Below are 72,089 nucleotides of genomic sequence, written 5' to 3'. Positions count from 1 at the left end.
TTGCTGTCTGAGAGCCCAGAAAAAGACCCATATAAATATAATTAACTGATTTTTGTCAAAGAAACTAAGACAACACAATGGAGCAAATGCTGTATTTTTTTGAGGGTTTTTGCATCTATATTCATTAGAAATACTGGTAGTCCCCCCCCCTTTTTTGTGGTGTCTTTATTTGGTTTTGGCATCAGGGTAATCTTGGGCTCATAAATGAATTTGGAAGCTTCCTCCTCTTTTAGTTTTTGGAATAGTTTGAGAAGAATAGTTATTTACTCTCCTTTATTTATTTTTTTTCATACATGAGCTATTTATTGGGTAGAAAATCCAAAAGAGTTGACAAAAGCTCTTGTGAAAATCATATTTAGCAAATTTGCAAGACAAAATTTTAATATACAAAATGCAACCCTGCCCTATGCCATCAGTGAACAGTGTAATATGAAATGGAAAACACAATATCATTTACATTAGCCCAATGGAAAAAAAAAGGAAGAGAAAATTGTTAGGTACAAATGTAATAAGATATGTACCAGATCTTCTACATAAAATGCTAAAAAATTCAAATGAATACAGTTATAACCAAATAAATGATTAGATGTTCCATATTCGTAGATAGAAAAACTTAATGTTGTGAAGATGTTGGTTCTACTTATTTCAACTTAAAGATTTAATGAAATGCCAATCAAAATGCCACCAAGTTATTTTGTGGATGCCAACAAAGTGATTATAAAACTTACGTGGGAGAAAAAAGACCTAGATAGCCAACACTATATTGAAAAGGAAGAAAGTTGAAAGATGGATGATCTCCAAATGCAAGACTTTTTTTACAAAGCTGCAGAAATCATGACTGATAGTCTGGTGTGACAGTAGATGCTGTCTAAGAGCCCAGAAAAAGACCCATATAAATGTAGTTAACTGATTTTTGTCAAAGAAACAAAGACAACACAATGAAGCAAATACTGTATTTTCTTTCTTTCTTTCTTTTTTTTTTTTTTTTGGTGGGGATTTTTAAAAATTTTTTATTGTGATATGTTAATCACCATAAAATACATCATTAGTTTTTGATGTAGTGTTCCATGATTCATTGTTTACATACAGCACCCAGTACTCCATGCAATACGTGCCCTCCTTAATACCCACCACCAGGTTCACCCATTTCCCCACTCCCTCCCCTCTAAAACTCTCAGTTTGTTTCTTGGAGTCTATAGTCTCTCATGGTTCATCTCCCCCTCTGATTTTCCCCCTTCACTTTTCCTTTCCTTCTCCTTCTCCTAATGTCCTCCATGTTATTCCTTATGTTCCACAAGTAAGTGAAACCATATGAAAATTGACTTTCTCTGCTTGACTGACTTCACTCAGAATAATCTCCTTCAGTTTCGTCCATGTTGATGCAAAAGCTGGGTATACATCCTTTCTGATGGCTGAGTAATATTCCATTGTGTATATGGACCACATCATCTTTATCCATTTGTCTGTTGAAGGGCATCCTCAGCTCTTTCCACAGTTTGACTATTGTGGACACTGCCACTATGAACACTGGGGTACAGATGGCCCTTCTTCTCACTGCATCTGTGTCTTTGGGGTAAATACCCAGTGCAATTGCTGGATCATAGGGTAGCTCTAGTTTTAACTTTTTGAGGAATCTCCACACTGTTTTCCAAAGTGGCTGCACCAACTTACGTTCCCACCAGTAATGTAAGAGGGTTCCCCTTTTCCACATCCTCTCCAACATTTGTTGTTTCTTGTTAATTTTGGCCATTCTAACTGGTATAAGGCGGTATCTCAATGTGGGTTTGTTTTTTTTTTTAAGATTTTATTTATTTGACAGACAGATCACAAGTAGGCAGAGAGGCAGGCAGAAAGAGAGGGAGAAGCAGTCTCCCTGCTGAGCAGAGAGCCCAATGCAGGGCTCGATCCCAGGACCTTGGGATCATGACCTGAGCCGAAGGCAGAGGCTTAACCCACTGAGCCACTCAGGTGCTCCTCAGTGTGGTTTTGATTTAGATTTCCCTGTTGGCTAATGATGATGAACATTTTTTCATGTGTCTGTTAGCCATTTATATGTCTTCATTGGAGAAGTGTCTGTTCACGTCTTCTCATTTTTTGACTTGATTATCTGTTTGGGGGGTGTTGAGTTTGAGAAGTTCTTTATAGATCCTGGATATCAGCCCTTTGTAGTGCCATTTGCGAATATCTTCTCCCATTCTGTGGGTTGCCTCTTTGTTTTGTTGACTGTTTCCTTTGCTGTGCAAAAGCTTTTTATCTTGATGAAGTCCCAATAGTTCATTTTTGCTTTTGTTTCCCTTGTCTTTGGAGACACATCTTGAAAGAAGTTGCTGTGGCTGATGTCAAAGAGGTTACTGCCTATTCTCTAGGTTTTGACGGATTCCTGTCTCATGAGGTCTTTCATCCATTTAGAGTTTATCTTTGTGTGTGGTGTAAAAGAATGGTTGAGTTTCATTTTTCTATACATAGCTGTCCAATTTTCCCAGCACCATTCCCAGCACCATTTATTGGAGAGACTGTCTTTTTTACATTGGATACTTTCTCTCGCTTTATCGAAGATTATTTGACCATAGAATTGAGGGTCCGTCCGTATCTGGGCTCTCTACTCTGTTCTGTTGGTCTGTGTGTCTGTTTTTGTGCCAGTACCATCCTGTCTTGGTGATCACAGCTTTGTAATATAGCTGGAAATCAGGCAACGTGATGCCCCTAGTTTTGTTTCTCTTTTTCAACATTTCCTTGGCGATTGAGGGTCTTTTCTGGTTCCATACACATGTTAGGATTGTTTGTTCCAGCACCTTGAAAAATGCTGGTGGCATTTTGATCAGGATGGTGTTGAAAGTATAGATTGCCCTGGGCAGCATAGACATTTTATGAATGTTTATTCTTCCAATCCATGAGCATGGAATGCTTTTCCATCTTTATGTGTCTTCTTCAGTTTCTTTCATGAGTGTTCTCTAGTTCCTCGAGTATAGATCCTTTACCTCTTTGGTTAGGTTTATTCCAAGGTATCATGGTTTTTGGTGCTATTGTAAGTGGAATCGGTTCTCTGATTTCCCTTTCTACAGTTTCATTGTTAATGTATAAGGAAGCAAATGATTTCTGTGCATTGTTTTTGTATCCTGCCACATTACTGAATTGCTGTATAAGTTCTAGTAATTTGAGGGTGGAGTCTTGGGTTTTCCACAGAATGTATCATGTCATCTGTGAAGAGAAAGAGTTTGACTTCTTCTTTGCCAATCTGAATACCTTTTATTTCTTTTTGTTGTCTGATTGCTGTTGTATGACTTCCAGTGCTATGTTGAACAATAGTGGTGAGAGTGAGCATCCTTGTTGTGTTCTTGATCTCAATGGGAGAAAGCTGTGGGTTTTTCATAGATGGATTTTATGAAGTTGAGGAATGTTCCCTCTATCCCTATACTCTGAAGAGTTTTAATCAGAAAAACATGCTGTGTTTTGTCAAACGCTTTTTCTGCATCAATTGAGAGGACCGTATGGTTCTTCTCTGTTCTCTTATTGATTTGTTCTATTACATTTATTTGTGAAAGTTGAACCACACTTGCATCCCAGGGATAAATCCCATCTGGTCATGGTGGATAATCATTTTAATGTACTGTTGGATCCTATTAGCTAGGATCTTGTTGAGAATCTTGGCATCCATATTCATCAGGGATATTGGTCTGAAATTCTCCTTTTTGATGGGGTCTTTGCCTGGTTTGGGGATCAGGGTAATGCTGGCTTCATAGAAAGAGTCTGGAAGTTTTCCTTCTGTTTCCATTTTTTGAAACAGCTTCAGGAGAAGAGGTATTATTTCTTCTTTGAATGTTTGATAGAATTCCCCCAGGGAATCCATCAGGTCTTGGACTCTTGTTTTTTGGGAGGCTTTTTGGTTTTGTTTTAAAATCACTGCTTCTATCTCATTACTAGTTAATGGTCTATTCAGGTTGCCAATTTCTTCCTGTTTCAGTCTTGGAAGTTTATAGGTTTCCAGGAATGCATCCATTTCTTCCAGTTTGCTTAACTTACTGGCATACAGTTGTTGATAATAATTTCTAATTGTTGTTTCTGTTCCCTTGGGGTTAGTCATGATCTCTCCCCTTTCATAATTTCATTAATTTGGGTCCTTTCTCTTTTCTTTTGGATTAGTCTGGCCAGTGGTTTATCGATCTTACTAATTCTTTCAAAGAATTAGCTTCTAGTTTTGTTGATGCATTTTCCTGTACTCTGGTTTCTAACTCACTGATCTCTCCTCTCCTCTTAATTATTTCCCTTCTCGTGCATGGGGTTGACTTAATTTTTTGTTGATTCTCCAGTTCTTTAAGGTGTAAAGAGAGTTTGTGTATTCAGGATTTTTTTTTTTTTTTTTTTTTTTTTTTTAGTGAGGCTTGGATGGCTATGTATTTCCCCCATAGGACCACCTTTGCCATATTCCATAGGTTTTGGACTGATGTGTCTTCATCTCATTGGTTTCCATGAATTGTTCAAGTTCTTTGATTTCCTGGCTGACCCAAACATTCTTTAGCAGGATGGTCTTTAGCTTCCAAGTGTTTGAATTTCTTCCAAACTTTTTCTTGTGATTGAGTTTCAGTTTCAAAGCATTGTGGTCTGAAAATTTTCAGGGAATAATCTGAATCTTTTGGTATTGGTTGAGACCTGATTTGTGACCCCATATGTGGTCTATTCTGGAGAAAGTTCTATGTGCGCTCGAGAAGAATGACTATTCTATTATTTTAGGGTGGAATGTTCTGTATATATTTATGAGGTCCATCTGGTCCAGTGTGTCATTCAAAGCTCTTGAGGTTTTTTTTGTTGTTGATTTTCTGCTTAGATGATCTGTCTGTTGCTGAGAGTGGCGTGTTAAGATCTCCTACAATTAACGTATTCTTATCAATATGTTTCTTTATTTTGATTAACAGTTGGCTTATGTAGTTGGCTGCTTCCATGTTTGGGGCATAAATATTCACAACTGTTGGATCTTCTTGGTGGATAGACCCTTTAAGAATTATGGAGTGTCTTTCTGTATCTCTGACTACAGTCTTTAGCTTAAAATCTAATTTGTCTGATATGAGAATTGCTATCCCAGCTTTCTTTTGAGGCCCATTGGCATGAAAGATGGTTCTCCATTCCTTCACTTTCAGTCTGGATGTATCTTTAGGTTCAAAATGCATCTCTTGTAGACAGCATATGGATCGGTCCTGTTTTTTAATCCAGTCTCCAGTCCTATGCTGGTTTATGGGAGCATTTAGGCGGTTCATGTTGAGAGTGATTATTGAAAGATATGTTTTTATTGTCATCATGTTGCTTGTGATGTCCTTTTTTCTATAGATTGTCTCTGCAAATTTCTGTTCTTTATCACTCTTGGGGTTTTTCTTCTTTTATAGAACCCCCTTTAATATTTTTTGTAGTGTTGGTTTGGTGGTCTCATGATCTTTTAGTCTTTGCCGGTCTTGAAAGTTCTATATCTCTCCTTGCCAGATAATGTATTCTGAATGTCAGCCTTGCCAGATAAAGTATTCTTGGCGGAATGTTCTTCTCATTTAGTCCCCTGTGTCTTGCCGGCCCTTTCTGGCTTGCCAGGTTTCTGTGGACCGGTCTGACATTATTCTGATGTTCCTCCCACTGTCCATAAGAAATCTCTTCCCCCTAGCTGCCCTTAAGACATTTTCTCTGAATTTACGATTCGTGAATTTCACAGTCACATGTCTGGAGGTCTTTCTACCCTTGTTGATCTTGGGGGTGTCCTCTCTGCCTCGGAGACACGAACACTTGTTCCATTCCCCAGATTAGGGAAATTCCTATCTAGGATTTGCTCAACTATATCTTCTAGTTCTGTCTCTCTTCATGCCTTCAGGGATCCCAATAATTCTGACATTGGAATGTTTCATGGCATCATTTCTCTGATTCTGTTCTCATGGCTTCTAAGCTGTTTGTTCCAGGCCTCCTCCTGATCCTTCTTTTCTATCAGTTTGTCTTCTAGATCATTAATTTGATCTTCTGCCTCATTTACCCTAGCTGTTAGAGTATTTAATTAGATTGGATCTATTGATAACATTTTTAAGTTCTGCCATTTCAGCTTTCACTGTTGCCACTAGTGGTTTTCTCCAACCTAGCCATTGTCTGGATAATTATTACCCTGAATTCTATTTCGGACATCTCGCTTATGTCCATATCCAAAAGCTCTGTGGCAGAGGTCACAGTCTCTGAGTTTTTCCTATGTTGGTGTCCTCCTCTTAGTCATTTTGTTAAGGGATGGTTGAGGGAATATACAGAGTCCAAAGTATTGACCCCAGTCCAAGCAAAATTTACCTGTTTTATAGGGACTTTAGGGTTTCTGGCCTCTTGTTCTTTCAGCCTGTCTTCTGGAGGGAGGGGCCTGCCATGCTCTTAGGCAACCCTGTTTGGGCAGAATTGCCTTGCCCCCTGTGGTGGGGAATGAGCTCAGTGAAAACCAGTTTGGGGGTGGGGGGGCTTTTGTTCTCTGGCAGCTTTCCCTGGCGGGTTTCTGTGTCCGTTCCAAGAGTCAGAGTAGAAGTGACTGTCCAGACTTCTGTCTTAGAGAGATCGCAAACTGTTCTCCAGAAAGCCCTCCATGTCACACTGACTCCATTTTTGTCTGTGCTGCTAAAAACAGTAGTAGCCTGGGTTGTGTGCCCCACCGCAGCACTCCCATCCCTGCTTCTAGGTCCAGGCATGTCTCTGCCCTTTGTGCTTCTAAAACCACCAGCCACTCCCAGGTCATATGCACACTCTGGCAGCTCCAGGTTTCAGCCTGGGGGGCGCTGCCCTAAAGTCCTTTCCCAGTGGCTACCGGTCTGAGTCTGTGCCCAGGCCCCAGTGCAGGAGCTTTTAAGCTCCTGTGTTACTTCAGCTTCCCAGTGCCAGCGCTTATGGCAGCTCCCTCCCCCTTCCGTTTATCTTCCAATATCTTTCCACAGAATTGTGGCTCCCTGTTTCATACCTCAGAACCGGCTGCTAGAAATACTCTGTTGGTATAGATCCTGATATATCTTCTTACATCTCAAGCTGATTTCATGGGTGTTCAGAGTTGTCTGGCAGATATCCAGGTCAGTCGGTTGAAATAGGGCCCCCTACTCCTCCACCATGTTGTTGTTGTTGTTTTTTGAAAATCATATCCTCCTTTAAATGTTTGGTAGAATTCACCTGTGAAACTTTCTGGTCCTGGATTTTTGTTGATTGGGAGGCTTTTATTAGTGATTAAATTTCACTGCTGGTAATCAGTCTGTTCAAATTTTCTATTTCTTCCTGCTTCAGTTTCAGTAAACTATATGTTTTTTTTTTAATATTTTATTTTATTAGAGATTACAAGTAGAGAGGCAGAGAGAGGAAGGAAAGCAGGCTCCCCGCTGAGCAGGGAGCCCGATGAGGGGCTCGATCCCAAGACCCTGGGATCATGACCTGAGCCGAAGGCAGAGACTTTAACCCACTGAGCCACCCAGGCACCCAAGCTATATGTTTCAAGGAATTTGTCCAGTTCTTCTGGGTTGTCCAATTTGTTGGCAAATGATTTTTCATAATATTCTCTTTTAATCCTTTATATTTCTGTATTGTCAGTTGTGCTTTCTCTCCTCTCTCATTTCTGATTTTGTTTGAGTCTGCTCTTTTTTTTTTTTTTTTGACCAGTCTACTTTTTATCAGTTTTATTTTTTTCTCCCCAAAGGAACCAGATGCCGGTTTCATTGATCTGTCCTATCGAGTTTTTATTTGGCTTGGTTCTGTAGCTTCTGTTTTATTTATTTCTGCTGTAATATTTATTATTTCTTTCCTTCTACTGGCTTTGGGTTTTGTTTGTTCTTTTTCTATCTTCTTTAGGTGTAAGGTTAGGTTATTCATTTGAGATTTTTCTTGATTCTTGGGGTTGGCCTATATTGCTGTATAATTCCTTCTCAGCACCACCTTTGCTGTATCCCAAAGTTTTGGACCATTGTATTTTTCCCATTTGTTTTTTTACTTCCTCTTTGATTTCCTGGTGGACCCATTCATTATTTAGCAGCATGTTATTTAACTAACATGTATTTGTACTCTTTCCAGATTTTCTTCTTGTGGCTGATTTCTAGTTTCATAGCATTGTGGTCCTAAAAGATGCATGGTATGATTTTGATCTTCTTGAATTTGTTGCGAGTTGTTTTGTGGCCTACCATGTGATCTCTTTTAGAGACTGTTCTATGTGCACCTGAAAAGAATTTGCATTGTTTTAGGATGAAATGTTCTGAATATATCTGTTAGATCCATCTGGCCAAATGTGTCATTCAAAGCCACCGATTCCTTGTTGATTTCTGTTTGGTTGATCTATCTATTGATGTAGGTGGGCTGTTAAGGTCCTGTACTATTATTACTATTATTTCCTTTATGTTTATCATTAGGTGTTTTATGTATTTGGGTGCTCCTGTGTTGGGTCACAGATATTTACAATTGTTATATCTTTGTGTTGGATTGTTCCCTTTATGATTATATAGTGTCCTTTTTTGTGTCTTGATATATAGTCTGTTTTACAGTCTATTTTGTCCAATTTATATGTTGCTACTCTGGCTCTCTTATCACTTCCATTTGCATGATAAGTGCCTTTCCATCCCTTAACTTTCACTCTGCATGTGTCTTTGGGTCTGAAATGAGGCTCTTGTGGACAACATATAGATGGGTTTTGCTTTTTTATCCATAATGCCACCATGTGTCTTTTGATTGTTACATTCGGTCCATTTACATTTAAGGTGTTTAGTACTAGGTATGTATTTATTACCGTTTTGTTACTTCTTTTCCAGTTGTTTTTGTATTTCTTGTCTGTTCCTTTTTTCTTTTTGTCTCTTACAGTTTGCTGGCTTTCTTTAGAGATAACTTAGATTACTCTTTGTTTTTTTGCTTATCTGTTATTGGCTCTTCATTAGTGATTACCATTAGGTTTATATATAATATCTTATGTATATAGCAGTTTTATTATGTTTATGGTCACTTAAGTTTGAACCAATTCTTTTTTCCTCTCCCTGCCATGTTTTAGATATATGGTGACATACTTTACATCTTTTTATTTTGTGAATTCCTTGACTAATGTTTTTTAAAGAATTTATTTTTATTTATTTGAGAGAGAGTGTATCAGTGTGGGGACGAGCAGAGGGAGAGGAACAGGCAGATTCTGCATTGAGTGCATAATCATAATCATAATCTCATAATCAAGTCATAATCTCATGACCCTGAGATTATGAGCTTAGTCCAAATCAAGAGTTGGTCACTCAACTGAGTCACCCAGGCCCCTCTCCCTTGACTGATATTTATAAATATACCTAATTTTACTGCTTTTGTGCTTCCTATTTTTCTCACTCATGCTTATGGTCTTTTGTTTCCATTCATAAAGTCCCCTTTAATGTTTCTTGTGAGCCGGTTTAGTGGTCATGCATTTCTTTAACTTTTGTTTGTCTGGTAAACTCTTTATTGCTCCTTTTATTCTGAATGATAGTCTTGCCAGATAATTTTAGCACTTTGAACATATCATGCCACTCTCTCTGGCCTGCAGAGTTTCTGCTAAAAAATCAGCTGATAGCCCTATGGGGTTTCCTTATGTGTAACTGTTTTCTTTTCTCTTGATGCTTTTAAAATTCTCTCTTATTCACTTCTTTTTGCTGTTTCGGTTACTATGTGTTTTAGTGTGGATCTCCTTATGTTTATTTTGTGGGAGACTCTCTGTACCTCCTGGGTCTGGATTCCTTTCGTCCCCCAGATTCAGGAAGTTCTCAGCCATTGTTTCTTGAAATAAATTTTATGCTCCCTTTTCTCTCTTTTCTTCTGGGATCCCTATAATGCAAATGTTACTACTCTTGATGGTGTTCCTGAGTTTTCTAAGTCTGTTTTCACTTTTCATTACTATTTTTTCTCCTTCCTTTTGAGCTTGCTTTCCATTCCTGTCCTCCATGTCATTGATTTATTCTTCTGCTTGTTCTAGACTACTATTTATTCTCTCTGGTGCATTTTTAATTTCAGTTATTAAGTTCTTCATCTCTAATTAGTTCTTTTTTATGTTTTCTCTTTATCAAGGGTCTCACTGAAGTCCTCCACTCCTTTCTCAAGTTCAGTGAGTATCTTTATGTCCATTACTTTAAATTCTTTCTGAGGCGTATTATCACTGCTTTGTTAGCTCTTTTGCTGTGATTTTGTTCTGTTCTTTCATGTGGGATATATTCCTCTGATTCTTCATTTTGTCTAATTCTGTGTCTGTTTCTGTGTGTTGGGAAAGTCAGCTATGTTTTCTGCTCTTGAAAGTCATGGCCTTATCTCTTTTTTAAAGATTTTATTTATTTGACACAGAGGGGAGAGAGAGAGAGAGAGAGCGCACAAGCAGGGGGAGCAACAGAGGGAGAGGGAGAAGCAAGCTGTCCACTGAGCAGGGGGCCTAATGCAGGGCTCGATCCCAGGACACTGGGATCATGACCTGAGCTGAAGTCAGACACTTAACCGACTGAGCCACTGAGGTGCCCCAGCAATTGATTTTTTGTATATTAATCTTGTATCTGCAGACTTGATTTACTCACTTGTTAGTGCCAGAAATTTATTGATTCTTTGGTATTTTCTAAATAATTAGGTCATTTGCAAAGCTATTATTGCTTCTTCCTACCCAGTGTGTGTACCTTTTATTTCTTCTTTTGTCTTCTTATATTAACTAGTACTTCCAGTGTGAAATTCACAGGAGAGGTGAGAAGGGGACACCCTTGCTTTGTTCCTGTTCTTCAGGGACAGCATCTGCCTTCTCAGCACTAAGCAGTGTATATGAGTGGTGGCTTTTCCACTCTTTTTTTAAGCCCAGCCTCAGTTACCTCCTGAGGCTATCAGCACAGCCTGTTCTTAACCTGAGCCTGAAAAAATTACTGTCACTTCTTTACTGGTCTCTAATATCCAACCAGTGTTCATATTTCCTGGATTGCTCAAAACTGCTAAAACACATTGCCTTTGGTTGCTGGGTCTTGAAAGTCCTTTCTATAAGAGCTCTCTCTCTCTTTTTATGCTGTTAACTTGTTGAAAGTTTCACATTTTGAAAAGATTACACACATGTCAATTCACCCCTCAGTACTTCACCATTTTTTTTTTAAAGATTTTATTTATTTATTTGAGAGAGAGAGAAAGCACAAGAAGGGGGAAGACAGAGGGAGAAGCAGACTCCCTGCTCAACCCCAAGACTCCAGGATCATGACCTGAGCCAAAGGCAGTCGCTTAACCAACTGAGCCACCCAGGTGCCCACTTCACCATTTCTTAATAATGACTTGTTTTCCCCATATGCTGAATATCATGATCACAGCTAACAGTGTTCATAATACTTCTCTAATGCCCAGTTCATTTTAAATTGTCTTTGTAATCCCCAAAATGCTTTCTGGTTCATTTGTGTGAAGCGTATAATCACATCTGAAGAATGGTTATCTAGTCTTTGCATTAAGGAAAGTCTCCCCTCTTAATAATTTCTTTGTGACATTGGCTTGTTGATGTCCTGGGCCATTTGCTGACTGCCCCTTCTTAAATCTCAAGTTGCATTTAAAATCTTGGGAACTCAACCTTGGACATATAAATGGGTGGGGGGCAGCCAAAATGATGGACCCCCTTCCCCCGGTCTACATTCTCTGGAGACCCGTAGCACTCCTTCTGTTTGGATTTCCTGGGACTTGTCCTTTGGCTTCAGGGCAGATGTGGATGGTGAGTTTCTGTTTTCCCTATGATAGGTGATTTTGGCTCTCAGTGTGAGTGCTCTCCTATGGGTACTCTGAGGACCTTTCCTTCTTAATAGAATCCCCACAGTGAGAAAAGTCTTATCTACCTGCAGGGGGCTGAAGGCTTCAATTCTCCACTGGGGATTGGGACAGCCTGTTGTTGATCTGGCTCTAGGACCTCCCCCCCCGCCCCCTTTTTTTGGATACTGGTTAAGAATGAGCCGCTCTGATGACCCCTGCAACCTGCCTTCCTTATCTCTACTCACCCCTGCTGAACTGGGAAGCTAATGGAAGGGTGCTTCTCCCAAGCGCCCCTTCACCTCTGTTCTCTTTCCTCAGCTCTGCCTTGGAACTTGACTCTTCTCTAGGAAGAGCACTAAGCTGACCAGGAATATGGCCCCAGGGCTTCTGACAACCAGGGATCAGGTGAGTCCTAAAAGTTGTTCCCAGCTCTTGCAGGATGGACTCATTGTCTTTGCTTGTTCTGGAGCTGCCCTGGTGGTGTTAGGTCGTATTTGGCCCTAATTTTGGAGGCGTGGCGCATCTCACCCAGAGCCTTTTCTCAGACTCCTCTGTTCCATTCATGACTTAGGCATTCACCAAGTAGTGAACCGTAATCAACACAGTTAAAATACAAATACAGGATATTCATGCTTATGTGGCCAGTGAGTCCCAAGGCCTAAAAACGTGAAGGAAGGCTTCCAGGACAAAGCTCTTTGCAGAGCTGCCTGAGCTCCCCCTGACGGACTTGGCAAATTGAAGAACTTCCAGTGGGAGTGTGACAGGAAGTCTAGTGCATCTCAGAAACCAGGTGACTGGCAGGCTGTCCCTGACCATTTGGAAAGATGGAGCAGCCAGTGGCCTTTGGTCACATCAGTTTTCTCTGTGTAGTGGTGAGGGTGTCTGCTTGTTACTTGGGGATACATTTAGTTTGGCTAGTCCTATGATTGATTGATATATATATTATATATCAATATATATAAAAATTATATATATATAAATTATATATATATAATTTTCTTTTTTTAAAAGATTTTGCTTATTTTACTTGAGAGAGAATGTGAGCAAGAGAAAGCATAGAAGAAAGGGAGAAGCAGACTCCCTGCTGAGCAGAGAGCCCAACACGGGGCTTGCAGACAGATGTTTAACCAAATGAGCCACCCAGGAGACCCTGTACTTTATATTTAAATGAATTTTCCACACTTAAAAATTGGAAGATTGTATCTGAAGGTCTGGATTGCCAGCTTCCCTGAGAATAGGTCATTCATCACTCTCCAGAATCCACACTCTTGGCAAATGACATGTAGTTGAACCCAAACAGTGTCACTATAGTGTAGTCATACTCCCTTCCATCCCCTGGCCCCAAGGCCGAGGAGTCTAATTCACTCACTCATTACTGTTCTGGACCCTGAATTCTTTGCCTTCACCTGCTCTGAGCCTGGATGGACAGTTCAGCCAGAATCTGGAAAGCTAGGCTGAGGGTTGTGGGCTTGAACTTAGAGTAAGCTGGATTTTGAACGATTTTGAGATGGATTTTGCCATGTTGAAATCAAGGATTGGGAAATAAATAGTATAGTTGATCCTTGAACAACGTGGATTTGAGCTGTGTAGGTTCATTTATATGTGGACTTTTTTTCAGTAAATACAGTGCAGTATTATAAATGTATTTTTTCTTTCTCATAAGTTTCTTAATTTTTTTCTCTAGCTTATTTTATGAATATAGTATATAATACACATAACACAAAATGTATGTTCACTGACTGTTTATGTTATTAGTGAGGCTTTCAGTTAATTGTAGGTTATTAGTTCAGTTTTGGGGGGAGTCAGAAGTTATACACAGATTTTTTTTTTTTTTTTAAGATTTTATTTATTTATTTGACAGAGAGATCACAAGTAGGCAGGCAGAGAGAGAGAAGGAAGCAGGCTTCCCGCTGAGCAGAGAGCCCGATGCGGGGCTCGATCCCAGGACCCTGGGATCATGACCTGAGCCGAAGGCAGAGGATTAACCCACTGAGCCCCCCAGGCGCCCCTATACACAGATTTTTGAATGTATGGTGGTTTGGCACCCCTCACCCCTGTGTTGATCAAAGATCAACTGTAACTGAGTAAATACTGTGTCCTAAAGGTTTTCTCTAAGATTAGGCAGTATGTGAAATTGGCACAATTGGATAAAATTAACATTTATTAACCACCTAAATAGATACCAGATGAGATTCTTTTGTCTTGGTTATATCAATTACACAAAGTACTGTCAGTTGTATTCAGTTTTTCATTGCCTGTCGTATCAGGTGTAGAATTTTTTGCAAAAGATCTGAACTTAAATACTCGGCTCATACAGTGAATAGTTGCCTGTTACTGTACAAGTTAAAAATAAATGATTGGTTATCAGAACCACTGAGAGCTGCTTGCCCCTCAGTTGTCAAATATTTTATACCTTTGAGGGAGAATGTTTATGTAGCACATGCAATTCAGAATGTTACTTAAGGTAAGAGAGAAAACTTCTGTATGTTTCACTTTACCATTTATGATGTTAATAGAGAAGCATTCTTGGCCAAAATGGAAGGTAGCACTTGCTCACTTTTTTCATCCCTACTCTGCCACTCCCTGTGGGATCCTTAGCACACCTTGAATCTCATCCTGTCTGTGACCAGTATCTCTCAATATACCTTTTTTTTCTTTTATTTATTTCCTTGTGAGAAATTGATGTGAGGGCTTAAGTGTCTGAAATGCTAAGTTTTTTAAGATGAAATTTTCATACCTGGAAGAGTGTCAGGCATGCAAACCTACTTGTTTCAGAAAGGGACCACAGTCCAAACTTTTTTTTTTTTTTTTTTTTTTTTTAAGAGGAGGGGCAGAGGGCAAGAGAGAATCTTAAGTGGTTCCATGCCCAGCATGAAGCCTGATGTGGAGCTCAATCCCACAACCCTGACTTGATCTGAGCTGAAATCAAGAGTTGGATGCTTAACCAGCTGAGCCACCCAGTCACCCAAAACAATCTTAACTTTTTTTGGAAAAAAAAAAAAAAAAAGCATAAAGGGGTTTGTTTTTCTGTTTATTTGAGGCATAGAAATTACATATTTTAGGATTCTTTAAATTGCATTTCCATGTACTTTGGTATGTATCTGATCTGATTACATAAAATCTTTGACCTATATTCTAAATGAATATATTGGCCATATATACACACGTGGTATTTGGCCTTGTCTAAGGAGTTTGGCCTGATAGAAGAAATTGCTTTAGGGTTGTGACATAGATCAGGGCTGGACCTACAGGTTGTTAACTAGTAAGAAATTAGCACTCTTTCATTGAATCTTAAGAAATTGTTTTGAATGTCTGCTGTGTGAGGGAGCCTTTAGTCAACAAACAATGATATCCACAGCACAGCCTCCATTCTTATAAAACTAACTTATTTAGGTGTTTGTCTGTCACTGGAATTAAACATTTAAAAGTTCCTTTACTGAGGTGTAATTCACATCCAATAAAATTCATTATTTCAAAATCTACAGTTTGTAGATTTTAGTATATTCACAAAAGTTGTGCAGCCCTCACCACTAATCCCATAATGTTTTCGTAACCCCCAAAGAAAGTTCACACCCATTAGGAGTCACTCCCTTTTCTTCCCTTTCCTAACCACTGGCTAGTGCTCATCTATTTTCTTTCTCCATAAATTTGTTTTTTCTGGGTATTTCATATAAATGAAACCATATAATATGTGGTTTTTGTATTTGTTTTCTTTCACTTAGCATAATATTTTCAAGGTCCATTCATGTTGTAGCCCATATCAATAATATTTCATTTCTCTTCATGGTTAAATAACATTCTGTTGTTTTTTCATTCATCATTCATCAGTTGATGTACATTTCATTTATTCTTGTCATTGGAAATTAGGATCTTTGGTCTATGCACATATTTGAGATTTTAATGATAAAACTGATCTAGTGACTACCCCAGTGTCAGATCTTTAAAGGTGAAGAAACCCAAGATCCATCAAACTCCTAGAGGAGAACATAGGCAGTAACCTCTTCAACATCAGTCACGGCAATTTCTTTCAAGACACGTCTCTAAAGGCAAGGAAAACAAAAGCAAAAATGAACTTTTGGGACTTCATCAAGATAAAAAGCTTCTGCACAGCAAAGGAAATAGTCAACAAAACTAAGAGGCAACCCACAGAATGAGAGAATATATTTGCAAATGACATTTCAGATTAAGGGTTGATAGCCAAGATCTATAAAGAACTTCTTAAACTCAACAACCAAAAAAATAAAGAATCCAGTCAAGAAATGGGCAGAAGACATACAAATGGCTAACAGACATGAAAAAATGTTCAGCATCACTACCCATCAGGGAAACACAGATCAAAACCACATTGAGATACCACCTTACACCACTTCAGATGGCTAAAATCAACAAAACAGGAAATAACAAATGTTGGTGAGGATGTAGTGAAACGGGAACCCTCTTACATTGTTAGTGGGAATGCCAGCTGGTGTAGCTACTCTGGAAAACAGTATGGAGTTTCCTCAAGAAGTTAATAATAGAGCTACCCTATGACCCAGCAATTGCACTACTGGATATTTATCCCAAAGATACAGATGTAGTGAAAAGAAGGGGCATATGCACCCCAATGTTCATAGCAATAGTCCACAATAGCCAAACTGTGGAAGGAGCTGAGATGTCCTTCAACAGATGAATGGGAAAAGATGTGGTTCATATATATAATGGAATATTACTCAGCCACCAGAAAGGATGAATACCTGCTGTTTGCACTGACGTGGGTGGAACTGGAGGGAATTATGCTTAAGTGAAATAAGTCAACCAGAGAAAGACAATTATAATATGGTGTCACTCATGTGTGGATCATATGGAATAGCATGGAGAACCACAGAGGAAGGGAGGGAAAACTGGGAAGAAATCAGAGAGGGAGACAAGTCATGAGCTACTCTTGACTCTGGGAGACAAACTGAGGGTTGTGGAAAGGGAGGTGGGTGGGGGGATGGGGTATCTGGGTGATGGGTATTAAGGAGGCAAGTTAAGTTATGATAAGCACTGGGTGTTATACACAACTAATAAATAGTTGGACACTACATCAAAAACTAATTATGGGGGTGCCTGGTTGGCTCAGTGGGTTAAGCCTCTGCCTTTGGCTCAGGTCATGATCTCAGGGTCCTGGGATCAAGCCCCACATCGTGCTCTCTGCTCAGCAGGGAGCCTGCTTCCCCTCTCACTCTCTGCCTATTTATGATCTCTCTCTGTCAAATAAAATCTTGAAAAAAAAACAAACCCAAAACTAATTATGTACTATATATTGGCTAACTGAAAATAATAATAATAATAATAAGGAGAAGAAGAAGAAGAAGAAACATTCACATTCAAATATATGACTCTTTACAGGTTAAAAACATTCACAGGTTTTCACTATCCCATCCCACTGTTTCTCAGTGATTGCGAAATTTAACTTTTCTCAATGTTTGAGAACCGTTTTTTTTTTTTAAGGTTTATTTATTTGGAGGGGGGAGAGAGCACCCAAGTAGGGGGAGGGACAGTGGGAGAGGGAGACTCTTAAGCAGACTCTCCACTGAGTGCAGAATCTGATGTGAGGCTCGATCCCACAATCCTCAGATCATGATCTGAGCTGAAATCAAGAGTGGGGATGCCCAACTGACTGAGCCACCCTGGTGCCCCTTGGTAACCTATGGTGGAAAATTTTGTTCATGAAATCAATTGTAGTCTGACAGTTCTTCTCACCAGAAAATATGCCAAATGAGAAGATATGAGTATTTTAAATTGTATGAGCTACAACTGTGTAGTAGAATGTGTTCTTTTGTCTGCTTTCAAAACAATCCACAGGATACTACAACACCTCTGCTTTCTATTCTACCACTAGCTACCTTTCCCTCCTGCCAGGTGCTTCTCCTTACCTACATCATAGACTTTTTCCTTCTCTTCCTCTGTTCATGGCATCTCCTACATGCACCTCCCTACATGCTTCATTTAGATTCTTAGCCCTCTACTCTTTTCTTGACTGTTCAGAATCTTAGCCATCTTTCAAATTTTAATTTTTTTGAGATATAATTCACAGACCATAATTCAGCCTGTGGATGAAATGATTAGATAAGAACTTTAAAGTCTCTTTTAACTATGCTCAATGTGGAAAAGGAAAATGTAGCAAATCAGACAAAATCAACTTCAAGACAAAGGGAAAGAAAACCATTCTGAATGATAAAAGAGTCACTTTAGCAGGAAGACATACCAGTATGTATGCATGTGTCGAATAACAAAGCTTTAAAATACTTGACAGAATTAAAGGGAAAAAGGCAACTGTACTATTACAGGGAATTTAATCCCCACTGAGCAGCTGATAAGTAGGTAAAAAGTCAGTAGAGACATATATAATCTAAAGAAAACTAGCAACTATATCATCTTGATCAATAGTTACAGAACACTACACTGTGCAACTGCAGAATACACATTTTTTTTCAAATAGGTTTGGTGTGCTCAGCAAGATAGACCTAGTGAATTTGAAGGGATTTATAGAATACAGCTTATATTCTGTAACTCCAATTGAATTAGAAACCAATAATAAGATACCTAAGTAAATCTCAAGTATTTAGAAACTAGCCAACACATTTCTTCACATTTTTCACTGCTCCTTACATCAAAGAAGAAATTGCACTGTGACATCAAAAGGGTGGAGGAAGGGAAATAACGTGGCTCTGCACCTGCCGCAAAGCAACTGATGAGCTGCTGAAATCTGCCAGAATTACGTTTTGTCAAACTTGGGAACCTAGTCAAAAGTGGAAAATTTGGTGAAGAAAGAAGCTCCTACTTTGTGGCAGAAGAGTGCAGCAGCATTTTAAACTGCCTATTAACTATATCAAATATACACAAAGAGCTAAAGGAAGCCATAAACATGGAACTAAAGGAATTGGGCCAACAGTGTTTGAAGAGACAGAGAATATCAATGAAGAAATTATAAAAAGGAGCCATACAGAACTTCTGGAGCTGCAAAGTACAACTGAAGTGAAAAACTTGTTATGGGAGTTTAACAGCATATTTAGGCAGGCAAAATAGAGTCAGTGAATTTGAAAATACCTAAACTGAGATTATCCACTCTGAGGAGCAGGAAAAAAAAGAACATTGAAAAATGCACAGAACTTAAGAGACCTGTGAGACACCAACAGATGTACTTACATATACATAGTGGGAATTGCAGAGGGAAAGGAGAGGGATAGAAAACTTTAAGAAATATCCAGAAACTCCCCAAACTTGATTTAAAAAACAGCCATAAAGATATACATCTAAGAAGCTTAGTAAACTCCAAGTAGGATAAACTCAGATCCATACCCAGACATGTAGTCAAAATTATCAAAATCCATACACCAAGATAGGATTTTGAAAGCAGCAAGAAGATATCTGTTACCTACTAGGAAGGGTTTTTCAGTAAGATTGAGAGCTGATTTCTCATTAGAAACCATGGAGACCACCAGTCAGTAGGATAACATATTGAAGGTCTTGGAAGAAAGACTGTCAACTAAGATTTCTATATCCAGCAAATTATCCTTCAAGAATGAAGGAGAGGGGTGCCTGGGTGGCTCAGTGGGTTAAAGCCTCTGCCTTCAGCTCAAGTTATGCTCTCAGGGTCCTGGGATCAAGCCCCACATCAGACTCTCTACTTAGCAGGGAGCCTACTCCCCCCTCCCCCCAATGCTGCCTGCCTCTTTGCCTACTTGTGATCTTTGTCTGTCAAAAAAAAAAAAAATGCAGGAGAAATAAGAGGTTTCCAGATTTCAAAACAAAACAAAAAAACAAAAACCAGAGAGAGCTCATTAACAGTAGGCCTGCTCTACAAAAAATGCTTCAGGCAAAATGGAAGGACACAAGACAGTAACTAAACCATTAGAAAGAAAATTGAACACTGGAGCGCTCAGCCTGGAGTCGGCTTGAGGTTCTCTCTCTCCCTTTCCCATCCCTCCACTTACATGCATGCTCTAAAATAAATCTTAAAAAAAAAAAAAAAACTTAATGAGGTTTTGTACCAGTCAGATTAGGTTTTACCAGAAATAACAAGTGTCATGCACTGTTGGTGGGAATGAAAAGAGCCATTGTGGAAAACAGTCTGGAGACACCTCAAAAACATGAAAAGAGAACTACCATATATATGATCTATCAATATGGTAGTAGATGTCTCATCAACAGGAACCACATAAGTTAGAGGGAAGTGGTGTGATGTTCTTTAGGTGCTGGAAGAAAGGAATTGTCAACCCCAAGTCCTATACCAAATGAAATATCTTTCAGAAATGAAGGGAAAATCAGGACATTTTTCAGATGGAGGAAAACAATTTGTCTCCAGGAGCATGGATAGAGGCAATTTTAGAAACAAAAAGGAAACATTAAGAGGGAAACTTGGAGCATCTGTGTACAGTAAACAGATAACATAACAGGCTTCAGACTGTTATTCTTGGGAAATCCAAATCCTGCTTGCAAGATTATCCTTTGGCTGGCATTGGGATCTTGCATTTCTGGGGGGTTAGCACCATTCTCAGAATTGGTAAGAATGGTTGACTATGCCTAAAACTATGCAAACTGTTAGGTTTATGCTGAAAGAGCCTGTGACCAGTCCCTACTAAAAAAGTTGGGCAGTGAGCCTCTAATGAGCTTCCTTGTTAGACAGTGTTTAACACATGTTGTCACAGGTCCTTGGTGGTGGAGTTAAGTGGGTCAGGTATTACTCCACTGGGAAAGTATTCTTGGATGCTTGTTCCTGGTTTCCTTTAGACGTTGTCTTTTGTACCATTTCTCTCTGGTAATTTTGCTTTGTATCCCTTTGTTTGTAGCTATGTGTACAACCATATGATGAGTCTTGCAAATCCTAGTGAACATCAAACCTGGGGGTGGTCTTGGGGACCCCTGACACCAACAGGAAGAAAGGAAACACAGGAAAAATATGGGTAAATATAGGAGGCACTCCTCTTGCACATGAATTTTCTAAACTAATTTTGATGGTTGATGCAAAAATTATTATATAGTCTGATGTGATTCTAAAGATGGAGAGGAAATACTTAAGATTACCAGAAGGGCAAGAGGATTTAATGGGAGGTAAAAGTTTCTATACTTCCTTAAACTGGAAAATGAAGATACCAGTAGACTGATTAGTTATATGTATATAATGTAGCTCCGAGAATAGCTACTAGAAATGTTATATAAAAAACACAGAGCACTAGAGAAATCAAAATAGAATTCTTTAAAAAAAAAAAAAAAGTCCAAGTAACCCAAAAGAAGTCAGTAAAAAGAAAACAAAGCAAAAAGAATAAAATGATCTAAATACACCAGCCAGAAGAGGGACTGGCAGAGTAGAATAAGAAATAGCAGCAATGACAACAACAAACCCTATGTTTTGTCTAAATGAAACTTCAAACATTATAACATAAGCAAGTTAAAAGGATAAAAAAAAATCATGCAAACATTAACCAAAGGAAAGCTGGAGTGGCTATATATTAAATCAAGAAAGGTAGACTTCAGAGCAAGGAAAGTTACCAAATACAGGGTGATAAATGGTCAATTCCAGGAAGACCATGATCCTTAATATGATTGCATCATATAACAGTTTCACCATATTTGAAGAAAAAACTGAAAGAAGAAATAGACAAATCAACGATTGGGAGACTTTAACACCCTTCTCTCAATGATGGAAATAGTGGACCCCAAATCAGTTAAAAGTTTTTGTCAATACCATCAACCAAGAGAATGTAATCTTTACAGAACACGTCACCCAACAATAGTAGAATACATATTCTTTTCAGATGCCCACAAAAACATACCAAGATAGACATATCCTGAGCCATAAAATAACACATAAAACACAAGAATTTGTTTATCTTAACAAAAGTAGAGAACTGATAACAGACAATGTGTGTTTTCTGACAACAGAATCAAACTTGAAATCAGTAAGAGAAAGTTGACAGAAAAGCCTCTAAGCACTTACAAAATAAACTACACACTTCTAAGTTAACCATGCATCAAAAATGAAATTTCAAGAGAAATAAAAATATACATGGAAGAGAATGGAGAAGAAAATACAATATATCAAAGTATCTGGAATACAGCTGAAGCAGTCCTGAGAGGAAGACCTGTAGCACTGAATATGTATGTTAGAAAAGAGTAAGAGTCTCAAGTCAATAAGCCTCTACCTCAGGAACCTAGAAAAATAAGAGCAAAGTAAACTCAGAGGAAAACAAATAGAAGGAAATAATAGTGTTAAAAGCAGAAATCAGCTGCTCTTCTGAAAACAGTAACATTGAAACCTCTAGCAAGACTAAGAGGAAAAAAAAAAAGAGTAGACACAAATCACCATATCAAGAATGAAACAAAGGGGCGCCTGGGTGGCTCAGTCAGTTAAGCATCTGCCTTTGGCTCAGGTCATGATCTCCGAGTCCCAGGATCTAGTCACACATCGGGCTCCTGGCTCAGCAGGGAGTCTCCTCTGGCCCTCCCAAATCTCATGCTCTCTCTCTCTCTCAAATAAATAAAATCTTAAAGAAAAGAAAGAAACAAAGTTTATTCTACATACTCTGAAGCCACCAAAAGAATATCCACCCATATACTTTGCAACTTAGCAGAAATGAACTGCTTCCATGAAAAACAAACTACCAAAACCCACCCAATATGGAGTAATTTGAACAGCTCTGTAACTATTAAGGAAGTCTAATTTGCAATCTAAAAATTCCTACAGAAGAACTCTAAGGGCCCAGATGTTTTTACTGTGGAATTCTGCCAGATCTTTAAAGAACATTTAACACAAGTGCTACATGACTTCTTCCAGAAAATAGAAGAGGAAACACTTAATAATTCACTCTATGGAGCACATATTACATTGATACCAAAATAATTACATGTTATTACCAAGCACAGTTTACTTTAGGAATGTAAGACTAGTTCCATATTTGAAACTTAGTGTAATCCACCATATTAATAAACTAAAAAGAAAAACCACATGATTGTATCAGTTGATGCAGTAAAAGCATTTATTTGACAGAATTCAACAATAACCATAGTGGGAAAAAAAAAAAATTCTTGAATGCAGGGGAACTCCTCTACTTCAGTAGGGACATCTACCAAAAAATCTATATCTAACTTTTTTTCTTTCCTCAGTGAGGCTTTTCTTGGCCATTTACCTTTTTTTTTTTTTTAAATTGCTGAGGTATACATAATATAAAATTTACTGTTTTAACCAATTTTAAATGTACAGTTCAGTGGTATTAAGTATATTCACACTGTTGTAAAACCATCCCTTATCTCCAGGTCCAGCACTGCTTCATCTTCCCAAACTGAGATTCTGTCCATTAAAAACTGACTCATTCCCCATTCCTCCCAGCTGTTGGTAACCTCTTTTTTACTTTGTCGCTAAGGTTTTCCCATTCTGTGTACCTGCTGTAAGTGAAATCAAACACTTTTTGTCCTGTGACTGGCATATTTCATTTAGCATAATGTTTTCAAAGCTAATCCTTGATGTTGAATGTATCAGAATTTCCTTGCTTTTTAAGGCTGAGTATATGCCATTGTATGCATATGCCACATTTTGTTTATCTGTTGATGGACATTTGAGCTATTGTGAATAATGCCATTAGAGACTTTGGTGTACAAGTTTAGAGTGGTAGATAGCTAAGAGTGGAATTGCTGGATTGTAGGGTCCATTGTACATTTACTGTATGAGGAGCTGCTGGACTTTTCCACAGAAACCACACCATTTTACATTTCCTACAAGAAATGCACAAAGGTTCCATTGTCTCCCCATACCCTGCCAGAACTTACTCTTTCCCTTTTCTTTGGTAATAGCTATCCCAGTGAGTATGGCATGGTATCTCATTGTGGAATAGTATTCTTAATGCTGTGAGACATAACACTTTCCTCCTTATGTCAAGAATAAGGCAAAGCTGTCTGCTTTCACCACTCTTAATTATGCTATTAGTACTGTAATAAAGCAAGAAGAGGAAAGAAAACGCATACAGATTTATATAAGGGAAGAAATAAATCTGGCCCTATATGCAGATGCCATGCTTGTCTATGTAGAAAATCTCAAGGAATCTAGGAGGAAAAAAAAAAAAACATAGAACTAAGTGAGTTCAGTCATGCTGCAGGATTTAAGGTAAACAGAAAATTATACTTCTGTTTCCTAGCAATGAACATAGTGTCACTGAAATTAAAAATGTAATAGCATTAGAAGTTTGTAGGTATCAATCTAACAAAGCATGCATGGCTTTGTATGCTGAAAACCACAAAATGCTGATGAAAGAAAAGAAAGAACATCTCAGTAAATGGAGAGACATACCATATTCATGGATTTGAAGAGTCAATATAGTAAAGATATTAGGTCTCCTCAAATTAATATAAAGGCTCATGCAAATCTTGTCAAAATTCCAACAAGGTTTTTTGTTTTGTAGATACAGATCAAGGTTCTAAAATTTATATGAAAATGATATGTCTTAGAATAGCTAAAATAACCTTTAAAATGAAGAATAGGGTGGGAGGAATGAGGCTAGCTGATTTCAAGACTTAAACTATAGCCAATCAAAGCTGTGTTTTTGACAGCATCATAGACATAAGATCAAGAGAAGAAAGGAGAGGACCCCTAATTAGACCTATGAGCAATGTGAGAAGAAGGTTAACAGTCTTGAACACATGGCACTAAGAGTTTGGGTTAAAAGCGGGATCTCTGAAACTCACCAGGGTGCCCCACACCAGCATTCTTCCTGATTTGGCCCTGATTAGTGGCTTAGGTTGACTAGTGCATGTGGCTGGCTTCTGGGTGAGCAGGAATGTGTTTGTGTTACAGGCATTAATGGCCTTCAGGGATGTGGCTGTGGCCTTCACCCAGAAGGAGTGGAAGTTACTGAGTCCTGCTCAGAGGACCCTGTACCGGGATGTAATGCTGGAGAACTACAGTCACTTGGTATCACTGGGTAAGGACAGCTTGTCTCAGGTCTCAGACTGCCTGTGGGCATCTTAAGATTTTATGTAACAGCTGCCATGCTTTTGGCTCAGAAAGGAAAATTGTATTTTCCCTGTACCCACACAGAATGTCTGGGAGTGTATGGTCTGACATTGAATTGCCAGGCCTCTTCCAAGGCTGGGCCCCTCCTCCACAGTGATTTTCCTTCAGATCTGGGAATACCAGTATTCACTTAACCACAGTGTACTGCCTTTAGATCCAGGATTCCCCCCTCCCTTTACTCATCCTTTCTCAGCACTCAGAGAGCCTTTGCACACCTCCCCGTGCTTCCCTGGCTCCTTTTGGGTTATTGCATTTGCCTGTTGACTGAGTCCTGCCATAGCCTCTTAAGCCTCTAACCTAGGGTCACCTTGGTTTCTTTCCCTGTGAGTAGGAATTGCCTTTTCCAAACCCAGACTCATCACACAGCTGGAACAAGGGGATGAGCCCTGGAGAGAGGAGAGCGAATGTCTTCTGGACCTTTGTCCAGGTGAGTGGGAAGCAGTGGGCAGACGAGGAGACTGGGCAGTGAGGCACTCAGCAGATAAGGAAGGAGGGCACCTGAATTTCTGGGGAGGGCTCTTCTTCAGGCCCCCTTCCATGCCATCCTGCTCCCCCAGAGAGGGCTTCCCTGGCATCCTCTTTTCCCCCAGGCAGCCTCATTCCACTCATGTGGTATCTCTTTTCCAGCACCTTTTCTAGTTCACTAATCTCCGAGTTCTTGGCTTTTGTTGGTTTATTCTGCATAGCATTTGGCCTCTGGCACTAAGTCTTCTGCCCCTGGGAGACACTGTTGTTTCTGTTCTTAACCTGGTAACTTCTTAGTGCATCAGTTCTACTCCATAAATCCCCATAACCTTGTTTCTTTTATGATGGATTATTTAAGATTACAACAGGGTGTATAGAATTGTATGATGAGTGCCTGTGTGCCTTCCCTGTGGTCTGAGAGACAGACGTTAAAGACCAGAAAACAGTCCCTGCACCTTCCCTGGTTTGTCTTGCTCTCCACCCTGCCCTGAGAATCCAGTTTCCACACGCGCATTCTCATGTGCCTCGATCCTTTCTACCCCATCTGATGGGTCCTTCAACCATATAGTGTTGTTTGCATGTTCATAAATGTCTCTACACATAGTATTGCAATGTACACATCCTTCTGGAACATGCCTTTTTACTGTCTTTATGTGAGAATCATGTTAAAATGTGATTTAGTTTATACTTTTAAAAACTGTTACATTGATTCCATCATAATGAATATTTCTATTTTAATGCTGTTGAATTACCAGTTCCCTTCTTTTGAACATGTATTTCCAATATTTGGCTATTAAATAATGCTATATATTCTTGTTATTTCCGTGGAAACAAGGGAAAGAGTTTCTCCAGGGTGTAAACCTAGAAGCACAGTAGCTGGTTCTTAGGCATGGGTAGACTAGAGGTTCTTGTTACACATCCTCACCAATACTAGGTATTGTCAGACCTCGTTTTCCAGTCATCTCTTCCTTTTGCAGTGAAACCTTACAGGGGCTTTGCTTTTTCAAGGAGCAGGAGTATCTTTTCCTATGTTGTTGGAGCAGGAGTACCTTTTCCTATGTTTGGTGATTTGTCTGCTCAGAGAGTTTTCCTGCTTTTCATTTGGGCTGTTTCTGTTATGATTATATAAATTCCATACAAATGCAGGGAACATTCAGGTCTTTAATGCAGTGGGAATTAATTTTATGTGAATGTCTGGAGGTAAGAATAATTATTTTTAACTGATTTAGCTTTTTTATTCTTTTAATAGTCCTGGCATTTTATTTTGTTTCTAAATATAACCATATATCTGGACTTGTACTTTATAGCAAACTCAGTGCTTTTTTTAAGGAGAACTATTGTATAAGCTATAATTATGGCATAACACAAATATGGTATAAGGTGTTACAGTGTAATAGTTAAGAGATGATTATGAGGTATATTATCAAAATATATTAGACTACACATATTTATGTAAGACCTTACGTATTTGAGAGAAAGAGCAAGTGAGCATGAGCAGGGGTGAAGGGGGGCAGAGAGAGAAGCAGACTCCCTGCTGAGCATGGAGCCCAACACAGGACCCCGGGATCATGACCTGAGCCAAAGGTAGTTGCTTAACTGACTGAGCCACCTAGGTGCCCCTAGACTACACATATTTAAAGCATAAAATTTATTGTTTTGACATATGTATGTAACTATGAAAACATTGCCACAATCCAAATGCCAAACATACCTATCACCCCAAAGTTTCCTTGTGCCTTATTATAATCCCTATCTCCTATCCCTCCCTGTCTTACCCTCCTTTCCTCTTCCTCTCCATACCCAGGTAACCACTGATCTGCTTTCTATCATTATAGATGTGTTTACATTTTCTAGAATTAATATAAATTGAATAATACAGAGTATATACCAGATTCTTTCACTCAACAGTTATTTTGAAGTTCATCCATAATGTTGTGTGAATTATAGTTCACTTCTTACTGCTGAATAGTGTTCCATTATACAGATATCACTATTTATTTATTCATTTATTTATAACATCTTAATTTTTTTTTTCAGTTTTTCTCACAATTTATTTAACCATCACCTATTGAAAAACATTTGAGTAGTCTCCAGTTTTGATGAATACAAATAAAATAAGTGTGAACATTCATTACAAGTCTTTCATTTCTTTCAGATAAATACCTGGGACTGGAAAGGCTGGGTTGTAGGATACAGTATATATTTAGTTTTTTACAGAACTCAAAAACTGTTTTCCAGAGGGGCTATACCATTCACGTTCCCCCTAGCAGGGGATGAGGGGTCCAGATGTTCCATATCTTTGTCAACTTCGTATTGTTATGTTAATTTTGGGCATTCACAGAGCTGTGTAGTGGCGTCTGTGTTTTACTTGACGTTTACCTAGTGACTGATGATGTTGAGAATCTTCTTGTGCTTATTTGCCATCTGTATATATATATCTCTTGTGAAATATCTTCTCAAATCTTTTGCCCATTTAAAAACTTGGTTTCTTCTATTTTTGTTAATTGAATTCTGAAAATTCTTCATATATTCTGTAGAGAAGGTCATTATCAGATGTTTGATTTACAGGTATTTTCCCAATGGCTTCCTTTTTATTCTTTTAAGTGTCTTTCAAAGAGAAATTCTTAATTATGATGTCTAATATTCAGTTTTTTATCTCGTGAATTTTACTTTTGGTAGTGTATTTAAGAAATCTTTACCTGATCTAAGGTGAAATAGATTTTCATATGTTTTTTCTTTTAAAAAGTTTGTAATTTTTATTTTATATTTAGCTCTATAATCTATTTTGAGTAAATTTTTATACTTAGTACCAACTTTGGATTTAAGCATATTTCTTTGTTTTTGTATACAAATACCCAAATTTTCCAGCACCATTTATTGAAAAGGCAACCTATTCTTTATTGAATTGCCTGTTTACCTTTGTGGTAAATTAGTTAACCAAATGTGTATGGGGTCTATATTTGGACACTTTTTTTTTTAGTTGGCTCCATGCCCAGCATGGGACCCAACATGGGGCTTGAACTCAAACCCCTGAAATCAAGACCTGAGCTGAGATCAGTAATTAGATACTTTTTTTTTAAAAGATTTTATTTATTTATTTGACAGAGATCACAATTAGGCAGAGAGGCAGGCAGAGAGAGAGGAAGGGAAGCAGGCTCCCTGCTGAGCAGAGAGCCAGATGTGGGGCTAAATCCCAGGACCCTGGGATCAGGACCTGAGCCGAAGGCAGAGGCTTTAAACCACTGAGCCACCCAGGCGCCCCAATAATCAGATATTTAACCAAGCCTTAACTAAGCCACCCAGGAGTCCCTGGACTCTTCTCTGGCACCCGCCCCCCCTCCCCTGGCCCATCCTTTCGTGTCTCTCTTGATGCCAATACCAAATAATCTTGATTAATGTAGTCTTATAAGTTTGGAGTTCAGATAGTATAATTCTCCAACATTTTTTCCCTTTTCAATTTGTCTTAATCTAGATTCTTTGCATTACCATATGGATTTCAGAAGCAGCAATTTTCACCAAAAATCCTGCTGCGATTTTGATTTATATGGAGTTAAATCTACCTCATTTTAAAAATAATTTAATTTACATGTGACTAATATTTTATCACCCTATATGTGAATATAGTATATGTCCCGATTTTTAGTGGGACTTAATTTTTGTCAGCCTTGTTTTATAATTTTTAGTACACAGGTCCTATATATCTCTTGTCAGATTTGTTCCTCTGTATTTCATATTTTTGATACTATTAAGCTATATTAAAACTCAGTTTTTAGGGGTGCCTGGGTGGCTCAGTGGGTTAAGCCTCTGCCTGCGGCTCAGGTCATGATCCCAGGGTCCTGGGATCGAGCCCTGCATCAGGCTCTCTGCTCAGCAGGGAGCCTGCTTCCCCCCTCTCTCTGCCTGCCTCTCTGCCTGCTTGTGATCTCTGTCAAATAAATAAATAAAATCTTAAGAAAAAAACTGTTTTTAATTGTTGAAAGTATAGAGAAATACAATTAACTTATAGATAATGATCTTATATCTGGTAAATTTGCAAAACTTACTTTTTAGCCCTTGTAGCTTTTTTGGTAAATCCTATAGCATTTTCTACATAGATGATCATATTATTTGTGAATAAGTTTTACTTCTTTACATTCAATATATCTTTAATTTCTTTTTCTTGCCTCATTGCACAGGCGAGACCATCCAGTGCAATGATGAATTTAAATGGTGAGCCTGGACACCCTTTCCTTATTCCTGATCTTTTGGGGAATGCTTTCTCCTAAGTGTAAGTTTTATAGCTGCCCTTTATGAGCACAGAAAATTTCTATTCCTGGTTTGCTGAGAGTTTTTATTGGGAATGGATGTTGGATTTTGTGCAATGTTTTTTGGGCATTGTTTGAGGTGATCATATATGGGTTTTTTTAGTCTTTCATTTTTTTAAAGTTTTTATTTTAATTTTAGTTAACAGTATTATGTTAGTTTCAGGTGTACAATGTAGTGATTCAGCAATTCCATACACCACCCTGTATTCATCTCAGTAAGTGCAGACATTTTTTTAATGGTTCAAATTTTATTTAAATTCTAGCTAGTTAACATATAGCATTAATATTGGTTTCATCACTAACATATAACACCCAGTGCTCATCACAAGTGCCCTCCTTAATACCCACCACCCATTTAGCCATTTCCTACCCATTTCCCCACCAGCAACCCTCAGTTTGTTCTCTATAATCAAGAGTCTCCTATGGTTTGCTTCCCTTTTTTTTTTTCCCTTCCTCCCCTATGTCCGTCTGTTTTGATACTTAAATTCCATATATGGAGTGACATTTTTTTCTTATTAAACCAGCCTTTTTTTTTTTAACACAATGCACTGACCTTATTCAGATTTCACCAGTTGTTTGTTTTTTTAAGATTTTATTTATTTTTGACAGAGATAGATCACAAGTAGCAGAGAGGCAGGCAGAGAGAGGGGAAAGCAGGCTCCCCGCTGAGAAGAGAGCCCGATGCAGGGCTTGATTCTAGGATCCCAAGATCATGACCCGAGCTGAAGGCAGAGACTTAACCCACTGAGCCACACAGGCGCCCAGATTTCACCAGTTTTACCTTCACTTTTGTGTATGTGTGTGGGGGATGTATGTTTCTTTAGTTCTATGAAATTTTATTGCATGTACATTCCTGTAACTGCCACTATATTCAGAGATACAGAACAGCTGCGACACAGGGGTGCCTTGTGCTGCTCTCGTATAGTCACAGCCAACCCCCTCACCCCCACCGTCTCTCTCTTGCAACCACTAATCTGTTTTCCGTCTCTGTAATTTTTGTCGCTTCAAGAATGTTTGTAAAAGAAGTCTACACTTGGGATGGCCTTTTCAATGTAGTTCTCTTGAGATCCACCGGAACTAAGCATGTGCCAATCCTTCATTCCTTTTACTGCTGAGCCGTATTCCACAGTGCGAGTGGGCTCCGTTTGTTAAACCATTCCCGCTGAAGGGCATTTGGATTGTTTAGTTTTGGGTTATTAAAGATGAAGGTGCTTTGAACATTTCTATACAGGTTTGTGTGTGAACATAGGTCTGATTTCTGGGATAAATGCTCAAGAGTTCGGTTGCTGAGTCATACGGTAAATGTTTAGTTTTGTTTAAAAAAAAAAAAAGGAAAAGTGTAATACTCATGGATACACCATTTAAGTTCCCACTAGCAATGTTTGAGTAATCATTTCTCCCCCTTCCTGCCTGCATCTGGTATCAGCACTACTTTTTATTTTGGCCATTCTGACAGATTTCTAGCAATATCTCCTTGGTTAGTACCGTGATACGTTTAGTGTAAGCAGTTTCTCTCAGGGCGAGCTAGATAGCTGAGCATATCTGAGTAAGAGCTCTGTATCAAGGCTTTACTCTTCTTGGAAAAGAGACTGGTATTTTCCCCATGGGTCGGTAAAGAGCGTATAAGGCCCTGGTCATAGGTGGCTATGGCTGTCATTTTGTGAGGTCTTTCTGGCATGTTCTTGCATCTCTGTTCATTCTCCTTAGACGCCCTTTATTCCTCAAGAGCGGGTGACAGGTGTGATGTGTCTTAAGATCTGATGTGACCACTCAGTGAACCTGGCAAAGACAGTCTAACAAGTGAGAGGAATGGGACAGTCTCCTGGGTTGGCTCATGTGGGTGGCTGGCAGGCAGGGACCCAGGGACTCAGGTCTCGGATGTCCACCTAAGCATCTTCAGACACTACATTTTAAGAGGAATCCCTAGCAGCTCATCTCAGCTAGTCAGGGCTGTGAAAGGTGGTTGACCCCAGGAGCAATGAGCAGATGTGTATCATTGCCTAGAGTACTGTATTTCTTGTATTTAAGTAGAATTTACTTACAGGAAATGTGAAATTTTGCATGAACTGTACATGTCTAAAACCCAGACTTTATCAAAAAGCAGATTACTACCATCCCTTATAGCTCCCTTCTGGCCGATCCCAGTAAACCCCCACCCTATCCCTCAGAGGTGTCACTGGTCTTGATTTTACCATGAATTAACTTTTCCCACTGTACAGTTTTGCATGAATGGAATCATAATACTCTTTAGTGTAGGCTTCTTCCAGTACAGAGTTTCTGAGCTTCATCCGTGCTGTTGCATACATCAGTATTCTGTTCCTTTTTAAAGCTCAGTGGCGTCCCGTCAGATAAATATACAACTATTTATCCATTCCCCTTGGTAGATGCCTTAATGGGTTCTAGTCCTTAGTTATTGTGAAAAAGCTGTTATTAGTATTCTCATGCTAGGTATTTTGTTTTGGAAACCCATGTTTTCATTTCCTTTGGATAAGTACCTAGAGTAAGGTTGGGTGTTTTAGTTTCCTAGCATTGTTTTAACATATTACCACAAACTGAGAGACTTGAAGAAATCTGTTCTCACAGTTGAGAAGCTGTAAGTTCAAAATCAACCTGTTGGCAGGGCTGATTTATTCTGGAGGTTTTGAGGGAGATCTGTTCCTCGCCTGTCTGCAGTTCCTGGTGGTGCTGGCGATCCTTAGCATTCCTCGGCTTGTTGCGGTGTCACTCCAGTCTGTGCCTCTGTGATCACACAGGCTTCTTCCTTCTATGTATCTCTGTCTCTTTGTAAGGATGCATTTGTTGAATTAAGACTCACCCTAACTTAGTATAACCTCATCTTAACTTGATCATATCTGCAAAGACCTGATATCAAAGTAAGTCCACATTCATGTGTTCATATAGACGTGAATTTTGGTGGGATACCATTCAACCTGATACACTGGGTCACAAGGCTATAGTATATGCAGTTTTATGAGTGACCATTTCCCAAAGTGGCTGTACCATTTTTCACTTCCATGAACATATGAGAAGAGAATTCCCATTGTCTCACATCCTCCAGACAGTTTTCGTCATATCTGTGATGGGTGTGTAGTGCTATCTCATGGGGGCTTTAATTTCTATTTTGCTAATGGTTAAATGTTGAGAACTTTATCCTTTTTGATCATTCAAATATATATCATATACTTTATTTTGTAAAGTATCCATTCAAATCTTCTTCCAGTTGCCAGTTTATTACGTTTTTTAAATTGTTGAGCTCTGGGAGTTCTTTATTAATTCTGGACACCAGTCCTTTGCCATATGTACATTTTGCAAAAATTTTCTTAGTCTGAAGCTTTTCTGTTCTTCCTTTAACAGTTACTTTTGATTGGCAGATGTTTGGAGGAAGTCTGATTTTTCTTTTAAATTTTTATTGTCATGAAGATAATCTGAATTTTCTAAATGCTGTACAGTTTTAGCTTTACATTTAAGTTTATGATCCATCTTGAAGTAACTTTTGTGTATGGTGTGAGGCAGGGATCAAGGTTTTTCTCATTCATATGGATACCCAGTGGTTCTAGTATCATTTGTTGAAAAGACTTACCTTCCTCTCCTTAAACTGTTTTGTTGAAAATCCAATGACTGGCTAAGTGTGGGTCTGTTTTACACTTTCAGTTCTATTTCTTCCATTAACAGGCCTGTCCTTAACCACACTGTCTATATTACTGTAGGACCATCAGAAGTCTTGAAGTCAGGTAGTATGTCTCCTCCCTCTCTGTCAGGTAGTGTAAGTTTTTCTTCCTTTCTTTTTCTTTCTTTCTTCCTTCCTCCCTCCCTCCCTCCCTTCCTTCCTTCCCTCCTTTCTTTCTTTGACAGATAGAGATCACAAGTAGGCAGAGAGGCAGGCAGAGGGCGGGGGAAACAGGCTCTCTGCTGAGTAGAGAGCCCGACACGGGGCTTGATCCCAGGACCCCGGGATCATGACCTGAGTCGAAGGCAGAGGCTTAACCACTGAGCCACCCAGGTGCCCCAAGTCTTTCTTTTTAAAGATTGCTTTGGGGGCACCTGCGTGGCTCAGTGGGTTAAGCCTCTGACTTCGGCTCAAGTCATGATCTCAGGGTCCTGGGATCAAGTCCCTCATCGGGCTCCCTGCTCAGCGAAGAGCATGCTTCCCCCACTGCTCCCGCCTGCCTCTCTGCCTACTTGTGATCTCTGTCTGTCAAATAAATAAATAAAATCTTAAAAAAAAAAAAAAAAAGATTGCTTTGGGTAGTGTAGGTTCTCTGCATTTACACTTAAGTTTTAGGATCACCTTCTCAAAAAAAAAGAAAAAGAAAAGAAAGGGACTGGAAAGAGGGGAAAGGAGGGAGGGAGGAAGGGATGAAGGAAAGAAGGAGAAAAGAAAGAACTCCTGGATAGTCTTTACTATTAAAATTTTAGTGTACCTATAGATAACTTACATTTTATGAAGTCTTGTAACCCACTCTATAGATCTTTCAAAATTCTATTCTAGAAAAATAAAAATGTGTGTTCTAACAAGGGGCATTTATAGCCTGAAGTGCTTATATTAGAAGAGAAGAAACCTCTAGGATCAGTGACTTAAGCTTTTTACTTAAGAAGTCATGGAGATGGCATATTATGAAAGTTGTCCGATTTCCAGGGATTAATTATGATTAACGTTGAAAATCTCCCTTTTACTTGTGGACCAATGTCTCAGAATTCTGAAACTTGTTTAAAAACAGTGAATGCCTGGCATGCATTCTTTCAAGGGCCAATGTCTAAGACCATTCACTTAGCCCACAGCTATACTTTTCATTCCTCGACTATAGCTGCAGAAGGAAAATTTTTTTTAAGGAACCATTAGGCATTGATTTTTCGCTTTCCTGTGTAAAGTTTTTAGTTCATTTACAATTACTAAAGTATTTACTGGTCTAAAAAGTCAACTAGCACAAGAGCAGTTGTAGATTTTAACAGTTTATAAACTGCTTAATTTTCTTTTTCATCCTAAAAAAATTTGTGATTAACTATATTCTGTTGGTACAATTTTATTTTTTATGCTTACTTTTTAGAGAGGGAGAGAGAGAGAGAAAAAGAGAGGGGTGGGAGAGGGGCAGAGGGAGAGCAAGAACCTTAAGCAGGCCTGATGCAGGGCTTGATCTCAAAACCCTGAAATCATGACCTGAGTTGGCCACTTAACCAACTGAGTCACCCAGGCACCCCTGTAAAATTTTGTTTTTATTTCTTTTATTCCACAACTTCTACTTGTTTGAAAGCATGTTAAATTTTAGATTCTCAAAGTGAACACTGTAATTCTAAATAACTTTTAGTTAAAATTTTCCACGTTACTAGATAGACACAAAAGTTGTGATGGGGCGCCTGGGTGGCTCACAGGGTTAAGCCTCTGCCTTCAGCTCAGGTCATGATCTCAGGGTCCTGGGATTGAGCCCCGCATTGGGCTCTCTGCTCAGCAGGGAGCCTCCTTCCCCCTCTCTCTGCCTGTCTCTCTGCCTACTTGTGATCTCTGTCAAATAAATAAAATCTTAAAAACAAAAAAAAAAGTTGTGATGAATGAAGCTATGGTTTCCATAGTATGATGCTAACTGTATTTAAATCAGCCACCATATTTAATAGGGAAAACACACTGCTTCCTCCACACTGGAAGGCTTGCTTATCCCCTCCACAGTGGGGGTACAAGCAATCCAAAGAGAAAGCAGACAGAACACTCTGGTTAGTTACTCCGTCCCTTTCTTATAGGGAAGAAAATCACTAAAGAAATCTGTAGTAAGTCACAAATTTATTTATTTAAATTCCATTTAGTTATCATAGTGTTATATTAGTTTCAGGTGTACAATCAAGTGATTAAGTAATTTCATATATCACCCTGTGCTCATCATAGGTGCCCTCCTTAATCCCCATCACCAATTTAACACCATCCCACATTCACCTTCCCCCTGGTCCCTGTCCGTTTGTTCTCTATAGTTAAGAGTCTCTATAAGAGTCTCTACAGTTAAGACTTTGCTCATTTGTTTTATCAAATTCCACATATGAGTGAAATCACATTGGTATTTGTCTTGTTCTGCCATATTTCACTTGGCTTCATACTCTCTGGCTCTGTCTGTGTCATTGTAAATGAAGACTATCCCATTGTGTGTGTGTGTGTGTGTATATATATATATATGTAACATAATGTACACACACACACACACACACACAATCTTCTCTATCCATTCATCTGTCAATGAACACCTGGGCTGTTTCCATAATTTTGCTATTGTAAATAATGCTGCTATATAAATGCTGAAGTACATGTATCCCTCTGAATCAGTATTTTTTTTATTTTTTGGGTAAATACCTAATGGTGCAATTGCATATGGTATTTCTATATTTCAATTTTGAGGGGCTTCCATACTGTTTTCCACAGTGGCTGCACCAGTTTGCATTCCCACCAAACAGTGCAGGAGGGTTGTTTCCTTTTTCTCCCCATCCTTGCCAATGCCTGTTGTTTCTTGGGTTTTGATTTCAGCCACTCTGACAGGTATGAGGTGGCGTCTCATCATGGTTCTGATCTGCATCTCCCTGACGACCAGTGATGCTGAGCATCTTGGCAGGTCTGTCGGCGTCTGGACGTCTTCTGTGGAGAAGTGTCTATTCATGTCTTCTGCCCATTTTTAATTGGATTATTTGTTTTTTGGATTTTGAATTTTGTAAGTTCTTTATATTTTTTGGATACCAACCCTTTATTGCATAGGTCACTTGCCAATATATATACCCATTCAGTAGGTTGCCTTTTAGTTTTTTTGTTTGCTTTGCTGTGCAGAAGCTTTTTATTTTGGTGTTGTCCCAATAATTTATTTTTTGTGTTCCTTGCTTCAGGAGACATATCTAGAAAAATGTTGCTACAGCTGATGTCAGAGACATTACTGCCTGTATGGTCTTTTAGGGTTTTTTTTTTAATGGTTTGGGGTTTCACATTTAGGTCTTTAATCCATTCTGGGTTTATTTTTATGTATGGTGTAAGAAAGTCATCTAGTTTCATTCTTTTGCATGTAGCTGACCAGTTTTCCCCACGGTTTGTTAAGAGAATGGTCTCTTTGTAGAGTCTTCCCTGCTTTATCAAAGATTAACTGGCCATATAATTGTGGGTTTATTTCTGGGTTCTGGGTTCTGTTTCATTGATCTATGGGTCTGTTCCTGTGCCAGTACCACACTGTTTTGATTACCACAACTTTTGTAATATAATTTATATATATTACATATATATGTGCATATAATATGCATACATACATATTATATGCACATATATGTATATATATGTATAATATAACTTCAAGTCTGGAATTGTGATAAGTCCAACTTTTTCAAAACTGCTTTGTCAGTTTGGGGTCTCTTGTGGTGCCATATAAATTTTAGGATTATTCTAGTTCTGTGAAAAATGCTGTTGGTATTTGATAGGGATTGCCTTAAATGTATAGATATCTTAACAATATTTGTTCTTCTGATCTAGGAGCACAGAAATATTTTCTGATTTCCTTGTATTGTCTTCATTATCTTTCATTGGTATTTTAAAGTTTTCACAGTACAGGCCTTTCATCTCTTTGGTTAGGTTTATTTCTAGATAACTTATTATTTTGGGAGCAATTATAAATGGAATTTTCTTAATTTCTCTTTCTGTTGCCTTATTATTGGCATATAGGAATGCAACAGATTTCTCCACACTGATATTGTATCCTGCAACTTTACTGAATTTGTTTATCAGTTCTAGTAGCTTACTAGTGGAGTCCTTAGGATTTTCTATTAACCAATTTGGATTCCTTTTATTTTTATATATTGTCTACTTGCTGTGGCAATTAGAGTGGACATCCTTGTCTTATTCCCAGTCTTAGGGAATCTCAGATCATGACCTGAGCTGAAGACAGATGCTTAACTGACTGAGCCACCCAGGTACCCCAAGGTTAACTATTCTTTAAATCTTGGGTAGAGGGGTACCTGGGTGGCTGAGTTGGCTAAGCATCTTCCTTCAGCTCAGGTCTTGATCCTAGGGTCTTGGGATCAAGCCCCACATAAGGCTCCCTGCTCCGCAGGGAGTCTGCTTCTCCCTCTCCCTCTGTGCTCTCTCTCTGTCTCAAATAATCTTTTCTTTTTATTAAAGATTTTATTTATTTATTTGACAGAGATCACAAGTAGGCAGAGAGGCAGGCAGAGAGAGAGGAGGAAGCAGGCTCCCTGCCTAGCAGAAGGCCCGATGCAGGGCTTGATCCCAAGACCCTGGGATCATGACCTGAGCAGAAGGCAGAGGCTTTAACCCACTGCACCATCCAGGTGCCCCTAAATTAAATAATTTTAAAATCTTTGGTAGAATTCGCCAGTGAAGCTGTCTGATCCTGGACTCTTGTTGGAAGTTTTTTGGTTACTGATTCAATCTTGCTGCTAATTGGTTTCTTCAAATTTTCTATTTCTTCCTGCCTCAGTTTTGGTAGGTTTTATGTTCCTAAGTATTTATCCATTTCTTCTAGATTGTCTAATTTGTTGGCATATAGTTTTTCATAATATTCTCTTAACAACTGTATTTCTGTGATGTTGGTTGTTATTTCTCATGTTTCATTTCTAATTTTAAGTTTGTTTTGTTTTTTGATGAGTCTGACAAGGGGTTTGTCAATTTTCTTGATGTTTTCAGGGAACCAGCTCCTGGTTTCATTGTTCTGTGTGTGGTTCCCCCCCTCCCCCCTGGTTTCTGTATCGTTTACTTCTGTTCTAACCTTTATTTCCTTCCCTCTGCTGGTTTTGGGTGGCATTTTGTTCTTTTTCTAGCTCTAGTAAGGTTAGGTTGTTTGAGATTTTTCTTACTTCTTCAAGTAGGCCTGTATCGCATATACTTCCCTCTTACAACAGTTTTTGCTGCATTCCCAAAGGTTTTGGACCATTGTGTTTTCATGTACTTTTTGATTTATTCTTTGATTTCTCAGTTGACCCACTCATTGTTTAGTAGCATGTTATTTAACCTCATGTATTTATGGTCTTTCCAGATTTTTTCTTATGGTGGATTTCCAGTTTCATAGTGTTATGGTCAGAAAAGATGCATGGTATGCATCAGTCTTTAATTTCTTGAGGCTTGTTTTGTGGCCTAATATGTGATCTGTTCTGGAGAATGTTCCATGTGCACTTGAAAAGAATGTGTATTCTGTTTTAGAATGGAATGTTCTGAATGTATCTGTTAAATCCCTCTGTTCCCATGTGCCAATGAAAGCCACTCTTGTTGCTTTTGTTTGATCTGTCCATTGATGTAAATGGGGTGTTTAAGTCCCCCATGATTATTGTATTACTATCGAATAATTCCTTTATGTTTGTTCCTAACTGTATTACATATTATAGTGCTGACATGTTGGGGTATGTAACCATTTACAATTTTTCTATCTTCTTGTTGGACTGCCTCCTTTATTATATAGTATTCTTCTTTGTCTCTTTTTACAGACTTTTATAATCTATTTTGTCTGACATAAGTACTGCTACCCCAGCTTTCTTTTGACATCCATTTGCATGATCTCCTTCCCCTCACTTTCAATCTTCATGTATCTTTAGGTCCGAAATGAGTCCCTTGTAGACACCATATACATCGGTCTTTTTAAAAAAATCTACTCTGGGGGCACCTGGGTGGCTCAGTGGGTTAAGCCTCTGCCTTCAGCTTAGGTCATGGTCTCAGGGTCCTGGGATCAAGCCCCGCATTGGGCTCTCTGCTCAGCAGGGAGCCTGCTTCCCCCTCTCTCTCTGCCTGTCTCTCTGCCTACTTGTGATCTGTCAAATGAATAAAATCTTAAAAAAAAATCTACTCTGTTGCACTGTATCTTTTGAGTGGAGCATTTAGTTCATTTACATTGAAAGTAATTATAGATATGTATTACCATTTTTTTTTACTTGTTTTGTGGTTGTGTTTGTAGTTTTTCTGATTTTTTTTTTTTAAGATTTTGTTTATTTGACAGAGATCACAAGTAGGCAGAGAGGCAGGCAGAGAGAGAGGGGGGAAGCAGGCTCCCTGCTGAGCAGAGAGCCCGATGCGGGGCTCAATCCCAGGACCCTGAGATCATGACTTGAGCCGAAGGCAGAGGCTTTAACCCACTGAGACACCCAGGCGCCCCGATTCTTCTTTTTTTCAGTTTGTTGGTTTTCTTTAGCAATGTAGTTAGATTCTTTGTTTTATCTATTACTGTTTTTTGATTTGTGTTTACCATAACATGTTCCGCACACAGCAGTCTGTTTTAAGCTGATGGTCACTCAGTGTTGCCTTCATTCTTTACTCCTCCCCTCCCCTCCATATTTTAGGTATATGGTGTCCTAGTTTACATCTTTTTATTTTATGAATCCCTTGACTGACTCTTACAAAAATACTTTCACTGCTTCTGTTTTTGGCTTTTCACTCTTATTATCTTTCCATTCCACTGAAAGTGTTCCCTTCTACAGCTGGTTTAGTGGTTACAGACTACTGTAGTTTTTGTCTGTGAAACTCTCTCACCTATTCTAAATGATGGCTTTGCTGGATATAAAGTATTCTTGGCTGCATAGGTTTCCCTTTCAGCACTTTGAATATATCACGCCACTCCCTTCTGGCCTGCAAAATCTGCTAATAGCCTTATGGGGTTTCCCTGTGTATGTAGGTCATCTTTTCTTTTGAAGCAGCCTAAAAATTCTTTACCACTGTGTCCTGTCATTTTAATTACTTATGTGTCTTGATGTTAATTTTGATTTTGTTGGGGGATCTCTGTGCCTCCTGAATCTGAATTTCTTTTTCCCTTCCCAGATTTGGGAAATTCTCAGCTATAATTTCTTCTCTTCCTCCCTTTGTCATCTTCTGGGATCCCTATACAGATGCAAATGTTACTATGCTTTTTTTTTTTTTTAAGATTTTATTTATTTATTTGAGACAGAGATCACAAGTAAGCAGAGCAAAAGGCAGAGGGGTGGGAGGTAGCAGGCTCCCCACTGAGCAGAGAGCCCAATGTGGGGCTCAATCCCAGGACCCTGAGATCATGACCTGAGCTGAAGACAGAGGCTTAACCCACTGAGCCACCCATGCGCCCAAATGTTACTATGCTTGATGGAGTCACTGAGGTCCCTAGTCTGTTCTCTATGCAGTATTTCTCATCTGCTTAGTCAAACTGCTTTATATTACTCCATCCTCCAGGTCACGGATACATCCTCTCCTTCCTGTAGCCTAGTTATTCCTTCCTCTGCATTTCTAGTTTCACTCATTGAGTTCTCATCTCTGACATGTTATCTCTGTGTGAAGGGTCTCACTGGTCTCTCTTTTCTTGAGTCCACTGAGTATCTTTATGATCATTACTTTAAATTCTCTTTCAGGCCACTACTTGTTTTACTTAGCTCTCCTGCTGTGTTTCTGTCATGGTCTTTCATTTGGGACATAGTCCCCAACCTCATTTTGTCTAACTCTCTGTTTCTATGTGTTAGGAAACCCAGCTATATCTCCTCTAGAAAGTAGTGGTTCTATGAAGAAGAGGTCCTGTAGTGCCCACGCAGTGTTCCCTGTTCACCAGGACCTGGTGCTTTAGGAGTGTCTCCTGTTTGTGTTGCCTGCATCTTGCTATCGTCTGAGTAGCTTTTCCTTTCTGTCTAGACTTCTGCACTGACTCTGCCTGTTGTAGGCTGTGCTTGCTATCTGTGGTGTGAGGGAGACCTAAGCAGATCGGCTCTGAAGGACAGTGACCATAGGAGAGCTCAATAGTAGGGTGATGGTGTTAACAAAATCTTCATTGAGTCACTAGGCCAGATTCCCCAAAGGGTGGTAATGGCCAGGGACATGGCGTATAGTAGCAGCTGTGGCCAACAATGGACATTTGGCAGCTGGGGGGCCTATGGTGCCTGGACATGGCATGCACAGTGTCAGCAAAATTTGCACTGGGCCACTAATCCTAGGCCAATCCCCCCAAAATTCAGCAGCTTGGTGTGTGCAGCCACTGGGCAGGGCATGCATGAACTGCTAATCCTAATCCAGATTCCTTTGAAGAAATGCAGTGGCCACAGAAGCACAGCACACAGGACATTAACAGAATGTTTGCTAAGCCCAGGCCTGAGGCCGGCAGGCTTGGCATGGGCAAATCCTCAGGAGAATACATGGGTGTGGTGCGCTGCTAGCAGGTTAGGTAGCATGTGTCTCTGCAGCCCTCCTTCCCACAGGTTGTCCTCTCTTTATGCTGGGGGATGGGGGAGGAAAATGGCACCTGCCAGCTTCTTATGGTCCCAGAAAGCCCCCCCCCCCCCGCCACTCCCCCCGCAACTCTGAAATCAGTATAAACAGATCTCCCTCTTGTGCAAGCTTTCACTTCTATGTTGCCTCTCCTTGGGCTTCTGTCACTTTAGGGTTAGGCCCTGGCTATCCCTGGCCTAGCACTGAAGTGGGCTGACTTTTAAAGCTCCGGGTTCCAAATCCAATGCTTATTCAAACTCACTGAATTCAGCCTCTCTGGTTTTCAAGGCCAGACATTCTGGGGATTTGCTTGCTCTCTGTGGGCTCCATGGTGCTTTCTCCTTTCCACGACCACAGCTTCATCCTTCAGGCAGCTTCCAGCCACTGTTTCTGTCCTTCATAACCTCTCAAAGGTGAGTCGTGGAGTTCTGCCAGTCTTCAGGTCATTCTCGTTTACAGACTCGGTATGAGTGATAGCTAGTTGTAACCATGGGACCGGGTGAGCTCAGGGTCCTCTCACTCTGCCATCTTGCACTGCTGCCCCCCTGAGTCACATGGTTTCTCGGTGGAAGCATCAGCTTTGATGACTGACTGGCTTGGAGAACCGTATTGGAGGGGAAATGTGTAACTCTAATGGCGGCAGTTTGTAGGCGGAGGCTGCCTTGATGCTTTCTCGCTGGGCTGGTGTTTGGAGCTGGCTCATCATGTGCGTCTTCTGTGTTGCGATAAGGAAGGTGGCAGCGAGGGATGGAATGTAGGTGGGCAGAGGAAGCCTTGGTTGTGGGAGCAGCGAGGAATGAACGTTGGGTCGGTGGAAGCAACCATTCACAAGGCACCTGTGGTGATTCTGACCACCATTTTCTCTCCAGAACCAGGGACAGAATGCCAGCCATATGGCCGTTCCTGCCCGCTGACCTTTTCCAGCACACAGTTCCTCAAACAGTATGTGCTATGCGGTCAGCTTCCTCCGATCGTCCCCAGCTCATACACAGGAAGGCCCCTCCCAGCGGGAGCTCCAGCCTGCTCAAGTGAACAAGCAGACGATGGAGACACAGAAGGGAGACTTCACCTGAGTGGGGCTTCCAGGGTGCTCTTCAGACCCTCTCAGGGCCGGCCGGCTGACTGGGTGGAAGGCAACAGAGCGAGGCATCCTGAGGAGGCAGGCCTCTCGGCATCTGAAGCAGCCACGTGTGGAAAATACAGACTGGGGTTTGATACCAAATCTAACTTCTTGAGCCTCCAAAAGCACCATGTATGCCCTGACTGTGGCAGAAGCTTCTGTCAGAAGTCAGACCTCACCAAGCACCAGAGGACACACTCAGGGGAGAAGCCTTACAGCTGTAGGGAGTGTGGGCGAGGTTTCGGCCGCAAGTCCTCCCTCACCATCCACCAGAGGAAACACTCAGGGGAGAAGCCTTACATGTGCCGGGAGTGTGGGCGCCACTTCAGGTACACGTCCTCACTCACCAACCACAAAAGGATACACTCCGGGGAGAGGCCCTTCCAATGTCAGGAATGCGGGCGAGGCTTTCGCCAAAAGATCGCCCTCATCCTGCATCAGCGGACACACTTGGAGGAGAAGCCCTTTGTGTGTCCTGAATGTGGCAGAGGCTTCTGCCAGAAGGCGTCGCTCCTCCAACACCGCAGCTCGCATTCGGGCGAAAGGCCCTTCTTGTGCCTTGAGTGTGGGCGTGGCTTCAGGCAGCAGGCGCTGCTCCTCAGTCACCAAGTCATACACTCAGGGGAGAAGCCTTATGTCTGTGCTGAGTGTGGCCACAGCTTTCGCCAGAAGGTCACCCTTGTCAGACACCAGAGGACGCACACGGGGGAGAAGCCCTACCTGTGTCCGGAGTGTGGGCGTGGCTTTAGCCAGAAGGTCTCCCTCCTGGGACACCAGAGGACGCACACAGGGGAGAGGCCCTACCTTTGCCCAGAGTGTGGCCGTGGCTTTGGGCAGAAGGTCACCCTCATCAGACACCAGAGGACACACACAGGGGAGAAGCCTTACCTGTGCCCAGAGTGTGGATGCACCTTTGGCTTCAAGTCACTCCTCACGAGACACCAGAGGACGCACTTAGAGGAGGCAACTGATGTGTACGGAGTATGTGAGCAAGGACTTGGCCAGAAGTCCCACTTCACCTCTGACCCGAGGTCACACTCGGGGAAGCCATGTGTGTGCAGTGAGTGTGGACGAGGCTTCGGCTTCAGGTCGGCCCTCATCAGACACCAGCGCACTCACTCGGGAGAGAAGCCGTATGTGTGCAGGGAGTGTGGCCGAGGCTTTAGCCAGAAGTCTCACCTTCACAGACACAGGAGGACCAAGTCTGGCCATCGCCTCCCACCTCCAGGACTGCTCTCCTGACCTTCCCTTTCCTTAGGAGTGGGAGAAAGCACCAGGAAATGTTCCTCAAATGCAGTGGAGGAAAAAATGTGTTCTTTCAGTGATTGGAAGATACCTGATTTATGGTTTATTTTCCATGCTAGCCATGTTTTAATTTGCTAGGGCTGCCATAACAAAACACCACAAACTTGTTGGCTAAAGAACAATTTTCTCACAGTTCTTGGGACTGATGTCCAAGATCAGTGGATGCACTTTGGTTTCCACTGAAGCCTCGCTCCTCAGCTGGCAGATGCCTGCATCCTTACAGGGTCCTCTCCTGACTTATGTATGTGCGCTGCTTGTACGAACCACAGCCTTACTGGGTTAGGGCCCCACTCTATCACCAAATAAGGTCACACTTAGGGTTCTGGCTTCAACATATGAATTTGGAACATTTCGGCCCATAAGTCAGCCTCCTGAACCCCCAAAACTCATGTTCTTAACAGCTCCCAAAGTGTTGACCAATTCCAGTAATGAGTCTGTCCAAAATCTCATGTAAATAAATTGTGGGTTAGGCAAGGGGTATGTTTCATCCTGAGGCAATGTTCCCCCCGTGAGCCAGACAAGTTACCACAGATGTAGAACTGCATTTCCTTAACACAAGGGGAAACAAGATTGATGGGTCCTAAGCAGGTCTGTGACCTAGCAAGCAAACTCTACTAGGTTTTAAGGCTTGAGAATAATGGCTGGTAGGATATTTCGCCCTCTAGTCCTGCTGGGGTGGCGGCAGCAGCGTGCAGAGCCCTGAGACTATGGAGGCATTCACCCTCCGGGTCCACCATGGGAATGGCAGACCAACTGCTTTCTTTCACCATTGGGGTCACCGTTTCCTCTTCTTGGTGGGTAGCACCGCAGAAGTCTGACAGCTGGCCTTTGCTCTGTCCTGTCTGTACCATTCTTAGTTCAACTGAGCATCAAATGACTGTCCACTGGGGTTCTCTCCAGAGCAGGCTTTCTCATTTTCACAATATGCATAGGCTAAGAATTCTCTAAATCTTCAAGTTGTGGCTTCTGTTTGCTAAACAGTTCCTTCAGTTTACCTCCCTCCTCACATACTTCCATGAGGAGCAATGAGAAACAGGTATACCTTTCAACACCTTGCTTAGAAATATCCTCAGCCAAGTCACATAGGATTTCAATCCTCCACTGAACACTGGAACACAACCCAGTGACATTCTTTGGTGCTTTATAATCCGGATTCTCTTTAGTTTCTGGTAATGTTCCACATTTCTGTCAGAGGCCACAGCAGAATCCCTTCTAATTCCTCTGTTCCTACCATAGTCTTCTTGAAGCAACCCTGGCTTTCTCCAGCAAGCACATCAAAAAACTTCCTCTATCCATGACCCAGTTCCAAAACCACCTCCGTAGTTTTTCATATTTATAACAGCACACCACTCAGTACCAAAACTGTATTCTTTTGCCAGGGCTGCCGTAACAAAACCAGAGACTGGAATTCTAAGACCACTTCGACCTACCGAACCTTGCCCACTGGCTGGCAGGTGGGGCCTTCTCATGTGGCTGTTCCTTGCATGTGTGCCAGAGAGCACGCGAGCTCTGGTGTCCCTTACTCCACCCCTACAACATCATTTAACTTTCGGTACTTCCTTAGGTCCTGTACTCAAATATTGTCACATTAGGAAAGGGCTTCATCATGGACTTTTGGGGAAAAATTCCATTCATAACACCTGCCCTCTGGACACCCCCCCAAATTCCTGCCTGGCCCTCGACCCCTACCATGAATCTGATCTTTCCTTTCCCAGGAGTGTGAAGCTAGCAGGAAGCACTGGGCAGCCCTGCACTTTCCTGAAGTGGAATACAAGCAGCATGCTGGTTCTCTCAGGGGCCAGGGTTGTGTGTGTGTGGGGGCGGGTAGTTGGGGAGCTGGACATACCTGCTTTCTAAGCCCTCCTCCACACCCAGGTCTGTTTAATAAACTGCTTCCTTATAAAGCTAAACCCCGATCATACACCTCATTCAGCTATCAAGGATCCCATGGTCCTGAACCTCAGGAGACATGGAAGGTCACGTCTGTTTGTTCTGGACTCTGACCCTGTGTGTGGGGAGGGCCTTCATCATCACCCTTTTTTAGGTCCTCCAACAGTGCCACCGAGGGCCTTTTCCTGCACCCCCAGTACTACATCCTGTTAGCCACACCCGTGTACCAGTGATCCAGCCTGAGGACTTGGGGCCTTTCTTCCATGATCCTGCCTAGTCCTCCAGTCAGGGACTAAGAACTAGAGCACCTGTCTTTATATCCAGCCCAAGGTACTGTCCCTTTAGCCTGCCTCTTGCTCTTGAATACCCAGAGCCTGACAAGTGCCCAGCCCAGGAGAGGCCTTGTCCCTTTGCTTTGGGCACAGAATGGTCCCCACAAAGTCCTTTTTCCCAGGCCCAGAGGCTTTACTGGCTTAAAATCCAGAGGCAATAAAAGATAAATACACAAAAAATAAAAACCCCAAAATTTTACATGTCAAAAAGTAGTACCAAAAGACAAATGTCTGGAAGGAAAATCTATCAACATATTTCATAAAGGATTAATATCTCCTTTTTCTAAGAACTCCCAAAAATCAAAAGACCAGAAATGCCACAGAAAGTGGGCAAAAGACATGATCACTATTAAGTATACAAATAAGCAGAGTCTGCTGCTTACAGCAGAATGCCAAGGGCCAACTGGTAACTACATTTTTTCTCCTAGTAACATCTTATTATTAGGGTGTTTTTCTCAAAGCTAAGAAATTAGGACAGCACTGTTAGGAACTATTCAGTTTTCCACTATTGTCTTTTTTGTGATCTAGGATCCCATACTGCATTTGTTCTCATGTCTCTCTAGTCTCCTCCAATCTGGGATAGTTCCTCTGTCATCCGTGAACTTGACTCTAGAGTTGGTCAGATATTTTATAGAACCTCAGTTTGGGATTGTCTGATATTTTCTCATTATTATATTTGCATTATAGACTTTCTAGAATACCACAGAAGTGAAGAATCCTTACTATATCATATCAAAGGGTAATGATACTATCAAGGTTGATTCCAATGGTAAAAGTGGTGGCTGCCACGACTTTCTACCATAGACTTCCCATTTTTCTCCTTCCATGCTCCATTCATTAGAAGTAATCAGTAAGTCCAGTCCATATTCCAAGAGAAGGGAATTAAGCTCTAGCTCCCAGAGAATGCACCTTATGATTTGTGCTTCTTGCATCCACCACCCCACAGAACAAAGTGGCCCAGTGTGTTCTGGCTCCCAAACTAGCAAAAGACACCCCCGGTAGGTCCATTCCTCTCTGGATGGAACAAAAGTCCTGCTGACAAGACCAGGTGAGCCCAGCAGCACCAGCAGGTGGAAATGATTCTTTTCTCACAGGTTGAGAACTCTGCCTCACCTAGACCCAATACAGCCAGGGAGGGTCGGTCCTGCCACAGAAACACCTGTTCCAGGAAGTACTCTTTGGCTCCAGAGACCTGAGATTCCCCATCTAGATGCAAGACACTTAGGAAGGTGGCACCAGCAAGGACATTCCTGCTAAACTGCCCAGCCCAAGAAAAGATCCATCTCCCTTACTGGTAGACAACAGGTCACCAATAGGCACTGGACATGGGGATCCTGACACGTTAGCAGCTCAGCCTGTGAAGCTTTTGCTTCCCTTTTGGGCCAGAGCATCCCTTCCCCATTTGGAGACACCAGGCATCCTGTTTTGAGGCAACTCTTTCCACACCCAACACCAGCAGGAGAAAGTGGAAGAAACAGTAGTACCAAATAAGCCAAGTAGACCTAAATAGCATTACAAGAGCTCTGAAAGCTACACTATCATTAGATCAAACAGAACCCACAGAAATAGGCTCTGATTTGGGAACAAACCTAAAAATAGGGTGACTGCCTGCTGAAGTCAAAGGTTTAAATAAGACCCAGAGTCTTTTAACAGCTAAATGTGCAAAATGCAATATAAAGTTACTCATCATAACAAGAACCAGGATATCACAACTTAAAATTTATGAGAAAAGACAATCAACTGACACCAGCACTGAGATAAGTATGATATTGGAACTGACAAGGATTTTATTTTTTTAAAGATTTTATTTATTTGACAGAGATTGCAAGTAGGCAGAGAGGCAGGCAGAAAGCCTGATGTGGGGCTTGATCCCAGCACCCTGGGATCATGACCTGAGCTGAAGGCAGAGGCTTTAACCCACTGAGCCACCCAGGCGCCCTAGAACTGACAAGGATTTTAAAGCAGCCAGCATAAAACTGCTTCAAACAATCACAAATTCTCTTGAAACAAATGAAAAAAGTACAAGATCTCAAGAACAAAAAACAACCCAGAAGTTACATCAAAGTTCAACTGGAAATTGTAGAACTAAAAAAAAAAAGAGAAATTTAAAAGCTTATTGGATGCGCTTAATGGTAGAGTTGATATGCCAGAAAATGGAACTTGAGAACAGAGGGTAGATTAATAGAATTTAGTAAATCTGAACAATGGAGAAAAAAGACTGAAAAAAAAAATCTTTGGGACAAGAACAAAAAAGCTACCTTTTATGTCAAGTCCCAGAAAATGAGAAAGGAAGTGGGACTGAGAAAACATTTGAAGAAATATTTCGAAGAAATGACCAGAAACATACTGTATTTGGCAAGAAACAGAAATGTGCATATTCAAGAAGCCAAGTGAACACCAAATTCAAAGATGTCCACACTAAGACATTACTAAAATTCTGAAATCTAAAGACAAAAAAAAATCTTGAAAGCAGCCCCAGAGATATGTCTCATTACCCACAGGGGGGACACCAATTCAAATGGCAGCAGATTTCTCATGAAATTATGGAGGTCACAAGAAGGTGGCAAAACATTTTTCTTCCAAGTGCTGAAAGAAGACTATTAACTGCAGACTGAGTATCTGCCAAAACCATCCTTCAAAAATGAAGGCAGAGTTAACAAACACATTTCCAGATGATAGAGAACTGTAAGAATTTGTTGCTAGCAGACCTGACTTTAAAAAATGGCCAAAAGGAAGTTCTTCAAACAGAGAAAATAATAAAAGAATGGAGCATCAGGAAGAAAGAAAAAAACATGAAAAGAGCATAAATAGGACACATAAAACAGGTCATCCTTCTACCCACAAGTTTTTAAAATCAGATGTGACGATTGAAGCAGAAGTTATAGTATCACCTGATGCTCTAGACAATGATGTTTAAGAGTGGGAAAAGTAAAGGGCCCTGAATAAAAATAACATTTTCACACTTCACTCCAAGTAGTAATATACTGATAGACTGTGATACGGACTTATGTGTATTGCAATACCCAGAGCAACCACTAAGAAAACTATACAAAGAGATACACTAAAAAACAAAGAATTAATCCAAAGAGAATCTTAACAATCAACCCACAGAAGAGAGAAACAGAAAAATTAGACTTAGAGGAAACAAATTTAAATTCGGTAATAAAATGGCCAACTTAAGCCCTAACAGATCAGCAATTAATTACCTTAAGACTGGTTCTAATTACACCAATCAGAAGACAAAGATTGTGAGGGTGGCCTTTAAAAAAAACAACTCCCCAACTATACACTGTTCATCAAATTTGATGACATAGGTAGACTGAAAATACAAAGTATGGGAAAATATACACCATGCAATCATTAATTTGTAAAGAGTTAAGTTCCCACATTAATATCAAATATAACAGACTTCACAGCAAAGAAATTACCAGAGACAAAGAGGGATTATTTCCTCCTGTATTATTATTACATAATAATACAGGAATCACTGCACCAGGATGATATAACAATCCTAAATGTGAATGAACCAAATAACAATATGCGTGAAGCAAAAACATAGCACAGAAAGAGATTTTGAGAAAATTCATTATTACTGTTGAGGACCTCAACACTGCTCTCTCAGCAACTTAGAACTACAGAACAAAAATCAATAAGGATGTATAGTAGACCCGAACACCATAATCAAGCACCAGGATCTGACATATGTATCACTCCATCCAAAAACAACAGAATATGTTTGTTTTTCAAAGCAGCAGTGAAATACCAAGACCATATCCTGGTCCATAAAACATACCTCAACAAATTTAAAAGAATTAGTAAAGAGTATATTCTTTAACTATAATTAAAGCAGACCAGACATCAAAAACAGAGACAACAGGGACACTTAGACTCTGAAATTTAACAGAGTACTAAACGATGGGTCAAACAGGAAGTTGTTTCAAAGGAAATAATTAAAAAATACATTGCACTGAATGAAAATGAAATAAAACATATCAGCCTGTGGGGTGCCACTAATGCCATGAAGAGGAAACTGATAGCACTGAATACATCATACATACAAAAGTGTTTCAAATCAGTAACTGAAATTTATACCTAAAAAACTTGAAAAGTAGAACAAACCCAAAAGAAGCAAATGGACAGAAATAATAAAGAGTAAGGACCAATGTAGTTCATACAGAAAAATAGTTAAAGGAATAAAATGCTGGTTCTCTATGAAGTAAAAGAAACTTGACTAATCTCTTGTAAGAATGACACAAATTAGAGCAAAAGTACAGATTATCAAGATCAGGAATGAAATGGGATATCACTACAGATCCTGTAGCCGTCAGAATGGTGATGAGGGAGCGCTGTGAGCAATTTTACTATTGGTCCTGAATTCCGTATCTCTGAAGCAGTGGACCAGTTCCTTAGAGACCACATCCCCGAGTTCTAGATCAAATCGATAATCTGAGTGTTTACATAACCGCTATACAAATGAATTCATAATATTCCTTTTATACATGGTTGTGTTCTGTTTGCTAATTTTGAGGATTTTTGCATGTGTTTTCATGAGAGATACTGGTCTGTCCTTTTATACTTTGACATTTTCTTTGCTTTTGTTATTAGGGAGTACTGGCCTCATGAAATAAGTTTAGAAATGTTCCTTCCTCTTTTCTGGGAGAGACTGTATAACATTGGTATTAATAATCCTTCTTCAAATGTTTGGTAAAATACTCCAGTGAAACCATCTGGGCCTGGAGATTTCTTTTCTAGGAAATTTTAAGATCTACTATTGCTCTTGTACTGAGTAACTTTTCAGATCAATAAGTACTTCAATAATTGTGCATAAACCCAAAACTCTACCAAAAAAGACAAAAAAAGAATGCTTAGGCCTCATAAGCACCACATTTCCAATAAAGTGCAGCCCTTCACTGTATCTCCCAGGGCTAGAGCCGAAAGCCACAAGGGAAGTTTGTGTGGTGGTGTGTTTTAGGCAACCAGAACAAAGATAAAATGGCCTTTCCTTCAACTGTGGTGCTGCTTCTGTTCCATATGGGAACAACAACAACAAAAACCTCCAATCGTCTTATTTTTTTAAAATGGTAGAAAGATGGGACACAATTTTTTTTTCTATTAAATCCACATAATATGGTTGGCCCAGCTGAGCACAGAATGAAGGGTCTATCTTTTCAGTCTGTGAAGGAAGATTCTGGTTTCCTCAGCAAACCACTACTTACTCACTCTTGGGTCTCCTGGAAGGGATAGGGTTTTGCAATCAGCACTATCCCCTCTCTGGTCTCCTGGCTCCATTCCAGAAGGAAGCAGACTGAAGTGTGATGGGAACTCTCAGAATAATCAGTCCAAGAAGAAAAGAGGCAGCACAAGTGGACAGGACTCAGGAAGGCAGCAGCCCTGTTTTCTGTGTACATGCCTGAAAGCCAAGCATGTAACTCATTTATTCTGTCCATAGGACAGATATTTGTCACCCTTGAAACTGGTAATAATATCTACCATTTGGTTTTCTTGTTTTTGTTGTTGTTTTAGAAATAAATGACACAACATGTAGAATGTTCAGGGTACGAGATAATCAAATATTAGAAACTCTGCATTCCCAACTTCCGCTCTTCTAGAACAACTTCTAAAATAAAAACATTAGGGGTTTTTACCCCCTTTCATAAAACATCAAGATCCCTGAAATAGGACACATTGTTCTAACATATATGTCCACTCCCCAACACAGGGATTCTAGAAAATCATACAATTTTAATACATAGCTTGCCTTGAAAAAATGGAAATAAAAGATGAACAAAACACAAAACAAAAATCTGGGGGCTGATGTTAACATTTTCTTAGACCAAAATACAATAAAATTACAAATAAGAAAAACCATAAGAAAAAGCCTCTTATATTTAGAAAACTAAAACAAAATTCTATTCACGTGTTAAGAAATGAAATCATAGAAACCTATGTTTGTAATAGAATAATACTGAACTCAATATATATCATAAATAGAGAACGATTAAAATGTTAAAGGAAAATCAATAGCCAAGATGCCGTTATTTGACACTAATATTGGAAGTAAAGAGCATTTCACTCAGAAAGTTGGAAAAATAACAGGTAAATGCTCAAGGAAAAAGAAAATAAAGAACAAGAAAGTGTTTAGTAGTAGAAACTAAATGAAACAGGAAGAAAAAAACTTTAGTGTATTCAAGTTGTCCAGAAAACCAGAACCAATCGGTGGGGGGGGGGGGTTGTTGATTAAGGAACTGGGTCATATAATAAAGGGGCGGACAGGTCTGAACCTGCGGGACAAGCCGGCAGCTGAGAAGCCAGTGAAGAGGATGCTTTGGAGCACAAATAAACAACAAAATATAGAGATAAACTCAGACACAAAGAACCAACTCATGTTTCCCAGAGGGGAGAATAGGTTTAAAAAAAAAAAAAAAAAAAAAGAAAGAAATTCTGCTGTAAGGATGCTTGCCAGCTTATCTGGAAAACCTCAGTTTTTGTTGTTATGGCCTTGAACTCACTGGATGAGGCTTAACCACACTCTTAATCTCTACTTAAAGTCTACCAGTGGTAGGTGCTAACTACACCTATGAAATACCTTCCCAGAAGTATCTAGATTTGTGTTTGATTAAATAAGTAGGTACTGTAGTCTAGCCAACTTAACACATAGAATTATCCATCAGAGCCCACCCTTTGTCAACTTGACACATACATACATCTCCTTAAACCATACTTAATCTCCAAATAAAGTAACAACAAAGTTACTTCTGCCTAAAGTGATACAACTCTGTAGGGAAGTGGCAGTTCATTTTTGGTCCTACAGAGTTCATTGGACATGTAGGTATAGTTGGTATTTATGTCTACATTCTTCCACTACCCATTCTGTATTCTCTTTGCCCTCAGTAAGCCCCTCAACTCATGGTTCTTTGCCAGATGAAGTGTCTCAAACTTTCATTTTTTTTTTAATTTTATTTATTTATTTGACAGGGAGCAATCACAAGTAGGCAGAGAGGCAGGCAGAGAGAGAGGGGGAACCAGGCTCCCCGCCGAGCAGAAAGCCCAATGCGGACCTTGATTCCAGGACCCCGAGATCATGACCTGAGCCGAAGGCAGAGGCCTAACCCACTGAGCCACCCAGGCACCCTCAAACTTTCATTTCTGAATGGGCCATTAGTGGTTCTGCCTGAATTGTAATTTTCCATTTACTTTTTAATTCTTTTTTTTTTTTACAGATTTTATTTATTTATTTGACAGAGAGAGAGATTACAAGTAGGCAGAGAGGCAGGCAGAGAGAGAGAGAGGGCTGAAGCAGGCTTCCTGCTGAGCAGAGAGCCTGGTGTGGGGCTTGATTCCAGGACCCTGAGATCATGACCTTAAGCCAAAGGCAGAGGCTTAACCACTGAGCCACCCAGGCGCCCCTTCCACTGACTTTAATCCCAGGACCTGAGCGATGTCCTAGGGTATTTCCTGTGTTGTAGATACTCTCTTCCTTAACTCCACTGTGTAGTGGCAGCCCAGTTTCTCCTAAATAATTAGGATGAGTCACCCCAGCAACTACAGTGATCTTTTTTGCCTATTGAGAGGCATGAGGATCTGAAAGTGGCTGGGGGAGAAGGAGTCTCAATTTCCAGGTCAACAGAATTACTGCTGTCTCCTGGTGGAAGCAAAATTTTTGCTAGGGGATCTCTATGGCTAATAGTGAGTAGAACTGCTCCCTTTTCCACCCCTTGATTCCCTCCTGACTGGGGAAAACAACACTATATACTGAAGGCAGATTTAGAGCATATACCACTGCTTGGAGTATACTGCACGAGCCATGCAAGTGCTGCCACCTAGGCCGGCACTGGAAAGGAATTTCCAAAAGGCCAGTTCACTTCAGGCAACTATTCAGGATTGTGGGGAAATGGCAAGACCAATGAATTTCATGTGTTAACCCATTCACACTCATTTGCTGTGAAGTGAGTTCTTTGACCAGAACCAATGCTGTATGGAATACCACGAGGGTAGGGAAGACATTCTGTAAATCCACATATGATAGTTTTGGTGAAAGCAATGCCTGCAGTAAAGACAAAACCCTATCTAATAGACTAAGTGTCTATTCTAGTAGAAACAAAGCACCAATCCCTCCATGACAGGAGACAGGTTTTGCAGTCCTTTGTATTCCACAGGACTATGTTACTGCTTTGTATGAGTAACTCTATGGGCTCTCAGGGAACTGAAACCTACTTCTCATTAATATGGCACCGTACCTAGTCTCTGTGATAAGGAGGGTTGACAAAACAGTATAGAGAACTTGCCAATATGCCACTTGAGGTCCTGATGGCTTCAAATATCAAAGCACATAATGCTGGATTTTATTCAAAGAAATTATGGCTAAAAACTTCCCAAATCTAGGGAAAGAAATGGACAACCAAATCCAGTAAGCTTAACAGAATCAAGTTAGAGGAATCCAAAGAAGTTCACACCAAGAAGCATTATAATCACGCTGTCAAAAGCTGAAGACAAAGAATTATAAAAGCAACAAGAAAATAATGACTTCATGTATAGGGTCCCCCATAAGATTTTGAGCAGATTTCTCAGTGGAAACCTTGCAGGCCGGAAGGCAGTAGGACAATATACTCAATGTACTAAAAGAAAAAACCTGACAACCCAGAACACTGTATGTGGCAAAACTATCCTTCAAAAGCAAAGGAGACAGAAGCATTTTCCCATATAAACAAAAGCTGAAGTTGTTCATTCACCACTAGACCTTTCTTACAAGAAATGCTAAAGGAAATTCTTCAAGTTGAAATGAAAGCATATGAGACAGCAACAGGAGAGCAAATGAAAGTAATATACTTGCTCGTCGAGATAAATATGCAGAAAAATACAGACTACTGAAAATACTGTAATGGTGAGAAAATAAATTCTAATGTAGAATAGATAAAAATATATAAATGTGTTAAGCAATTCACAGTGTAAATAAAAAGATTGTAAATTCTGACATCAATAACATGAACTATGTAGGAAGAGAAGTAAAGGTATAAAGCTTTTCCATTCAACTCCTTTCTATCACAGCTAAACCTAGAGGTTAAGATGGTAGAGTGGAGGAACCCTGAGCTTGCCTTGTCCCTCAAACACAGTTAGATCAATGGGTAACTATTTTGAAAAACTAGGAATATAATCAGGATTAAGAAAACAACCAGCACAACTGGAGGGAGAGAACGGGGAAGATGAGGTTCAAGGAGTGGTGAGCTGGGGGAGAGGAAAATTACAAGACAGCGAAAGGGAGGGAACCTTTTTCGTGGAGAAAGTCAGGGAGAGAGGAGGAGAGAGTGAAGCACATAGGGTCTGCACAATAAGCCACAGTGAGGGGATCATCTGGGTCACAGGGGAGAAGCTCCCCTTCCTGGAGTACATTTGGAAGAGTGTAATGTGCTTCTCCAAAAACAAAAGGTCAGCTGGGAGCCACCGAGTGGAGTTTAATAGCGGGGAAAGAGGTGCGCAGACATCCAATACCCGAGTTGCAGCTTTTCGCTATGAGCCGCAACAGATTTAAGCCACCATGTGCCCGCCAAGCGGCTGCTTTTCTGGGACAGAACTGAATAGAGAGCAGTGACACACAGATTGCAGATAACCCGGCTGCAGCGTTTCACCGTGTGCCACAACAGACTCAAGCTGCTGCGTGACTGCTCTTCCGGGACAGAACAGAGTAGGGGACTGAGGCGCCTGGCAGATAACCTGGTTGCAGCTTTTTGCTGTGAATAGACAGTAGCCACCACGTGCACACTGTGCAGCCACTTTTCTGGGACAGGATGGTGCTGGGTAAGCTGCAAGCCTCTCCAGAGGAGGAGGGGAGTGGATCCATACATTGCCAGGCACTTTAAAATTTGGAGTTTTGAATCCTAGCCACTGGCCAGAGATAAAATACCGCAGATCCCGTGGTTCCAGATGTGCTGATGGCCCGGGTACAGACAGGTTAAGGGCAGACATCTGACAAAAGCCCAGGACATAAGAGACTATTTGCTTTTCTCTGAGGGCCTCGAATTGCCCTCCCAGGGACAAGAAGGTGGGAGTGACATCATCTTCCTCCTTCACCACCTCTCCTTCCACCTGCCCACCAGCACCGACTTGAGAGAGAAGCACAGTACTTCCAGGGGAGGCTGGACTCGCTTACCCCAACCCCCTCCCACTCCCCTGACAGGGTCAGCTTTACAAGGGCAAGACTGTTTGTGAGCCAGCCCAGAAGAACTCTCCCTCAGAAGACCAACACAGGCCCCTGGCATGTACCAAGTCTACTGATGAAAGAGTGCTACACAGCGCCAGCTTCAGTTTTAGTGGAAATCAGACCAGGCTTTCTTTCTTTTTCTTAAATTTTTCATTTTTCAAAATGTCTTTTTAAAAAATCTTTTCTTTTATATAAATGTTTTTTCTTTTTTCCTCTTTTTTTGGGTATCAGGCTTATAATTTCTTGTTCACTTCTTGATTTGTTTCCTTCTCTTATTATTTGAATAGGCTTTTGATTTTTCTTCTTCCCTTACTCATTCACCTTCTTTCTTATTCTTTAGAATCAGGCTTATAGTTTTTTTGTTTCTTTGCTTTTTTGTTCCTTTCCCTTTTCTCTTGTCTTGGATCATGCTTTTTTCTTTTCCAAGCTTAACAAATAAAGCAAACCTAAAGGTCTAAACACTCCCCAGGGAAGGAGGAACTCTGTAGAGGATGGACCAGTGGGAAAGAGTAGCCAAAATCCATCAGCCAACTGTTTCTGGCACCAGAAAGAGTTCCTGAAGTGCCAGGCCCTGGACAGTGTATGATATATATAAATTATATATAAATATATATATATATTATATATATATATTTAATATAGCATACTTTCAGGTGCAGGAACCATAATAAGCTTTCATAACATGCAAAATATAGAAACTTAGCCAAAATGACAGGAAGGAGGAATTCTCCCCAAAACAAAGGTCAGGAAGCTATCACAGCCACGGACTTTCTCAAAGCAGGTATAAGCAATATATCTGGGAAAAAACTTAGATCAACAGTTAAAAGACTACTAACTAGACTCAAAAAAAGCATAGAAGACAGCAGAGAAACACTTGCTGCAGAGATAAATGACCTAAAAACTACTCAGGCTGAAGTAAAAACTGCTATAACTGAGATGTAAAGCAAACTGGTTATAATTACTATGAAGACTGGAGAAGCAGAGGAGATGACAGATGACATAGAAGAAAAAACTATGGAAAATAATGAAGCTGAAAAGAGGAGGGAAATAAAACTCTTAGATCCCTAAGGTAGACTTAGGGAACTCAGCAATTCCATAAACCAAAATGGTATCTGTATCATAGGAGTCCCAGAAGAGAAAGAGTGGGAGAAAGGGGCAGAAGGTTTACTTGAACAAATTATAGCTGAGAACTTCCCTAATCCAGGGAAGGAAATAAGCATTCAAATCCAAGAGGCACAGAGAACTCCCTCAAAGTCAACAAAACAGGCTAACACCATGACATATTGTAGTGAAACTTGCAAAATGCAGTGAATTTCAGAGAATTCTGAAAGCAGCTTAGGAGAAAAAAAAATTCTTAACTTGCAAGAGTAGGCACAAAAGGCTGGAAGGAGTTCTGTCCACAGAGACCTGGCAGGTCAGAAAGGCCTGGCATGATATATTCACCATGCTAAGTGGGAAAAATATACAGCCATCAATACTTTATCTATAAGGCTGTCATTTACAATAGAAGGAGAGATAAGAGTTTCCAGGACAAACAAAAACTAAAGGAATTTGTGAACACTAAACCAGCCCTGCAAGAATATTAAAAGGGACCCTTTGAGCAGAGAGAGAGATGAAAAATAACAAAGACTAGAAAGGAATGGAGACAATCTACAGGAACATTTACAGGTAATACAGTGGTACTAAATTCATATCTTTCAGTAATGACTCTGAATGTTAATGGACTAACTGATCCAATCAAAAGTACAAGAATGGATTTAAAAAAAAAAAAAAGACCCATAGGTAATTTGCCAATGAGAGACTCATTTTAGATACTGAAGACATCTCCAGATTGAAAGTGAGGGGGTGGAGAAACAATCATTTCAATGGATATCAAAAGAAAGCTGGAGTGCTCATCATTATATCAGACAAATTAGATTTTAAACCAAAGATAAGAGATGGAAAAGGACACTATATCATATTAAAAGGGTCTATCCCTTTTAATAAGACCTAACAATTGTATATACTTATGCCCCTCACTTGGGAGCAGCCTAATGTGTAAACTACTAATAATAAAATTAAAGAAACTCATTGATTATAATAATACAATAATAATAGGGGACTTTAATACCCCGCTCACAGTAATGGACAGATCATCGAAGCAGAAGATCACAATAAGGAAACAAAGGTTTTGAATGACACACTGGACAAGATGGACTTCACAGACATATACAGGGCATTTCATCTTAAAACATCAGAATACACATTTTTCTTGAGTGCACATGGAACATTCTCCAGAACAGATCACATACTATGTCATAAATAAGGTCTCAACCAGTACAAAAAGACTGAAATTATACCATGCATATTTTCAGACCACAATTCATTAAGTTTTGAAGTCAACCACAAGAAAAAATTTGGAAGGGCCACAACTACATGGAGGTTGAAAAGTATCCTACTAAATGAATGGGTCAATCAGGAAATTAAAGAATAATTTAAAAACATACTATGGAAAATAGTGTGGTGGTTCCTCAAAAAAATTAAAAATAGATTTTCCACATTATCCCTTAATTCTACTTCCCATTGTATACCCCAAATAACAGAAATTAGAGACTTGAAGAATCATTTGTTCACTCATGTTCACAGCAGAATTACTTGCTACAGCCAAAAGGCAGAAGAAACCCAAGTGCCCATTGATAGATTAATTGATAAATAAAATATGGTACACATAGAATGAATTAATATTCTTTTAAAAATAGTGTTATATTTGATTCTAATATTCAAAAAATAAAAATACTACATGTATTAACCTTGAGGCATTAGGTTAAGTAAAGTAAGCCTGTTGCAAAAGGACATATACTATTATTATTCCACTTAATATAAAGTACATAGAGTAATTAAAGTCATAGGAACAAAAAATAGGATAAATTCGGTTATGATCCCAGCATCCTGGGATCGAGTCCCACATCGGGCTCCTTGCTCAGTGGGGAGCCTGCTTCTCCCTCTGCCTCTGCCTGCCACTCTGTCTGCCTGTGCTCACTCTCTCTGACAAATAAATAAGTAATCTTAAATTTAAAAAAAATAGGATAAATTCATAGAGACAAAAACCAGGCAAAATTGGGGGTGGGGAAAATGTGGAATTATTGCTTAATAATTACAGATTTTCAGTTTTGCAAGAAAAAGTTCTGTGGATGATGGTAGTAATAGTAGCATAGCAATGTGAATATACTTAATGCCACTGACTTGTGCTTTTAAAAATAGTTAAAATGGTAAGTTTTATGTGTATTTTTACCAGAATTTTTTAAGACATATACACATAAAGAAAAACTAAAGAAGTTCATCACTAGTAGGTCTGCTCAACACAAAATGTTATAAAAGATAAACAGAATTGGCAATCCTATAACTAGATGGACCAAGAAAAAGAGACAAGGCTCAAATTAATAAATTCAGATATGAATGTGGAGACATTAACTTTCCATAAAAGAAAAAGAATCATAGGAGAATCCTATGAACAGTTTTATGCCAACAAGCTGTATAACCTAGATGAAATCAACAACTTCCTACAAACAGAATACTAAAACTGACTCAAAGAAATAAAAATCTGAACAGACCTACATCAAGTAAAGGGATGCAATCTGTAGTAAAAAAAAAAAAAAAAAAAAAAAAGAAGAAGAAAAGCTCAGAACTAAAGGGCTTTACTAATAATTCTACCAAACATTTAAAGAATTATCACCAATCCTCAAACTCTTCCAAAAAATACAAGAGGGAACATTCCATAATATCAATATTACATTGGCATCAAAGCCACATAAAGATACCACAAAAAACAAATATCATTTCCCTATCCCTCACACACAGATGCAAATATCCTCAAAAAGATACCTGTTAACCAAATCTAGTAGCATCTTAAGTGGATTATCCATCACGATGAATTGAGATTTATCACAGGAATGGAAAGATGTTTCAAGATCTGAAGATTAATCAGTATAACATATGACATTAATAGAATGAAGGAAATAACAAACATGGCTTTTCCCTTTTGTGGCCATTGCTGAAATGCCAGTAGCCAAAATGAAATTCAATCCTTTTGTGACTTCGGATCAGAGCAAGAACTGTAATAGGCATTTCAATGCACCCTCCCATATTTGCAGGAAGACTATGCCTTCCCCTCTTTCCATAGAGCTGAGACAGAAGTACAACATTTCTTATTATGTTAAGTTAGTCACCATACAGGAAGTACATATGATCCATGCCCATCTGAAAGGATGATGAAGTACAGGTTGTATGAGGACACTATAGAGATCAGCAAATTGGCAAAGTAGTCAAAGTTTACAAGAAGAAATACATCATATACATTGAACAAGTACAGTGAGAGAAAGCCAATAGCACAACCATCCATGTGGGCATTCACCCTCACAAGGTGGTTACCACTAGACTAAAACTAGACAAAGACCACAAAAATAAAGCCATATCTCACTGTAGGAAAGGAAAGGGACAAATATAAGGAAGAAACAATTGAGAGGATGCAGGAATAAAGTAATCATATACAGGACTTTAAATAAAAACTGTTAAAATGAAGAAGACATAATTATCTCAGTAGATGCAAAAAATTTAATGAAATCTATCATTCTTTTATATATGGAAAATGTATATCTACATATACACATAATATAGGAAAAAGATAATCTAACTAGGAACAGAAGGTAATGTCCTAAATGAGCTGAAGAGTACAAAAACCCCCCAGCTAACATTATACTCAATGGTGAAAGGATGAATGCTTGCTTTCGCCTCTTCTATTCAGCCTTGTACTGGGAGTTCTAGCCAAAGTAATTAGGCATGAAAAAGACATAAAATACATCCAAATTGGAAATGAAGAAGTACAGTTATCTGTTTGCAGTTGACATGATCCTATATACAGAAAAGCATAAAGAAGTCACAAAACACTATCTGAGCAAATTAACAATTTCAGCAAAGTTGCAAGATATTAGATCACACAAAAATCAGTTGTTTTCTATAATCTAGCAGTGACCCAATCAGAAAATAAAATTTAGGGAAACAAATCCACTTACAACAGCATCTAAAAGAATACAATGGAATATAAGCCATCAGAAAGGATGCATATCTACCATTTGTATTGACATGGATGGAACTGGAGGGGTTTTGCTAAGTGAAATAAGACAAGCAGAGAAAGACAATTACCATATTATTTCACTCATATGTGGAACATAAGGAATACTGTGAAGGACCACAGGGGAAGAGAGGGAATACTGAAGGGGAAGAAATCAGAAAGGGAGACAAACCAAGAGAGACTTGGGACTTCAGGAAACACACTGAGGGTGATGGAAAGGAGGGAGCGAGGGGTTGGGGTAACTGGGTGATGGATATTAAGAAGGGCACGTGCTGTGATGAGCACTTGGTGTTAATACGCAACTAATGAATCACTACACACTACATCAAAACTAATGATGTACTACTATTTGTTGGCTAACTGGACATAATAAAAAAATAGAAGAATAAAATACTTAGGAATAAATTTAACCAAGGAGATGTCAGACTCGTACACTGTAAACTACAAACTACCAGTGGCTGAATGGATAAGCAAAATGTTGGAGTATTTATCCAATCCTATGTCTTTCAACCATAACAGGAACTAAACAAGGAGTGACATCAAGATGGCAGATGAGGCAGTCACAAACCTATCCTTATACAAAACAATAATATAACAACTACCCACAAATAAAAATAGATCTGAAAAGTGCCAGAATAAAATTAAGAAGCTGAAGCACCCCAGTGGAGCACAAAATCCATGGGTGCACACAGAGCAAAGTGAAGAAAGCATTCTACCTGTGTCACTCCATCCCCTAGCCCAGCAGTTTGGTGACCAGTGTGATCTGAAACCCTCCTCTACAGGCCAAAGGACAGCAGGAGGACCCCAACAGCCTTCATCACTGAGGACACCAGCAGCCCTTGCCATTCACCACCAGGGACTAGTATAGACTTCACTATATATATGCGGACCTTAACCAACACAACTGCCCAGGGTTCAGGCCACTGTGCTCCTCAGGAGCAGAAGCCAATGCTGTGAATCCCCCCTCACCCTACAATTACCATGCATTCCCATGCCCCACACCCTGTCACTATCTAATGTGGGTCCATGCCATAGATCCTGATGCCAAAAGAGATCCCTTAAACTGCAACCTCCTTATGCAGAGGAAAGGGAGAGCAGAATCCCAGCAGCCTTCACTACTCCCATGGAAACCTTCAGTCTTTGATGATGCTGACGGAACAAAGCTGCCCATATTCAATACCACTGTGCCCCCTGAGAGCCAGAGGGGGGCTCACTATTGTGCCACCCTTAAGCTGGAGCTGCCACACCCAACTCAGTCAGAGCCGTCATACCCACCCGTATGTGAAAATCTTTCCCAAAGCCAGTCCACAAAGCCTAGAAGAGGAGACTGCTCCTTCAAATGTATAGACATCAACATGAGGCTATAAGAAACATTAACAAAAAAACAGGGAAATATGATACCACCAAAGGAACAAATTTGTAGTAAGTAACCTGAAAGAAGTAGGTTATCTATGAACCACCTGCAAATACTTAAGTTTTTAAAAGAATCTCAGCAAGAAAGGGGCCAAGATAGTGACATAGGAAGACCCTGAATTCACTTCCTCCATGGACACACCAAATCTACACCTATCTATAAAGTAATTACTTTCGAAAAACTGAGGCCTTACTGAACAGCCTCTTCACAACAGAAGACAGAAAGACCATACAGAGAATGGCAGCTGTGAAAGTAAAAACTACCATGGGGAAGGACGGTGCTGAGGGACCATGAGCTGACTTGTCTTCCTTGAACTTCCTTGTCTTCCCCACAATTTGAAAGAGCAACTAGAATATAAAAGGTCCAACCCTAGAACTCTATTAAATGGTATGAGAGCTGCTGGAACCTTCTCCAGGATAGGAAGGCTGCCAAGCACTACCATTTAGATTCTCCTTTCTACCTTGATATATGGATGGGAGCAGGGTCTGGGTCTTCTAGCTAACCTACGCTTTAACTAGCCCTGGGCCCTTAACTTACACAAGCCTCAGCCATCCCAACAAGGTGGCCCCAGCAGAGCACACAATGGTATATTCCTGGTTAGTGCTCATTACAGCTCAAGCCATCCTGCCAAGGTGACACAGGGGTGAGGCATCCTGGAACACTCCAGGCCCAGACCACTTTGGCTTCAGTTGCCCTGCAAGGGCACCCCCAGATCTCCACACCTATGCCAGCCACTGCTCCAGCCAGCCAGCCACATAAAGTCTACACAGGAGAATACTATATAAATAACTTCCTACATTTTCAGGAGAAGTAGCTATTCTAATTTATAGAAACAAAGAAAGCCAAGCAATATGAGGAGACAGAGGAATATGCTACAAATGAAAGAAAAGACAAAACCTCAGAAAAACAGCTAAGTGAAATGATGGAAATAAGTAACCTGTTACTTAAAAGTTCAAAGTAAAGTTCATGAAGATGTTCACCAGACCAGACAGAATGGTGGATGAATTCAGGGAGAACTTCAACAGGGAGATAGAAAAAGTAACTGGGTGATATATGCAACTGATGAATTACTGAACTCTACATCTGAAATTAATGATGTACTCTACATTGGCTAACTGAAATTAAATTAAAAAAAAACTAATCACAGTTGAAGAACACAATAACTGAAATGAAAAATACAACAGAGGGAATCAACAGATTATAGGATGCAGAAGTACAGATAGACCATCTGGAAGACAGGGAAAGGGAAACCTCAAAACATAACAGTGAAAAGAAAAAAGCATTTTAAAAAATGAAGTTAAGGGATCTCTTGGGCAACATTAAGTGAGAAAAGATTAACATTATAGGGATGAAAAGAGAGAAAGCAGAAAATTATTTGAAGAAAGAATAGCTGAAAATTTCCCTAACCTAGGGAAGGAGACAGACATCTAGGTTTAAGATGCACAGGTTTCAATTCCAAATAAGATGAACCCAACGATATACCTGGCACAACACCTAATTAATATGGCAAAATTAAAGATAAAAGAAATTTTAAAACAGCAAAAGAAAAGCAAGTTGTTACATATAAAAGAAACCCCATACGGCTATAAGTGGAGTATTCAGCAGAAACATAAGGAACTGCCATGGTACACTCCAAGTGCTGAGAGGGAAAAGCCTATAATCAAGAATACTTGGCAGAAGATGGCAGAGAAGTAGCAGGCTGAGACGACATCAGGTAGCAGGAGATCAGCTAGATAGCTTATCAAACCATTGTGAACACCTACAAATCCAACAGGAGATTAAAGAGAAGGAGAGCAACAATTCTAGAAACAGAAAATCGACCACTTTCTGAAAGGTAGGACCGGTGGAGAACTGAATCCAAAACGACAGGAAGATAGGCCGCGGGGAGAGAGGCCCGCTCCCGGCAAGCGGCAGAGCAACGGAGCACAAAATCAGGGCTTTAAAAAGTCTGCTCCACTGAGGGACATTGCTCCAGAGATTAAACCAGGGTGAAGCCCACACGGGGTCAGCATGGCCCCAGGTCCCATGGGGTCACAGAAGGATTGGGGGTGTCTAAGTGTCACAGAGCTCACAGGTATTAGAGCGGGGAAGCTGGCTACAGAGACAGAGCCAAGGAGTGAGCTCTCAGCTCGGGGCTACCTTGAACCGTAATCCATGGCACGGGCCACTGCTGTGTGGGTGGGGTCCCCACAAGATCCAGGGAGACACCCCCTGGAAGAGCTCAGGGATCTGCGTGGTTCAGAGACTCCAGGCAGAGCTGTGTACCAGAGACAGAGACGCTTGGTCACAGGCTGGGTGAGCTCAGAGCGTGGCTGGAGGCCAGGGAGACAGGAGTGACTGAGCAATTTCTCTGATCATGCACTGAGGAGTGGGGCCGGAGCTCTCAGCTCCTCTGGGCCAGAAATTGGGAGGCTGCCATTTTCATTCCCATCCTCTGGAACTCTACGGAAAGCGTTCAGGGAACAAAATCTCCCCAAAGCTAACCCGAGCGGATTACTTAGCCTGGACCCTGGTAAGGGAAGTGCAATTCCACCTGGGGCAAAGACACTTGAGAATCACTACAACAGGCCCCTCCCCCAGAAGATCAACGAGAAATCCAGCCAAGACCAAGTTCACTTACCAAGGAGAATAGTGGAATTCCAAAGGAGAAGAAAGCAAAGCATAGAATTCATGGCTTTCTCCCCATGATTCTTAAGTCTTGCAGTTATTTTTTTTCTTCTTCTAAATTTTTTTTAACTTTTACCCTTCCTCTTTTAACGTTTTTTTAACTAGTTTATCTTAACAATAACCTTTCATTAAAAAAAAAACTTTTTTGAACTTTCATTATCATAGTCCTATTTTATCCTTCATTGTATCTAACTTTATTTTTTGTATACACATAGGGTGTTTTTTCTTCTAAAAAACGTGGGGTACAACTTCTTCTAATAGACCAAAATATACCCTAAATCTAGCTCCTGGCTTGTTCTAGTCTCCAGCCCAAGCAAATTCTTTCCACTTTCTTTTTCTTTATTCTCCCAACCAACTTACTTTATCAACTCCTTTTTTAGAAATTAAAAAAAATTTTTTTCAGCTTTATACGCATATTTTATCCCTTCATTGTGTTTACCCTTATATATGTTTTTCATTCTTTAAAATTTTGGAAGGTAGTTTCTTTTAAGAGACCAAAATACTCCCAGAATTAAGTGGGTGACCCTGTTCTAGCCACCAGTCTGATAGATATATATATTTTTTTCTTTTTTATATTTTTTCTTTGTTTTCTTTTTTTAATTCTTTTTTCCTGAACTTCTTTTTATCCCCTTTCTCCCCCCCACCCCACGATTTGGGGTCTTTTCTGATTTGGTTAAAGCACATTTTCCTGGGGTCTTTGCCACCCTTTTAGTATTTTATTTGCTCCTTCATATATTCTTATCTGGACAAAATGACAAGGCGGAAAAACTCACCACAAAAAAAAGAACAAGAGGCAGTACCAAAGGCTAGGGACCTAATCAATATGGACATTGGTAATATGTCAGATCTAGAGTTCAGAATGACGATTCTCAAGGTTCTAGCCAGGCTCGGAAAAGGCATGGAAGATATTAGAGAAACCCTCTCCAGAGAAATAAAAGCCCTTTCTGGAGAAATAAAAGAACTAAAATCTAACCAACTTGAAATAAAAAAAAGCTATTAATGAGGTGCAATAAAAAATGGAGGCTCTTACTGCTAGGATAAATGAGGCAGAAGAAAGAATTAGTGATATAGAAGACCAAATGACAGAGAATAAAGAAGCTTAGCAAAAGAGAGACAAACAAATACTGGACCATGAGGGGAGAATTTGAGAGATGAATGACACCTTAAGATGAAACAACACTATCTGAGGGTTTTGAAGGGGTGGGGGGTGGGAGGTTGGGGAAACCAGGTGGTGGGTATCAGAGAGGGCACGGATTGCATGGAGCACTGGGTGTGGTACAAAAACAATGAATACTGTTACGCTGAAAAGAAATTGAAAAAAAAAGATGAAACAACATTAGAATAATTGGAATTCCAGAAGAAGAAGAAAGAGAGAGGGGAGCAGAAGGTATATTGGAGAGAATTATTGTAGAGAATTTCCCTATTATGGCAAAGGGAACAAGCATCAAAATCCAGGAGGTGCAGAGAACCCCCTTCAAAATCAGTAAGAATAGGTCTACACCCCATCACCTAATAGTAAAATTTACAAGTCTTAGTGACAAAGAGATAATCCTGAAAGCAGCCCAGGAAAAGAAGTCTGTAACATACAATGGTAAAAATATTAGATTGGCAGCAGACTTATCCACAGAGACCTGCAGGCCAGAAAGAAGTAGCATGATATATTTAGAGCACTAAACGAGAAAAACATGAGGCCAAGAATACTATATCCAGCTAGGCATTCACTGAAAATAGAAGGAGAGATAAAAATCTTCCAGGACAAACAAAAACAAAGAATTTGCAAACACCAAACCAGCTCTACAGGAAATATTGAAGGTTCTCTAAGCAAAGAGAGACCCTAAAAGTAATAGATCAGAAAGGAACAGAGACAATATACAGTAACAGTCACCTAACAGGCAATACAATGGCACTAAGTTCATATCTCTCAATAGTTACCCTGAATGTAAATGGGCTAAATGCCCCAATCAAAAGACAATCAAAAGGGTATCGGAATGGATAAAAAAAGAAAACCCATCAATATGCTGCCTACAAGAAACTAATTTTAGACCTGAAGACACCTCCAGATTTAAAGTGAGGGGGTGGTAAACAATTTACTATGCTAATGGACATCAAAAGAAAGCTGGGGTGGCAATCCTTTTATCAGATCAATTAGATTTTAAGCCAAAGTCTATAATAACAGATGAGGAAGGACACTATATCATACTCAAAGGGTCTGTCCAACAAGAAGATCTAACAATTTTAAATATCTATGCCCCTAACATGGGAGCAGCCAACTATATAAACCAATTAATAACAAAATCAAAGAAACACATCGACAATAATACAATAATAATAGGGGACTTTAACACTCCCCTCACTGAAATGGACAGATCATCCAAGCAAAAGATCAACAAGGAAATAAAGACCTTAAATGACACACTGGACCAGATGGACATCACAGATATATTCAAAACATTCCATCCCAAAGCAAAAGAATACACATTCTTCTCTAGTGCCCATGGAACATTCTCCAGAATAGATCACATCCTGGGTCATAAATTAGGTCTCAATCGGTATCAAAAGATTGGGATCATTCCCTGCATATTTTCAGACCACAGTGCTCTGAAGCTAGAACTCAATCACAAGAGGAAATTTGCAAAGAACCCAAATACATGGAGACTAAAGAGCACCCTTCTAAAGAATGAATGGGTCAACCAGGAAATTAAAGAAGAATTGAAAAAATTCATGGAAACAAATGATAATGAAAACACAATGGTTCAAAATCTGTGGGACACAGCAAAGGCAGTCCTGGGAGGAAAATATATAATGATACAAGCCTTTCTCAAGAAACAAGAAAGTTCTCAGATACACAACATAACCCTACACCTAAAGAAGCTGGAGAAAGAACAACAAAGAAAGCCTAAACCCACCAGGAGAAAAGAAATCATAAAGATCAGAGCAGAAATCAATGAAATAGAAACCAAAAAACCAACAGAACAAATCAACAAAACTAGGAGCTGGTTCTTTGAAAGAATTAATAAGACTGATAAACCCCTGGTTTATCAGAGAAAAGACCCAAATAAATAAAATCATGAATGAAGGAGGAGAGATCACAACCAACACCAAAGAAATACAAACAATTATAAGAACATATCATGAGCAACTCTACGCCAACAAAGTTGACAATCTGGAAGAAGTGGATGCATTCCTAGAGACATATAAACTACCCAACTGAGCCAGGAAGAAATAGAAAACCTGAACAGACCCATAACCAGTAAGGAGATTGAAACAGTCATCAAAAACAAACAAAAGCCTGGAGCCAGATGGCTTCACAGGGGAATTCTACCAAATATTTAAAGAAGAATTAATTCTTATACTCCTGAAACTGTTCCAAAAAATAGAAATGGAAGGAAAACTTCCAAACTCATTTTATGAGGCCAGCATCACCTTGATCCCAAAACCAGACAAGGATCCCATCTAAAAAGAGAATTACAGACCAATATCCTTGATGAACACAGATGAAAAATTCTCACCAAAATACAAGCCAATAGGATCCAACAGTACAAAGGATTATTCACCACGACCAAGTGGGATTTATTTCAGGGATGCAAGGTTGGTTCAACATCCACAAATCAATGTGATACAATACATTAATAAAAGAAAGAACAAGAACCATATGATACTCTCAATAGATGCTGAAAAAGCATTTGACAAAGTACAGCATCCCTTCCAGATCAAAACTCTTCAAAGTGTAGGGATAGAGGGCACATACCTCAATATTATCAAAGCCATCTATGAAAAACCCACTGCAAATATCATTCTCAATGGAGAAAAACTGAGAGCTTTTCCGCTAAGGTCAGGAACACGGCAGGGATGTCCATTATCACCACTGCTATTCAACATAATACTAGAAGTCCTAGCCTCAGCAATCAGACAACAAAAAGAAATTAAAGGCATGCAAATAGGCAAAGAAGAAGTCAAACTGTCACTCTTTGCAGATGATATGATACTATATGTGGAAAACCCAAATGACTCCACTCCAAATCTGCTAGAACTTATACAGGAATTCAGAAAAGTGTCAGGATATAAAATCAATGCACAGAAATCAGTTGCATTTCTTTACACCAACAACAAGTCACAAAAAAGAGAAATTAAGGAGTCAGTCCCATTTACTATTGAGCCCCAAATCATAAGATACCTAGGAATAAACCTAGCCAAAGAGACTAAGAATCTATACTTAGAAAACTATAAAGTACTCATGAAACAAATTGAGGAAGTCACAAGGAAATGGAAAAAAATGTTCCATGCTCCTGGATTGGAAGAACAAATATTGTGAAAATGTCTATGCTACCTAAAGAAATCTACACGTTTAATGCAATCCCTGTCAAAATCCCATCCATTTTTTTCAAAGAAATGGAACAAATAATCCTAAAATTTATACAGAACCAGAAAAGACCTCAAATAGCCAAAGGAATATTCAAAAAGAAAGCCAAAGTTGGTGGCATCACAATTCCGGACTTCAAAGCTCTATTACAAAGCTGTCATCATCAAGACAGTTTGGTACTGCCACAAAAACAGACACATAGATCAATGGAACAGAGTAGAGAGCCCAGAAATAGACCCTCAACTCTATGGTCAACTAATCTTCGACAAAGCAGGAAAGAATGTCCAGTGGAAAAAAGACAGCCTCTTCAACAAATGGTGTTGGGGAAATTGGACAGCCACATGCAGAAAAATGAAATTGGACCACTTCCTTACACCACACACGAAAATAGACTCAAAATGGATGAAGGACCTCAATGTGAGAAAGGAATCCATCAAAATCCTTGAGGAGAACACAGGCAGCAACCTCTTCGACCTCAGCTGCAGCAACTTCTTCCTAGGAACACTGCCAAAGGCAAGGGAAACAAAGGCAAAAATGAACTATTGGGACGTTATCAAGTTAAAAAGCTTCTGCACAGCAAAGGAAAGTCAACAAACGTAAAAGGCAACCTATGGAATGGGAGAAGACATTTACAGATGACATATCAGATAAACAGCTGGTATCCGAGATCTATAAAGAGCTTATCAAACTCAACACTCAAAAAACATGGGGCACCTGGATGGTTCACTGGGTTAAACCTCTGCCTTCAGCTCAGATCATGATCTCAGGATCCTGGGATCAAGCCCCACGTCGGGCTCTCTGCTTGCAGGGGAGCCTGCTTCCCTCCCGCCCCGCCCCACCCCACCTCTCTGCCTACTTGTGATCTCTGTCAAATAAATAAATGAATGAATGAATGAATGAATAAATAAATAAATAAAATCTTTCGAAAAAGAGCAAAGAAGACATACAAATGACACATGAAAAAATGTTCAACATCACTACCCATCAGGGAAATACAAATCAAAACCACATTGAGATAACACGTTATACCAGTTAGAATAGCTAAAATTAACAAAACAGGAAAAACATGTTGGTGAGGATGTAGAGAATGGAGAACCCTCTTGCACTGTTAGTGGGAATGCCAGCTAGTACAGCTACTCTAGAAAAGAGGATGGAGGTTCCTCAAGAAGTTAACAATAGAGCTACCCTATGACCCAGCACCTGCACTACTGGGTATTTACCCCAAAGATACAGATGTAGTGAAAAGAAGGGGCACATGCACCCCAATGTTCATAGCACCTATGTCCATAATAGCCAAACTGTGGAAGGAGCCAAGATGCCCTTCAACAGATGAATGGATAAAGAAGATGTGGTCCATACATACAATGGAATATTACTCAGCCATCAGAAAGGATGAATACCTACCATTTACAACAACGTGGATGGAAGTGGAGGGTATTACACTTAAGTGAAATAAGTCAACCAAAGAAAGACAGTTATCATATGGTTTCAGTGATATGTGGAATAGAAGAAACAGTGCAGAGGATCATAAGGGAGGGAAAACTGAATGGAAAGAAATCAGAGAGGAATACAAACCAGGAGAGACTCCTGACTCTGGGAAACAAACTGAGGGTTGCTGAAGGGGAGGTGAGGGGGGGATGGGGTAACTGGTGGATGGGCATTAAAGAGGGTATGTGATGAGCCCTGGGTGTTATTAAATGCAACTGACAAATTATTGAACACATGTGAAACTAATGACATATCTTATCTTGGTTAACTGAATTTAAAAAGATGAAGTATAAAAAAATTAAGTGACCTATAGATTCAATAAAACCCATACTTTTTTATTTTAGAGAGGGAGAGAGAGAGAGAGAGGAGGGCAAAGGGAGAGGGAGGGAGAGAATCTTAAGCAGGCTCTATGCACAGCATAGAACCTGACATGGGGCTCCATCTCAGATCATTCATTACCTGAGCCAAAATCAAGAATCAGATGCTCAACCAACTGAGCCACCCAGGCACCCCAACAGAATCCCTATTAAA

General features: G+C 39.9%; 1 protein-coding gene and 1 pseudogene across 1 annotated transcript; both read left to right on the top strand.

The window, feature by feature from the left end:
- Window positions 1-11,972: 11,972 nt before the first annotated feature.
- On the top strand, window positions 11,973-45,669 carry ZNF169 (zinc finger protein 169). The gene is made up of 4 exons (XM_032866714.1): window positions 11,973-12,120; window positions 24,524-24,650; window positions 25,074-25,169; window positions 42,550-45,669. Exons 1-4 carry the CDS (start codon window positions 12,088-12,090, stop codon window positions 44,040-44,042), a joined length of 1,749 nt encoding a protein of 582 aa, XP_032722605.1. The 5' UTR covers window positions 11,973-12,087; the 3' UTR covers window positions 44,043-45,669.
- A 14,903-nt stretch (window positions 45,670-60,572) lies between these two features.
- On the top strand, window positions 60,573-61,036 carry LOC116873089 (annotated as a pseudogene).
- Window positions 61,037-72,089: the final 11,053 nt, after the last annotated feature.

Source organism: Lontra canadensis, unplaced genomic scaffold (genome assembly GCF_010015895.1).
Source record: "Lontra canadensis isolate GAN:19392208 unplaced genomic scaffold, GSC_riverotter_1.0 scaffold31, whole genome shotgun sequence".
Lineage (NCBI taxonomy): Eukaryota > Metazoa > Chordata > Mammalia > Carnivora > Mustelidae > Lontra > Lontra canadensis.
Note: the sequence above shows the minus strand (reverse complement) of the source record. Positions and strands in the feature narration are given on the sequence as shown.

Coding starts and splice junctions, on each gene's coding strand:
- ZNF169 (XM_032866714.1), top strand. CDS start 12,088: ATGGCCCCAGGGCTTCTGACAACCAGGGATCAG. Junction 12,121..24,523: donor TTCTGACAACCAGGGATCAG/GTGAGTCCTAAA, acceptor TTTGTGTTACAG/GCATTAATGGCCTTCAGGGA. Junction 24,651..25,073: donor CAGTCACTTGGTATCACTGG/GTAAGGACAGCT, acceptor CCCTGTGAGTAG/GAATTGCCTTTTCCAAACCC.